General features: G+C 42.4%; 1 protein-coding gene across 2 annotated transcripts; it reads left to right on the top strand.

Annotated features, from left to right (window-relative positions):
• The first annotated feature begins 8,419 nt into the window (after positions 1 to 8,419).
• On the top strand, positions 8,420 to 39,540 carry LOC131903761 (cyclin-dependent kinase inhibitor 2A-like). Of its 2 annotated transcripts, XM_059254519.1 has the most exons (3): positions 8,420 to 8,709; positions 37,368 to 37,674; positions 39,390 to 39,540. In XM_059254519.1, exons 1-3 carry the CDS (start codon positions 8,437 to 8,439, stop codon positions 39,416 to 39,418), a joined length of 609 nt encoding a protein of 202 aa, XP_059110502.1. In that variant the 5' UTR covers positions 8,420 to 8,436; the 3' UTR covers positions 39,419 to 39,540. The 2 variants fall into 2 exon arrangements, with proteins under 2 accessions (XP_059110502.1, XP_059110501.1); XM_059254518.1 differs by lacking the exon at positions 39,390 to 39,540 and having other exon boundaries at positions 37,368 to 38,265.
• Positions 39,541 to 55,442: the final 15,902 nt, after the last annotated feature.

Genomic DNA, 55,442 nt, shown 5'->3' with positions numbered 1-55,442 from the left:
TCTTCTAAACACAGTTTAGGGTTAATGCACCTATGAACTCAGAGACTGTGGCAGCCTGCACAAGTTCAAGCACTAAAAGGGTGAAGTGGACACTGGCTCCCACCCCTAACCAAGAAGCTATCTGCAATAAAGACCCACTGGCAAAGGAGAATCAGTCTTCTTCAACGGAGTCTCACAGGTTCTATTAACCACACAATACAAATTCAATGGTACTTTTGTAGATTTTCTGTTGCCTTTTGCCTCATCATTTTTTTTGTTTGTTTCATTGGCCTTTTGATTGTTTGTTTTGATTTTTGTTTTGTGGGTTGAAGAGGTGTTTTTGCTTTTGTTACTTGGTTTTTGTTTGTTTTTCAGAAAAAAAAAGACAAAGTTGGGTGGGTAGGAAGTGGGCATTCTCTAGAAGAAATTAAGGAAGGGAAAAAACATAATCAAAACATTGTAAGAAAAAAAACGAGCAAAAATAATGGAGCGCTCATTTTCATACTGGGCTGTAAGAATGGAAAATATAATTCTAATCATCACTTTAATAATCAATAAAGGCCAAAAATAGAATTTTAAGGATATATTATTTTATAACGGCTTCAAAGAAAAATCACAGAAGTAGTAACATAAACCTCTCATTTGATTTATAAAATCCCTTAGCTTCTTCTTTATTTCTTTTGGTCCAAAGTATTGAATTTGCTAGTTTGAGGCGAATGACTCATAAAGTTGATTATCTCTTAAAATTGAATATTTGACAGCTGTTATTTCATTCCCAATTTAAAGAAATGGTGGGATAATTCTCAGTGACAACTTGATATCGCGAAAAGTAATTTTTAAGAATTTATGAACTCCACAGTAGTGTGGTACATTGTTTTATTAGTTTTTGCGTAAAGCAAAGTCAAAACGTTATTAGAAATCAATTACCACCTGGTTGTACTGAAATGTTGGCTTTTGCAAAAAATAATTAGATTCAAGACCATTTGACAAAGAAGTTTGGATGATGTGTTTTGTTAGCAGTACACAGAACTAAGTTTAACAGGATGTAGTCCTGCTAAATTCAGTTAAGGATTTGGCTTTGCAAATCCATGCAAACAAGTGCAGCTAACTACAGTCACAAGCCTTTTTCCTCATTCCATTGTAAAAATTACAGAAGAGTGAATAAACCTACTAACTTCTGTATCAGCAAAATACTACAGACCCTCTCCACCTAGCTGACCTTCGTTTCAAGATGATATGGCAGGCAGACTTTCCATTTCAATAACTTACTTTGGCATCATGGGTTTTTTCCCCCTTTTTCTAAGCATATATTGGAGAAACGGGTAACTTATTGTAAAAATTTGCTATGATCTAATGGTTCTGATTACTTATTTGTGAACTAATAATTAAATATATTTAAAAAAGAGGCCAAGATTCATAAAAATCCCAAAAAACTTTGGAATAGCATTACTAAGAAATGTTTTTAGATACATCTCTATATTATAGCAAACAATGCATTGTCCAGTTTACCTTAAGCTAGACCATAGACCTTCAACACATACACAACACTAATACGTTTCCAACTGCCCTTCACAGGAAATATTAAAAAAAAAACAAGGTATGTATATGTTTATATAATAAATAGAGACTTTAACTGCCTTTATAATTACTCTTTGACTATTTTTTTTAATGAAAGAGAAACTGATTTCCTTTTATTTTTACCAGAAGCTGGTGATTTTCATGGCAGGTTAAAAGCTTCACTATGACCAATATTTTGCCACTCTAAAAAAAGCAAAGCAAGAGAATTAAAGATCACAAAAGTTACAGGATACATCTGAAGCAGTCTTGTGTCTGGCAGAAGCCAGTGTCACCAAATGCAAGGAGGTCTGCTACCTTGTGTGTGCGTAGGAGCATTTAGCCACAACCACATTCTGACTTGCTGAGTACATTCCCAGGACTAGCATAACTATTGATTAATTCATAGAGACTCAAGTTGGTGTAACTTGGTGTCATTTCAGCATTCAGTTATTACTACTGATGATGGGATGGACAGATATTATCATATATTTTAAAAAATAATTTCAAATTTAGAAATTACTTGAAGAAACAATAAGAGTTGAACCTCAATCGTCTGAAAATATTCTCCTATTTGTAATTCCTGTGTAGAGAGAGGAAATGGAGAGAAAAAAAGCTAGGTGCTGCTTCATGTTAATTAATTAATTAACTAAGCCACATCGCTTTAATTACACTCAATTTCCTTTATACATAAATATGGCAACTGGATTAGGTTCTTTCTACATTCCTATCATCACTAAAGTTCTATGCTTTTTGAATCTCTGCATAGCTGACACAATGATGTATGTATGTTATACATGTATAACTGTCTGTATATGTAGAGGAAGAGATCTGTGTTTATTTGTGAATATTTATTTGCATATCTTATTAATAATTATTTTTGCCATGAGCTGAGCAAAGATATATAGGGGACAGAGACAAGAGGAAAATACTGAAATTCTGTGGCCCTGGGAGAGGAGAATCCTTTATAATATTACATCTCAGCCCTGGACCACCCATGTGCTGCACTGGTTCACTGAAAAATTAACAGAGCAGTCTGTCTGATGAAAGCCAGTACAACACAAATACTTGGCTTAATTTTTTTAAGTCTTTCTCAATTCATCTTAGTTCTGATTTTTCTGTTGCTTTTTCTATTTATTTTTTCATGTTACTGAGACCCCTGGACTAATTAGTTTCTTACAATAAACTCGGCAGGCAAGTACAATACAGAAAATATTGTGAGGGTTAGCTATTCTAAGTTAATATAAATACACTGAAAATGTGATTTTTGTGTGATTACATGACAAGGCTTTCCAATCTATGTTGGTGTAAGAATTCAGACAAATAGAAAATAGAAGTTGGAACAGATACCAAGTTCCTATCTGTTCACACATCTGTCTCCTTGTTCTGCCTGAAAACTGTATCTTCCTGAGAAACTTCTCTTCTGTGCCGGTTAAGTAATACTGAGCTGTAGACAACAGAGCAGGCCAGGGGCAGCACCTTATCTGGACTTGCAATGGCTCTCAGGGGACTCCCCAATCACAGATTAATGTGAAAGGTTTCTGTGTTCTCCTGAGAGATGTAACACTGTTAAATCTGGTCTCTATCTAATTAAGCTGAAAATAATTTCACAGTATGCTCTTACATATTTTATAACATGTTCATAAGAGATAATTTTAAAACCATTCAACAGTAATAATTTAGTACATTCACAAAAAGGGATAAGAGAGTAGGTTATTTACTGGTAACAAGAGTTTTTCTTCCAAGGGAGATTACTGGGAAGATGTGTATGCGGTAGCTCCTTGCCTCCTCTAGGGGTTAGGATACCCTTAAGCCCTTCCCCTTTCCTCCCGGGCACAGAAGCAACTCCTCACTATTGCCCTGCCCGCCTGCCACCTAGGGTCTGAGGCTATACCTGTGCCTGGGGCACAGAAGCAACTCCTCACTATTCCCCTGCCCGCCTGCCACCTGGGGTCTGAGGCTATACCTGTGCCTGAAAACTATCGGACTGTCCTCTGCTGCTCCCTAGTCTCTAGACAGCCACTGATACTGAGTGTACCACAAGCGTACTCCAGGATTTGCGGTGGCTTCTGGTCTGTTTAAATCTTACAGTAAACAGAAAAATGGAACGGTGTCTTCTCAGGAAAAAAATTAAATGGCACTCCGTTCTACCTTCAAGTATTTATATCTATACCATACCATGAGGGTGTTGGCCCCATTAGTTACTGAAAGGCAACAAGTCTAAAAACCTCTTTCTTTTGAAAACATTGGGCCCCAATCTTGGCTCAGAAAACACTGGAAAAATTCCTATTTATTAATCAGCTCCAGGTTTACTCAATAATAATTGATCTGTGGTGGTGATTATAATTCATGTTGATGGCAAACTTTGAAACAGTTCAGAAAAGCAGCAAGTAATAATAAAAACCTGAGACTTTTAAATTATTTTTTTTGTTGTTGTTTGATTTCGAGACAGGGTTTCTCCGTGTAACAGCCCTGGCTGTCCTGGAACTAGTTCTGTAGACCAGGCTGGCCTCAAACTCAAAGAAATCCTCCTGCCTCAGCCTCCCAAAATGCTGAGATTAAATGCATGCATTACCACACCTGGCTTTTAAACTATTCTTACTATCCAAAGGTAACTGGATAGTAATCTAAGGGTAATCCAAGGATACTCAAAAATTTTAAGTATCTTTCCAGAAACTATACATGTGTTTGTGTGCATGTGTGTAAATTTAAGCATGCCTACCCAACACACATTTAAAATAGAAGTAGGATTATGGTAGTCTAGTACTTCCTTTCTCCTACTATTGTGGGGTCTTTGACAACCACTGCTCACATATATAGATGCATCCATTTTCACACCTATATAGCTCTGTATTTGTGGGTGAGTCTTGGTTGTGTTGGTGAGTCATGGTTTTTAGAAAACATATATCACCAATATATCATGTTTTGTGTCTATTCTTTTTTCTTTTGCTACTGTATACTATTATAAAGACCCTTTTCTCCACACTTCCATGATCCACAGAGTGAAATAATTTGAAGTGAAATTTCTGCAGCTAAAGGAATATTTGTGTCTATACATATATGTGTGTATGTGTTTGTTCACAATTTTTATATGTGCATATATATGCAGTTCTCCATGCTTACAGATGTGTGTATATACATATATAACACACATGAGCTTTAAGACTAGAATTGTTGATTTAAAGCTTATGTGTACACATATAAATATACACAAACATCCAACATGTATTGTTTCCTATACCACTGTAAGAACAATATGCATGTGTATATATTTTTCTCACATTTTTTTTTGTATTTTGGATTGTTACATGAATTACAAGAATGAAACACCTGAATCTAAGAGTACATGTTTGCAGACAACTTTAATGCATTGTAAAGCTTTCCCAAAAAACTGCAGCAAGTTCTAAAGGCATGCAGTCACACAGCTTGCTGACAACAGTCATCCCTTTTTCTTTGACACAGCTACATGCTTTACGTGGTTCTGCTTACATTATTTTACTCCTGACATTATCTTTTCATCTATTCTTTGACCATTGGCATATAACATAATTATATTCTCTGCCTATTTTTGCATCCCAAAATGTCCATCTTTGGAGGGCTTGAAAGGCATAGTAAAAGTTTTTAAGCTTTAGATGGTTCTTTTTTTTTTTTAAGTTTTGTGTGTGAGTGTGTGCGTATTTCAGTCCATGTGTGTGAGGGCACACGTGTGGAGGTCAGAGGACAGCCTCTAACGTTGGTCTCTTCCACCTGGTCTGCTGCTGTGTATGCTAAACTGACAGGCCCTTGGGGGATGCTCCTGGCTCCACCTACCATGCAGCTGTAGGATCGGCATTACAGAGGCAGGCTACTACGCCCAGTTTTACATGAGTATTCAAACATGGATCCTTGTGTTTGTACAGGAAGCACTTTTATTCACCGAGCTATGTCCCCAGGCCCTATTTTTGTATGTTTTGTAACAATGTCTCCCAAGCTGGCCTCAAACTCTTATTCTTCCTGCCTCAGCCTCTGAAGTACTGAGATTATAAACACATGACACAGTTGCTCTTTGACCATGTTTTTTTGTTGTTGTTGTTGTTGTTTACTGTGTATGTTCGAGGGGCACATGTGTGTAGGTGTATGTGTGAGGGTGTGTGTGCTTGTGTGGAGGTCAAAGGGTGAAGTCAAGTGTCAATTCCTCCACTTTATATATTGAGGTAGGGTTTCTCACTTAAGCCAGAACTCACTGATTCGGCTTGTCCAGCGAGCTGCCTTGTTCAGGGGATCTCCTCTCTTCACCTCTAACAGTGGGATGACAGGATCTGAATTCAGTCCTTATGCTAGCGTGTGACGCGTCCCTTAAGCCGTCTCCCCAGCCCCATGGTGTCTTATGCCTTGGTGGATTTGAGTTTGAGCACGTGCAATGCTAATAAAATTTGTAATAGAAACTGGTCAATTATAGAGCTGAGAGATGCAGCTCAGTGGTGGAATGTTTGCCTGGAACTCTGGGTTCTATTCCCAGGACCCCTCAAAAAAGGAAAAGGCCCTCCTTGAGAGAAAAAAATGTGTTCCCTAACATTATGTGGGAAGAAGGGGAATATTTTCTATCCCTCTCTCTAGAAGTTTGCTAATCCAAAACAATACTGTTGTCCTTTATAAAAGACATAAAAATGGACCATCAGGCCACTGAAAAACAGCATAGAAAAGTTCCAAGTTTCCGTGATTCTCTTTGCAAAGTGACTCACAAATAACTCACTGCCAGTTGTCTCTGGTCTTTGGGACCACAGAGAGAGAGAGCACCACCTGGTGCAGTGACGGTCCTGCTGAGTCTCGCCTGCGCACTGGAAGCCGTGGAGTGTCCAAGGCTTGAGCCTCTCAGCCGGTCCTGTCACCTGTAAAATAAGGACACCAATCTTGAATTCAAGGGGCAACTCTGAGGACAAAAATGGGTGGTTCGCGGTTAAGTAAAAACACATATTACCAGTTCATTACTAACTTTTTGAAGGGCACATAGCCAAAAGTCACTTGCGACTCAATACCGTCATGATTATATTTACACGAATATAGAAATTCACAATTCCTCCACATACAACACAGAGAACAGACATCAGGCAACAGGGGATGGAACTTAAAAGTTTCAATTTTAAAACCTACGTTCTTCAAAAAAAAAAAAAGGCTCTAGGAGCCCTCTTATTCAAATGGCATTCCCGGGAAGTGGGAAACTGCTTTACGCCGAGATACTTGTGGAGGAGGTGGCAGCTTTGTGAGGAGGGAGAAAGTTCCAGGTAGGGTGGCTGGGAGCCCCAGGGCCAAGCACTGTATTTGGGAAGCTCAAACTCCCAGTAAAGCTTACCCAGAGTGTGAGTTGTTTGGGGTTTTGTTTTAACCTTACACTGATACTCAGAGGGTCCCTTACAGGGGCCCCCTCGAATATCATTCCATTTAGCCGACCCATCATCATTCTTCAGTCCTGGGTTTGAGAGGTTCTACTGCAAAGTCCCACACCAGGGGGAAGAATGGAAAACCAGCGGTGGCCGGGCATGACCTCCCAGTTACAGCAAGGCCTTGGCTGGGTTGGTTTATCTAATCCTAGGTCTTGCTTTCCTCCTGTGTCTAGCGCTGCGATTTGGAGTCGGCTCTGTAAAGACCCTGCCAGCTGTCACCCTGATGTGGGTGGAATCGACTTTACTGCAGCCAGAGCACTAGGCCCGAGCCTGTAAACGGCAAGCCACGGAGAGTCTCAGGCCCGCAATTCCAGGTTCCGAAAGCTAGCCCGGGTCCCACATTATCTTGCACAGCTGGGCCGCCCAGGCCAGCTAGGATCTCGGCAGTGAACAGGTCCAGACTGACGGCCCTCTGTCCAGTGAGTGCGGGACCCCGGAGCACCGCTCTGCACGCCAGCTAGAGGCGTCCTGGGCTCGACTTCCCGCTTTCGCAAGCGCCGAGCTCGGGACCCGCGACCGACCCAGCGCTTTCCCCGCGTCCCCGGCCGCGGCCAGGTCGACTCGGCCTTCCGTTTTACCGCTCCTTTCCTCTCCTTCCCCCGCTTTTCCTGTTCCGCGGGGACAGCGGCGGGGGAGGAGGGGACGGGGGTGGGGGGAGGCAGCGGAGAAGGGGGCAGCCCGGAGGGAGGAGGGGATCGGGGAGGGTGGGGCGGGGAAAGAGGAAGAGCCGCGGATGCTCCTCCGGCGCTCTCTCTTAAAACCGAAAATAAACACGATCCCCGGGCGGCGGCCTCGTGTCTGCCCGACCACTCGGGGGGGCCAACCAGGCCGCACCTACCGGTCTGCAGCGGGGCGCAGGCCCTAGGTCCCCGTGCCTGCAGCGGCTCTTCTTTCTGCGCGATCCCCACCGGAGGAGCGCAGCTCCCCGGCGCTCGCGTTCAAAACGCCCGCGCGCGCCCTGATTGGCGGGCCGGCATAGGGCAGCCTTCGCGGGTCTTCCTTTTTCTCCTTTAAATAGTCGGATTCGGAACCGGGGGAGTCTCGCCGAGGGGCGTCAGGCATAGAGGGAGAGGACCCGAAGCCGAACCTGCTCGGAGCGACAGCGGATCCGCGCGGCGCGGCGCGGCGGGCCAGCCCGCTATAGGTGACGGCTGCAGCTAGGGGGCGGGCGGCGCGCACGCGTCCCGCCGCGCCGCGCCGGCTGTCACCGCGAGGGGTGGCGAGCGCGGCGAGCGGCCGAGGCGGGAGGGCGTGCGCCGCTGGGCGGGAGGCAGCGGGACCCCGGATGCGGCCCGCCAGCCCCGCGCGCGCGCCTCCCTCTGGGCGCCTTCTGGGAAGCTTTCCCGCGCGACTGGGGACGGCGCACCAGGGGACGCGGGGACGCGCGCCGGTGGGCGGAGATGGGCGCGGGGGGGTGGGGTGGGGTGGAGGGCGGAGATGGGTCGGGGGGCGGCGCGTGGGTCGCGGGGTGCTTCCGAGCAGAATGGGCCGGGGGCGGCGCTTCTCACCTCGCTTGTCACTGGGAGGCGACCGCTGGGGCGAGTGCGGCGGCTGGAGCGTGAGCATGAGGTGCAGGTTCAGGGTGACGGTGCGGATTCGGGGGCGCGCAGGTCGCCCACCCCGAGTGAAGGCTTTCGTGGTGCAGTTCCCGCGATCCTCGCGACACCGGGCGGCGAGCCGCGAGCGGGCTGTCGTGGCCGTGCTGTTGATGCTGGTGAGGAGCCAGCCCACAGGGCCGCAGCTGCATCCCGACCAGGTAGGAAGTGGCCTCCGAAGCCGCGCGCACGGGGGGCTGCGGTGCCGCGCGTTTTCATGCATCTGCCCCACGAGGTAGAGAGAGGACGTGTCCCGGGGCCGACAGGAGCCGGGGGGGAGGGGAGGGGTCGCTTTTCCACTTTCGGATGAATTCCTTGGAGATGGCGCGCTCTCTCTCTCTCTCTCTCACGTGGTGAGTTCGAAGGGGCCCGCCTCACAGTCCTCCTCGATCCTGCAGAAAAGCTTAGGAGGGTTCTTGAGTTCCTGAACCTGCCACCTTAGAAATCAGTGGCTCCTACAGTTCCTCGTTATGCTTTAGTAAACTGTGAGCGTGAACACACACACACACACACACACACACACACACACACACAGAGAGAGAGAGAGAGAGAGAGAGAGAGAGAGAGAGAGAGAGAGAGAGAGAGAGAGACTACTGTAGGTAAGATCGTTTTCTAGAGCTTTTAATTTCGCCCTGGGAGGGCGGGGAAATACCTGCTAACGGTCTTGTTTTCTAAGGGTTTGCTTATTCCACCCCCATCCACCAGGCCGGCTCTCCCTCGCATAGCGGAGGGCGTGCGAGAGTGGCAGCACGAGTATAGCTTGACTCCCTAAAATAGGAAGACAAGGCATCACAGTTTTAAATATAATCAGTAGCTGCTACAGAAGCAAGCTCTCGATTCTCAAAAGTTTCCCCCGCCAGTATGGAAAAATGGCTATCCATAGAGTTGGAAACTTCTTACTGAACGGCCTAAGCCACTGAAACTGTTTTGGGTAGTGCTTTCATACTCCTCGGGCATAGAGCTTAAACGTGCCGTCCAGGAGTAGTCAGAAGTAATGATAGTTTAAGAATCTCAGGCCACAGTTAAGCTGGATTTTTCATGAGGCCTACTGCTGGAAAAATAGCATCTGTGCAACGTTTTGTCCTCACATCGGGTGATCTGGAAAACAGAAAGAAAAAAAAAAGCTATGTAGATACAATATGCAAAAATCTTAGGAGAGCACTGGGTTCCAAAAGCGAAGCTCCCACCCCCCTGGGAAAAGCTTTTTTAATTGCAAAAGCTAATTGTCTTTTAGGCATGGAAATGTAAAACTATTAACACTACCCAGGAGGGCTAGGGAAGTTGGAGCAGTGGCCTGGACCAAAAAGAAAAGAACAGAAAAGGGAAACTATCAAGTTCTGTCTGGTTGGCTTTTGTTTTGTTGTTTGTTTTTCAAGAACGGGTTTCTCCGTGTAGCCCTGGCTGTCCTGAAACTCGCTCGGTACACCAGGCTGGCCTCCAACTCACTATGACTTCTTCCTGCGTGCTGATATTAAAGGGGTGCGAAATTTCATTTTTCCAAAAGTTAGTAGAGAGCACTTATAAAGGATTTTGTAACCCACTGCTGGCTTTGATTTTAGTTCATTTCCAAAAATTCAGAGGATCCAAGTCGCCTTCCTTAATGCGGGTTTTCGTTTTGTTTTCTTATTTTTTTTATTTTTTTCTGTACAGCAGATGTCTAGCCCTTGTGATGTATGGGTTTGAATATAGTTGTTAATGTTATGCTCTATTAAAAAGCTGTTTTATGACTCTAGTTAATATTTCTCCCTACACACTTATTTTATATTAATGTTTTGGTGCCTTTGGGAATCTGTGGTTAGGAAGTAGAGATTTTTAAGTATTTGTAAATGTTAAAATTGTGTATTTTCAGCAAAATAAAACTCAATATTTTGTAGCCACTTAGAGTTAAAGAAGGGTCTGGAGTTGTAGTGTTTTCCTAATATTGCACAAAATCCTGGGTTCCGTCTGTCCCCAAGATGCAGAAGTTGGTGGCTGTGGTGGTGCTTTCCTGTAATTCCAGCACTGGAGGATGGAATGATCATGATCGATGGGACCTACCAGTAATAGAGGCAGGGGAACCCGGGGTTTAAGGTTATCCTTTATTACATATGTAATTCAAGGCCATCTTGGGATATTTGAAACAAAATAAAACACAAAGTTAAAGTATCTACTTATAGTATTAGAAGTTGTAGTGCAGAATATGTAAAATATAAAAATAGGTTTGTTAAAATAAACCATTTATTGTCAGAAGTAAAAATCAACTTTTAGGAATTATGTGTAAAATTATCCAGAAGTGTTTCCATTATGTAAAAGACCCAATTATCAACAAGCATATGATAATAGAACACATGGCATGCATAGAATGTATGCTAAAATATGTCCAATTTCCCACTTCCTATTTGAAACTAAGCATGTAATAGAAATATTTGAAGTGTTAATTACCAGTGTTCTTATAATTATGTACCTCATGAGTATATACTCCAGTTGTATTGACTTAGGAGTGTATGTGGTGTTAATCATGTTGAATCACTCAGGTCCTTGAGGTGCAAGTATTTAGACATTCCTTATACACATTATTGAATGCTGATGTAAATATGTAAGATGACAGTATTCTAACATTTTGAAAGTTTCTGTGGATATGTTCATTAGAGCTTTTTATTCCTATGACTGAAAATGTGTAGGATAAAATTCTGTGTGGGAGCAGGGATACAATTCAGTAGTAGTCTGCAAAAGGCACTGGGTTCGGTTTCCAGTACACACAATACACATTACTATTTACATTGCTAAGTTCTCCTACCAAGTAACCCTTTATTCCTGGCTATTTAGGAACTCTCCACAGCTCCTCCTGCTGCTGCAGCTTGCAGCCATCTCAAGGTAAGCGCCTTGCAGTTGACATAAACCAGTATTTCAATATGAACACGATCCCAGTTGATGCTGTGTTCTACGTGTAAAAACAACCCTTTCATTTTTATGTGTTGAGTTTTAAGACATCATTGTCATCCTAGAAACAGGAGAACCTGTGTCTCTAACACTTTACAGGTCTGCCATCCATATTGATCCATTAGTGGAATCACTGTGGTGAAAATAAACTCCACCGTTAGACATTAGGATCACTCTTGATTATAGAGTGATATGAATCATCTGAAAAACATTTCCTAATAGCAAATAGCAAAGCTGAACATTCAGACCAGTGTTTTCACTCCGTCTCTCTTGTTCCTTTACACTGCAGTACGCTGGGCCATCCCAAACTGAAACCCCATGCAGAATGCCCTGGAACCTCTGTGTGATTTAGCCTAGCCTGGAAGTTTCTGTGATGCTGTGTTTCTGTACTCTGAATTATGTAAATAATGAGTATTATTTCAAAGTATAAAAATTATAATATTAAATATGAATCTTCTCTAATTTCAGATTTTCACATAGCTTGTTTCTAATATGGCCTTTTACAAGCACATTACAGGCAAGAAAAACAGTTTTTTTAATTTTTTATTTAGTCCAGGAAGGTTTTGAAATAAATATCTGAACACCTCCTGGGTGCTTGGATTACTACCAGTGGGCCACCCCACCTTGTTTAAACAGTTCTGGGGACCAAACCTAGGGCTCCCTGAGTGCTAGCCAAATACTCTATGAACTGAGCTGCATCCTCGGCCAATTTCATAGCACAGGATAAGAATTTTACAAATGCTTACACTTGTATTTAGCTGTCCTAAGGAAAGAAAATACCTGATGAAGATCAGCACAGGAAGAATGAAAGTTGCCTAAAATATAACATTATGGTGTTAAATTATGGTACAATTATAATCTGGAATGAGATGGTTATTAGGTGTGGGGGCAGGGGTTTTTCCCCTTTCCCCTGTGTAGCCCTGGCTAACCTGGAACTCACTATGTAGACCAGATTGAGCTCCAGCCACAGACATCTGCTTGCCTCTGCCTCCTAAGTGCTACAATTAAAGGTATCCACCAACAAGTTTGTTTGTTTGGTTTTGACAGTCTCTCCTTGTAGCCCAGATTGAGCTAAATTCCCTCTTCTCCTGCCCCAGCCAGTGGAAGATTGCAGAGATTGCAGGTGTGTGTGTGTGTGTGTGTGTGTGTGTGTGTGTGTGTGTGTGTGTGTGTGCCCACTCTAGTTGACATATTTTTTGTAGAACACTTAATATGCTGTGGGATAATGCTTTTGTACACTGGTTTAATGAAAAACTGATTGGCCAGTAGCCAGGCAGGAAGTATAGGTGGGATAAGCAGACAAGGAGAATTCTGGGAAGAGGAAGGCTGGGTCAGGAGATGCCAGGGAGCAGCATGTAATGACACACAGGTAAAGCCACGGAACACATGGCGACATATAGATTAACAGAAATGGGCTGAGTTTAAGTGTAGGAGCTAGTCAGTGGTAGGCCTGAGCTAATGGCCGATCAGTTTTAATTAATATAAGATTGTGTGTGTTTACTTGAGTCTGAGAGGCTTCGGACTGGCCGGGACACAGGGAAACCTTCAGCAACACTAATATATTTAATATAATGTAAAATTGCTACCTAAACGTAGGCTTTGTTTGCTTTGTTTTGTTTTGTTTTGAGAAGAGGTCTCATTATGTAACCTCAGCTGGCCTGATTGTAAACTGAACTGGCCTTGAATTCATAGAGACATGCCTGCCTCTGCCAAGTGCTAGAATTAAAGGCCTGTGCCACCATGCTCCTCACCCCACCCCCACCCCCCAAACAGGCAATCTTTAAAGTGAGACTTGGTGTAGTAAACAATTTTGTAATGGTTTCCTCAGACTGGGAGATATTTATCATTTCCATCATATTTTCAGTTTTACGAAGTGGTCTTGCTTGATATCACTAGTAACATTTCATTGTCAAAGCCTCCAGCACCATAAATTGCGCATCACGTCAGGGATGAAGTGAGAGTGTTAGATGTGCCAGGAACTGCGCTGTGAGTCTCTGCCTCTATGAAGGTGGCTTTGAGGTTTGGGAAAACTGGCGAGGGCCGTGACTTCAGACTTTAACCCTGATGTGCTAGCCCCAGATTTAAGGAAAGGATGCTGCTGCGGCTCTCACCCATCTCTGAGGCTCTTGGATGTTGGGTCCCATTTCAGCATCAGCACCCTCCCTGTTATCCTTTCTCTTTGCTCCCTCTCCCCCACCTCACCTACTACACTCACGACCTCAGGCTGGCAGATCCCTGGTTGGTTGGCAGAGCTCACCTCTTAGAGGTTCATCCCGCATCCTGGGAACTCCGCCCCCTTCCCTGCTCCCTCCCTTCCCCCACAGGAGCTCCACACAGCTCACATATCTGTCTCTGCCTCCTCCCTCTCAACCCACCCAGTCCTGAGAGAAAGGATGCTGGTGTAGCTGGCTGCCAAAGCAAGACCTGCTAGCAAGAACTTAGCCCCTGGATCCATTTATCACCCAGGCACTCCTTTTTTCGTCTCCTCTGGACTAGTTCCTTCCCCAGAGCGACATCCTCAGATAAGATTTAATCAGATAGTGGTAACTGACGGTGTAAGGTGTTGGAGGCCTTGCCTGAAGGAAAGCTTCACTGGACAGGGAGGGAGGAGTGGTGTCCGGCAGACTCGGGCTTCTCTAGATTCAGACGTGCCAGGAGGACACCAACTCAGCTGCTATTGGAGGGGTGATGGTGGGCAAGAGTAAATCAGTCATTTGGGGGAACACACAGGGCAAAGGCGCTTCCAAGATTCCCCCTCAGGCCCAGTGGAGTCCTGGCCTCTCTGCTTGTGAAGTGCACTCATGCCTTCAAGAGGCCAGCACTAGTTCCCCAGTAATGACCTCTCTTTCTTTTTGTAGTGCAAATCTCCCTCAGTTACAGCGTGCCTTTGAAATTACTAATCAGAAAAGAACATCACCCACTTCTAGGATGGAAGCAAAATACAGTCCTAGAAAACCGGTGAATAAACTTGCTAAACAATACCCTCCAACTTCAGTCCTCAGCAGATCTGCCATGTGGTAATTCGTGCTATGTGAGTATAATCAGCAAGCCCAGATAGACTTAAAATTGTTGGCGCCACCAAATATCCATGTCATCTTCTTATTTTTTTAAGAAGAGATCACAGACACCCTTCTTCTCAGTTCCTCAAAATACAGTTGCTTGTTTCATGAGCCCCAGAACAGGCATTGAATTTCAGCAAAACCATGATCAGAAGAAAAAGTGATAAAGTGAGACGGTTAAGGAACAAATCTTGCTGTAAGATTTAAATTCCCAAAGCATCAGAATCCTCTCTAGAGTTTAATTTTTAGGTTAGGAATTGTATATTGGCTTTGCTTATGAAAATGAAAACACTTCACCATAAGGGACTTTTTCACTCTTCTTCAACACATTCTCAATTTTGTTCCTCACCACCAAATCACCATCTCCTAAATTACTCAGACAGAGACCAGGCTTCGGGATGGAACTCTGGAAGCACCAGATCCAGGCTCCATCCCTGAAAAAACGCTTCCAACCCCCTAGAGGAACTGTGTTCAAGGAAGAGCTACTTGGTAGGATTTAGAATTGTCTGAATGAAGTTAGCTAATGCAAATTGACGCTAACAACACTGCACAGAGCTCTCTCGGTGTGTTTGCTTTCTTAATGGAAGCATGCAAGAAACCAGAAATCGGAGGTGTACAGTGAAGCAGCGGCAGCAGCCTCAGCCCGAAAGCTGTCCCTGTGGGTTTCTCACTCGCTGCAAATTCTAATCTAGCAGCTTTTTGACAGATCACAGAGTCTGCACTTTAACACCTGAGATGGATTCTGTTCTCTGGTGGCCCCTGGCATGATCTGCAAATGTCAACATTGATTATTTAAAACCTTATTTTTCCTTGTCTTTAAACTTAGTGAAGGCATTATTTCAAGTTTAGAGTTAAGCATACTGTGGACTCCAGGTAGGAGAGTAACTGAGTAATCAAAGAAGGAATTGTTTCACAAAGTGAAAAAGAGATCTTTTAATATTAGAATTTGCAGGTGGGGGTGGAGTGGAGAGGTGTCTCAGAGATACCAGATTTGTATAATCAGGGGTTCTGTTAGAGGGGAGGACATAACATCTTAAAAAATAGTTTTTAAACCTCACAGCCTCAGACTGAATATTGCATATAGGAAATCCGCAATAAAATTATCCACTAAAATTCTATGGGTACTTCACTTTTTTTTAATACCAGATGAGTAAATCTCTCTCCATATACATATGAATAAGAGTTTTATTTTATTTTACTATCTAAACCAGACTTGGAGTAAATAGAACCTAAAATGTTGTTTTAAAAGGAAGACAAAGGGGTTTCACTGGTTTAAATTGTTTATTTAGAATCAAAAACTTAAAGTAAAATGTCACCATAACAGAATGAAGCTGCCAAACAAAATGTGGACCTTTGTGTGTCTGTAAAAGCACAGTAACGGGGTGAGAGGAAATGCAGCTGTAAGAAGACTCAAGCTAGGATGCCTCCCACATGGAATCGTATTTTTTTTCTTGGCCTTACCGGTGTCTCCGGTTACATGAGTGCCTGCTGATTTATTCAGGAGAGTTTGTGTTTTACTTTCTCTTCTGAGGGCCACTGTTTTCTTGCTTTATTTCTGTTCAGTTGCCAGATCATCTGACTAAGCATTTGTGTGATTCTTGCATCCAATTTAAAGGAACAGTAGCCATCTGACTCCCTTCAGTTGAAAATCCTCCCCCATATGAAAAGTAGTATCCTTTCACTTTGAAATAATTAAGAGTCCAGGTAATATGAGATACTTTGAATTTTACATGCCAGGTAGTTGCAGCAAACTATATGCTATGTAATACCATATTTCTTAAAAAGAAGTTTATTCAGTCATTCTTCCAAAGCACATACTAGAGTTCTATTTTCTCTCAGAAGTGATTATGAGGAGCTTAATAGGGAAATTTGATCCGCATTATCTCATTTAATTATCTTAGAGCTCTTACATTTTTTTATGTTTTACTTTTTCTTGTGTTTAGATGAAGGCTCAAATAAGTATCACAACCTGTCAAATGCCATTGGTTAATAATTTCTACATTACTGACTTTGGTGGCCTCTGGAACTATGAGTGCACATACACACAATTTCATTTTCATCTCTTCAGCTAAGTACTATTCTCTAAGTTGTTTTGGGAGGTTGTCTGGCTGTTTGGTGGGGCAGGCCCTCTCTCTGTAACCCAGGCCAGCCTGGGATTCCCAGCCATCCTCTTGCCTCAGCCTTCTGAGTGCTGGGACTATAGGTGTGCACTTTCATGCTCAGGGATTCTATGCATTTTTTAACCCCCTTAAGTCACCATTATGCTTAGTATGAGTCTATATGTCCCAGTAAATATTTACTGATTCCATGGAAAAATTCAAAACACAAGACAATATAATAATAACTGAAGTTCTTATGAGTTCCCCAAGTCACTGCATCTCCTAAGTTTAAACTGAAATCTCTCATAAATATAAATTACTTGTTCCTGCTTTGATTTAAAAGCAGCAAATGAGAACCTTTGGATTAACACAGGAACAGTATGAAGCAGAAGAAAGCTCATTCTTGGTATTCACATGGCCTGTGATCAGATTCTGTTTCCTTTGCTTGCTAGCTGGTGGGGTTTTAGAACAGAGCTGCAGGAATTTCTCTGCTTCCATGTTCTCATCTGGAAGCCTGAGGCAGCAGCTTATGGTATTTATGCAATGAGAGGTAGGTAGAGCATGTCAAGACTCACTGCAAACATCCAAATAAGACATGTATATCAGTCAAGTCAAACATGTCATATGAAATCCATGTCAATTTGCCTGCTTTTAAGTCTACACCTGCACAGAAGCCCTGTATGAAAGCCTATAGGGTATAATGCTACTTACTATCTGGATAATATCTATAATTTCCTATAGTAGAAAATCAGTGTAATTATTAAAACCAAAAGTATTGTTATTAGCCTGTTTTCAATCTCAAAAAATGTCAGTGACCTGGAATAGTGGCTTCTACAGAAGACACTGGAGATTATTGGATTGCTAACCCCTGCAGTTTACTCAAAACAGTTTTTAAGATTTATTTATTTATTATGTATGCAGTGTTCTGCCTGCATGTATACTTGTATGCCAGAAGAGAGCACCAGATCTCATTATAGATGGTTGTGAGCCACCATGTGGTTGCTGGAAATTGAACTCAGGACCTCTGGAAGAACAACCAGTGTTCTTAACCTCTGAGCCATCTCTCCAGCCCTCAAAACAGTTTTTAATACCTTAGTTTTAAAAGTGTGTGTGTGTGTGTGTGTGTGTGTGTGTGTGTGTGATATGTGGGCAGAAATATTAAAGTCATCTTCAAGCCCTTCAAGATGTCTGGAGTGTGGAATTCAATATTTTGAGTCATTTATAATAACAATTTGAGGGAGTTATTCAGAATTGGAATTCCAGACACACAAAACGCACAACATACCATTCTTCCCATTCAGTTAGCAGTCAGGGGGCAAGGCTTTTTTTTTTTTTTTTTTTTTTTAGGAAACAACGCCATAAGGGGATGTTTCTAAAGAGGTAGAACATAAAGTTTCTCAAAGGTAAATGTTGCATTCCCCAGTTTTGCCCAGTTTTCCCTGGGCCAACTTGGAATACAAGGTAAGACTGTCTCATAGATTTCTGCTTGAAATACACTCAAAGAAAAAGTGGTAGGTGATGGTGCAGAGGAAACACTTAACACAGTGATCCACCCCAGAGTCACTTCCCAGGATTCAATGACTAATTTTTTCTCTGGAGAATCTTGTGTTGGAACACAGGTGCTTTTGTTAACCACGGTGCTGTTTTTAGAGGATTGAATCCCCCAAAGTAGAATTAATCACAACTATTAGAAGGGAGTTTATCTGTCGAGTTTTATAACATCTGCAGGAATGTGCAGTTTTGAAAAAGGGAAAAGTGGAAATTGACTTCGATGGCCTCTGGGAATAACATGAGAGAACATGTATGTGTTCTAAACTAATTTTTATTTATTGAGAACCCACTGTATACCTGGATTTCCACAGATCTAATATTCTTTATTTCCCACAAATGACCTTTCCTAGGTAAATTTTATTTTCTTTACAGACCCCAGGAAGTTTACATAATTTACCTAAACCTGAGGAGAAAGAACAAAGGGTCAGGAAATTTACATAATTTATTTAAACTAAACCCAGTTTGCTTGGAGCAAGCCTAGAATCCCAGCAGTTAGAGAAGCAGTATCAGGGCCTGCCTGGAATACAAAGAGAGAGAGAGAGAGAGAACATTGAATTCACAGAGCTGGTGAATGAGGGGTCAGTTCTGTACCTCTCTTCATTCTTTCTTGATGGGTTTGTCCTGTGATCCAGTACTTTGTTTGTGTCCCTTCCACAATTATTTGAAGGATGTGATTGTCATTCTCACCACACACATTTGTCCAAGTCAAAGTAGCTGTGGCTATCGTAGTATATGGGAGAGAAAATTAGTCAAGATCTACAGCAAATAATGCCAGGACTCAACACTCAGGAGGCAGAAGCAAGCAGATCCAGAGCTGAGTTCCAGATCAGCCAGTGATAGGTAATGAGACTTTTTATGGTTTTGGATTTAAAAAAAAAAAAAAAAACCCACAGAAAATATTTATTAACTGGGTAGCTATGACTGTGTACCACCTCTCTGGTTAGTTATAGATCAAAGGAATGATTCCTTAAAAGACAAATTTGTTATACTTGTCAAGAGTCTTACTTATTTCCAGGGCCAGGGTAGTAGTACAGTGCTTATCCAGCATGTGGGAAGCTCATGACTTGACCTACAGTACCAGAAAAAAGGTGGGCAATAGAGAGTTACATCACTGAAACATAGCAGCAATTAGAGGCACTTCAAACACATCTGACCAATAGTAAGAAAATCATAACATTGACTGCAAAGAGAACTGTTAAAACTAGTCTTCATGGTATACCTTTGGAGAATATGGAAACTTCTCATAAGTGAGAGTAAAATATTTTTAAATTGTGCAGGATCTTCAAGGTAAAGACTTAAAAGGAAGGAAGGGGATATTTTGACATTGTCATTTCTTTTTTTCATTAAGAAAATTTTTTCATTCATTTTACACACCAAAGATCCCCCTCTTCCCTCCTCCTGCCCCCCCATCCTCCCCCTCTCAACCCACTCCCCACTCCCACCCACAAGAAGGCAAGGCCTCCCATGGGGAGGCACATCCAATAGAGGCAAGTCCAAGCCCTTCCCTCTGCCTCAAGGCAGCACGAGGTGTCCAATCATAGGTAGTGGGCTCCAAAAAGCCAGCTCATGCACCAGAGACAGATTCTGATCCCACAACCAGCGCCCTCCCCCCCTCCCCAGCAGATCAAGCTACACAACTGTCTTGCCATGAAGAGGGGCTAGCCCAGTCCCATGCAGTCTCCACAGCCATTGATCCAACTTTCATGAGTTCCCACTAGTTTGGATTGGTCATCTCTGCAGGTTTCCCCATCATGATCCTGATGCACTTGCTCATAGAATCCCTCCTCTCTCTCTCCGACTGGACTCTTGGAGCTCGGCCTAGTGTTTGGCTGTGGATCTCTGCATCTGCTTCCTTCAGTTACTGGAGAAATGCTCTGTGATGACAGGGTATTCACCAGTCTGAACACTGGGGTAACCCTGTTCAGTTTGGGCACCCTCTCCATTATTTTGAGTAGCCCAAGCTGGGGTCATCCTTGGGGATTCCTGGCAATTTCCCTAGCCCTGGGAAAATAGAAAACCCAGAATAGCTAAAAGATAAAGATATTCCCTGTTCCAGCTCAACCATCCCATTCCCTTATGTTCTCATCACCTATCCCCTACCCTCCATTGCCCACTCCCATCCCCAGTTTATTCATCAAGATATCATCTATTTCCTCTTCTCAGGATGATCCATGCATCCCTCTTTGGGTCTTCCTTGTTAGTTAGCTTCCCTGGAGTTGGGGGTTGTTGTCTGATTATCCTTTGCTTTACATCTAGTATCCATTTATAAGTGAGTACATACCATGTTTGCCCTTCTGAGTCTGGGTTACCCCACTCAGGATGATATTTTCTAGTTCCATCCATTTGCCTGCAAATTTCATGATGTCATTGTTTTTCTCTGCTGAGTAGTACTCCATTGGTATATGTGCCACTTTTTTTTTTATCCATTCTTCAGTTGAGGGACATCTAGGTTGTTTCCAGGTTCTGGCTATTACAAATAATGCTGCTATAAACATAGTTGAGCATGTGTCTTTGTGGTATGATTGAGCATTCTTTGGGTATATGCCCAAGAGTGGTATAGCTGGGTCTTGAGGTAGATTGATTCCCAATTTTCTGAGAAACCACCATACTGATTTCCAAAGTGGCTGTACAAGTTTGCACTCCTACCAACAGTGGAGGAGTGTTCTCCTTGCTCAGCATCCTCTCCAATATAAGCTGTCTTCAGTGTTTTTTATCTTAGCCATTCTGATAGGTGTAAGGTGGTATCTCAGAGTTGTTTTGATTTGCATCTCCCTGATGATTAAGGATCTGACCAATTCCTTAAATGTCTTTCAGCCATTTGAAATTCTTCCTTTGAGAATTCTCTGTTTAGCTCTACAGCCCATTTTTTAATTGGATTGTTCATTACATTGATGTCTAGTTTCTTGATTTCTTTATATATTTTGGAGATCAGCCTTCTGTGAGATGTGGGGTTAAGATTCCATTGGTTCACATGTCAGTTTTTATGCCAATACTAAGCTGTTTTTTATTACTATAACTCTATAGTAGAGCTTGAGGTCACGGATGGTGATACCTCCAGAGGTGGGCTTTGTTGTTCAGGATTCTTTTAGCTATTCTGGGTTTTCTATTTTTCCAAATAAGTTGAGTATTGCCCTTTCCAGGTCTGTGAAGAATTGTGTTGGGATTTTGATGGGGATTGCATTGAATTTGTAGATTGCTTTTGGTAAGATTGCCATTTTTACAATGTTAATCCTACCTATCCATGAGCATGGGAGATCTTTCCATTTTCTGATATCTTCTTTAATTTTTTTCTTCAGAGACTTAAAGTTTTTCTCATACAAGTCCTTCACTTGCTTAGTTAGAGTTACCCAAGGTATTTTATATTATTTGTGGCTATTGTAAAGGGTGATGTTTCTCTGGTTTCTTTCTCAGCCCTTTAATCATTTGTATATAGGAGGGCTACTGATTTTTTTGAGTTAATCTTGTATCCTGCCACCTTACTGAAGGAGTTTATCAGCTGTAGGAGTTCCCTGGTAGAATTTTTGGGGTTACTACTATCATATCATCTGCAAATAGTGAAAGTTTGACTTCTTCCTTTCCAATTTGTATCCCCTTGATCTCCTTTTGTTGTCTTATTACTCTAGCTAGAACTTCAAGTACTGTATTGAATAAATTTGGGGAGAGTGGACAGCCTTGTCTTGTTGCTGATTTTAGTGGAATCGCTTTGAGTTTCTCTCCATTTAATTTGATGTTGGCTGTTGGCTTGCTGTAAATTGCCTTTATTATGTTTAGGTATGTTCCTGATCTCTCCAAGACCTTTATCATGAAGGGGTGTCGGATTTTGTCAAAGGACTTTTCAGCATCTAATGAAATGATCATGTGGTTTTTTTCTTTCAGTTTGTTTATATGGTGTATTATGTTGACAGAATTTTGTATGTTGAACCATCCTTGCATCTCTAGAATGAAGACTACTTGATCATGGTGGATAATTTTTTGACGTGTTCTTGAAATCTGTTTACCAATATTTTATTGAGTATTTTTGTGTCAATGTTCATGAGGGAGATTGGTCTGTAATTCTGTTTCTTTGTTGCATCTTTGTGTGGCTTGGGAATCAGAGTAACTGTAGCCTTTTAAAAGGAGTTTGATAATGTTCCTTCTGTTTCTATTGTATGGAACAATTTGAAGAGTATTGGTATTAACTCTTCTTTGAAAATCTGGTAGAATTCTTCGATGAAACCATCTGGTCCTGGGCCTTTTTTGGTTGGGAGACTTTTAATGACTATTGGTCTATTTAAATTGTTTTTCTGGCCTTGATTTAACTTAGGCATGTGGTACCTATCCAGAAAATTGTCCATTTCTTTTAGATTTTCCAATTTTGTGGAGTATAGGTTTTTGAAGTATGACCTGATGATTCTCTGTATTTCCTTGTTGTCAGTTGTTATGTCTCCCTTTTCATTTCTGATTTTGTTAATTTGAATGCTCTCTCTCTCTGCCTTTTGGTTAGTCTGGATAAGGGCTTATCTATCTTGTTGATTTTCTCAAAGAGCCAACTCTTTGTTTTTGTTTTTAAAGATTTATTTATTTATTATGTATACAGCATGTATGACTGCAGGCCAGAAGAGGGCACCAGATCTCATTAAGATGGTTGTAAGCCACCATGTGGTTGCTGGGAATTGAACTCAGGACCTCTGGAATAGCAGTCAGTGCTCTTAACCTCTGAGCCATCTCTCCAGCCCTAACCAACTCTTTGTTTCATTGATTCTTTGTATTGTTTTCTTTGTTTCTATTTTACTGATTTCAGCCTCAATTTGATTATTTCCTCATGGGTGACTTTGCTTCTTCTTGTTCTAGAGCTTTCAGGTGTGCTGTTAAGTCACTAGTGTGAGATTTCTCCAACTTCTTTATGTGGGCATTTAGTGCTAAGAATTTTCCTCTTAGCACTGCTTTCATAGTGTCCCATAAGTTTGGGTATGTAGTACATTCCTTTTCATTGAACTCTAGGAAGTCTTTAATTTCTTTCTTTATTTCTTCCTTGACCCTTTGGTGATTCAGTTGAGCATTATTCAGTTTCCATGAGATTGTAGGCTTTCTGTTGTTGTTGAAATCTAACTTTAAGCCATGGTGGTCCAATAGAATACAGGAGGTTATTCCAATTTTTTTTTGTATCTGTTGAGATTTGCTTTGTGACTGAGTATGTGGTTGATTTTAGAGAAGGTTCCCTGGGGTGCTGAGAAGAAAGTATATTCTTTTTTGTTAAGGTAGAATGTTCTGTAGATATCAGTTAAGTCCGTTTGAGCCATAACATCAGTTAGGTCCCTTATTTCTCTGTTAAGTTTCGATCTGGCAGATCTATCCAGTGGTGAGAGTGGGGTGTTGAAGTCTCCTCCTATTAATGTGTGGGGTTTGATGTGTGATTTAAGCTTTCTTAATGTTTCTTTTACATATGTGGATGCCCTTGTATTTGGGGCATAAATGTTCAGAATTGAAACTTCATCTAGGTGGATTTTTCCTGTGATGAGTATGTAATGTCCTTCTCGATCTCTTTTGATTGATTTTAGTTTGAAATCTATTTTGTTGGATATTAGGATAGCTACACCAGCTTGCTTCTTAAGTCCATTTGATCGGAAAGCCTTTTCCCAGTCTTTTACTCTTAGGTAATGTCTGTCTTTGAAGTTGAGTTATGTTTCTTGTATGCAGCAGAAAGATGGGTCTGCTTTCGTATCCATTCTGTTATACTGTGTCTTTTTGTAGATGAATTAAGTCCATTGATATTAAGGATATTAATGACCAGTGATAGTTAATTCCTGTTATCTTTTGGTGGTAGTGTATGTGTATTTCTCTTCTTTGGGATTTACTGCTGTGGGGTTATCTATTGCCTGTGTTTTTGTGGGTGTATCTGACTTCCTTAAGTTGGAATTTTCCTTCCAGTGCTTTCTGTAGGGCTGGGTTTGTGGACAGGTATTGTTTAAATCTAGTTTTGTCTTGGAATGTCTGATCCGCTCCATCTATGATGATTGAAAGTTTTGCTGGGTATATCAGTCTAGGCTGGCATCCATGGTCTCTTAGTGTCTGCATTACATCTATCCAGGACCTTCTAGCTTTCAAAGTCTCCATTGAGAAGTCAGGTGTTGTTCTGATGGGTCTGCCTTTATAAGTCACTTGGCCTTTTTCCTTTGCTGCTCTTAATATTCTTTCTTTATTCTGTATGTTTAGTGGTTTAATTATTATGTAGCGAGGGGACTTTTTTGGGGGGAGGTCTAGTCTGTTTGGTGTTCTATAGGCTTCTTGTATCTTCATAGGTGTTTCCTTCTTTAAGTTGGGAAAGTTTCTATGATTTTGTTGAATATATTTTCTGTGCCTTTGAGTTAATGTTCTTCTCCTTCTTCTATCCCTATTATTCTTACATTTGGGCTTTTCATGGTGTCCCAGATTTCCTGGAAATTTTGTTATGACTTTTTTGGCTTTGGTATGTTCTTTGACTGACGAATCTATTTCCTCTGTTGTATCCTGTATACCAGAGATTCTCTCTTCCATCTCTTGTGTTCTGTTGGTTATGCTTGCATCTGTGTTTCCTCCTCATTTACTCAGATTTTCTATTTCCAGCATTCCCTCTGTTTGTGTGTTCCTCATTGTTTCTATTTCACTTTTCAGGTCTTGAACTGTTTCCTTCACATGTTTAATTGCTTTTTCATGGTTTTCTTGTCTTTCTTTAAGGGATTTATTGATTTCTTCCAATTTTTGTTTGTCTTTTCCTCAATTTCTTTAAGGGAATTTTTCATTTGCTCTTTAAAGGCCTTTAGCATCTTCATGAAGTTATTTTTAAGGTTGCTTTCTTCTGCTTCTACATTGTGATGTTCAGGTCTTGCTGTTGTAGAAGGGCTAGGTTCTGGTGGTGCCATATTGCTCTTTATGTTGTTGTATCTATTTTTACACTGGCTTCTACCCATCTCTTCCTCCAATAGGTGCAAGAGGTGTCTGTGTCTTAGCGAGCTGCTATTGGTCCAATCTATGCTTGCTGTGTCTGTGTCTCAGGGGGCCCCTATGTGTCCAATCTTAGCTCTTGGTCTAATTGGAGCTAGCAGATTCTGTATCTCAGGGATATTGGTCCATTCCAAGCTAGCTGATTCTGTGGATCAGGGAGCCGCTCTTGGTCTTATCAGGGCTCTTGGTCCAGTCAGAGCTGACAGATTCTGTGTCTCAAGAAGCCTCTCTTGGTCCAATGAGAGCTGGTGGATTGCGTGTCTCAGGAAGTTACTGGGGTCACAGGGTCTGATGGGGGGATTTGGTCGGGGGTGGGGGGGGGGCTTCCTGCAGTAGTTTTCCCTGCTGGCTGGCAACTGGGGGCAAAGTTGGGTAGGGGTTCACAGGGACTGGCTGCGTCCCATGGCCTGGGTCCTAGAGGCAGGACTCTCTGGATGGGAGAAGAGTCACTCAGCTCTTGGTCCAATGAGAGCTGGCGGTTTGGTTTCCCTGTCTCAAGAAGTTACTGGGGTCACAGGCAGAGGGGTATTGGGTAGGGCGTGGGACTTGTAGATTGCAGGGTCCGATGGGGGGTTTTGGTGTGGGGGCCTTCCCCCAGGAGTTTTCCCTGCTGGCTGGCAATTGGGTCAGAGTTGGGTGGGGGTTCCCGGGGGCTGGCTGGGTCCCAGGGCCTGGGTCCTAGAAGCCAACATTGTCATTTCTGTGGCACAATTTCTTGTTTTCTTCACGCATCTCATTTCTTGATCTTTCTCCCTCCCTCCCTTTCCCCTCCCTCGCTTCTTTTTTTTTTTTTAAGGTAATATTAAAGGCATCTACCACCACCATCCAGCCCTGATTTTTCTACATATGTGAGCTACAATCAGGAAACAAATCATTCAGAATGGACATGACTATTAAGTGATTTTTGGATGGATTTAGAGACCCAGTTTCTGCCACTGTATTTGTACTGACAAATATCACAGAAGCTGGTACTTAACAATACTTGTCTGAGCACTTAGTTCTCAGAGAAAAGGAAGTATTGCTGAGTTGCACACCACAAATACTGTCAACAGGAAGGCATATCTGTCTAGGAGGCAGAAGGGGCCTCTCACTCAAAGCTGGAAGCCTTGGGTTTGAGCTCCATCATACTGTGCATTGCTATAGAGACACTCTTGGCTTACTCCATTCGGTTTTGTGAAGGAAGGATAATGCTTTCTATCCCACAAGAGAGCTGTCAAGTTAGAGATGATGTATATAAAACTGATCAATTACACATTGTAATTGAGAGTCACTAAATGATAACTATTGATTTTCTTGGCCACTTTGAGTGGATTTCTTTTTTTAAAAAAATTATTATTAAGAGATTTTCTATTCATTTTACATATCAACCACAGATCCCCATCTCCTCCCTCCTCCCACCCCACCCCCCAGCCTTCCTCACCCAAACCCCCTTCTCACCTCCTCCAAGTCAAAGTCTCCCATGGGGAGTCAGCAGAGCCTGGTACATTCAGTTGAGGCAGGTCCAAGCCCCTCTCCCCTGCACCAAGGCTGCTCAAGGTGTCCCACCATAAGCACTGGGCTACAAAAAGCCCGCTCATGCATCAGGGATGGATCCTGATCCCAGTGCCTGGGGACCCTCCCAAACAGTTCAAGCTAAACAACTGTCTCGCCTATCCAGAGGGCCTAGTCCAGTCCCTTGGGAGCTCCATAGATACTGGTCCACAGTTCATTAGTTTCCAGTAGTTTGGCCATCTCTGTATGTTTTCCCATCATGATCTCGATGTCCCTTGTACATAGAATCCCTCCTCTCTCTCATCAATTGGACTCCTGGAGCTCGGCCTGGCGCCTGGCAGTGGATCTCTGCATCTGCTTCCTTCAGTCACTGGAGGAAGACTCTATGATGACAGTTAGGGTATTCACTAACCTGATTACCGGAGTAGGCCAGTTCAGGCACTCTCTCAACTATTGCTAGTAGTCTAAGGTGGAGTCATCCTTGTGGATTCCTGGGAACTTTCCTAGCACCCTGTTTCTCCCTATTCCCATGATGTCGTCATTTATTGTGGTATCTCTTCCCTTGCTCTCCCACTCTGTTCCTGTTCCAGCTCCAACCTCCCATTCCCTTATGTTCTCATCCCCCATTCCTTGCCCTCCATTACCCTCCCTCCCCCAATTTGCCCATGTAGATCTCATCTATTTCTCCTTCACTAGGCTATCTATGTGTCCTTCTTAGGGTTCTCCTTGTTAGCTAGCTTCTCTGGAGTTGTGGGTTGTTGTATGGTTATCCTTTGCTTTACATTTAGTATCCATTTATAAGTGAGTACATACCATGTTTGTCCTTCTGAGTCTGAGTTATCTCACTCAGGATGATATTTTCTAGTTCTATCCATTTGCCTGCAAATTTCATAATATCATTGTTTTTTACTGCTGAGTAGTACTCCAGTGTGTATATGTGCCACATTTTTTTTAATCCATTCTTCAGTTGAGGGACATCTAGGTTGTTTCCAGGTTCTGGCTATTACAAATAATGCTGCTATAAACATAGTTGAGCATGTGTCTTTGTGGTATGATTGAGCATTCCTTGGGTATATGCCCAAGAGTGGTATAGCTGGGTCTTGAGGTAGATTGATTCCCAATTTTCTGAGAAACTGCCATACTGATTTCCAAAGTGGCTGTACAAGTTTGCACTCCCATCAACAGTGGAGGAGTGTTCTCCTTGCTCAGCATCCTCTCCAACATAAGCTGTCTTCAGTGTTTTTGATCTTAGCCATTCTGACAGGTGTAAAATGGTATCTCAGAGTTGTTTTGATTTGCATCTCCCTGATGATTAAGGATGCTGAGCAATTCCTTAAATGTCTTTCAGCCATTTGAGATTCTTCTGTTGAGAATTCTCTGTTAAGTTAGAGATGATGTATGTAAAACTGATCAATGTGTGTTATGTAATTAAGATTCAATAAATGATAACCATTGATTTTCTTGGCCACTTTGAGTGGATTTCTTATTGTCTCTATTTCTGTGTCTCTTCTGATTATATATATTATATATATAGTTATATATCTGGCTACTTATCTTTTTATCAGATGAGATCATTATTTGTGCATGTAATCAGGTTATACATGTACACACATATATATGCATATACACATACATACAATTGCTTTTTTTTTTAAAGATTTATTTATTTATTACGTACACAGAAGAGGGCACCAGATCTCATTACAGATGGTTGTGAGCCACCATGTGGTTGCTGGGAATTGAACTCAGGACCTCTGGAAGAGCAGTCGGTGCTCTTAACCTCTGAGCCATCTCTCCAGCCCCACAATTGCTTTTTTCATCTTTCTGTTTTCTCTACAATAAGAAGTTTCTCAACAATCAGGTTGCATTTACATTAAAATAACTTTTTTAATGTAAAATAACATTCACATCAAACAAACTTTGATCTGGTGAAGGGCTAGACTATGTTGGTGAGAAAGGACTTGGGAAGGGGGCTTCATCTACACAGCCACAGAAGAGTCATTATCCATGCTGGTTCCAGACCTTCTTTACATTCATGCATGCGTTATACCCATGTTCCTGCTCACAACCCTTCACCCATTCATTGTTCAGCATGTAAATCTAATGAACTCATTGATTCCCCACAGTGACCTTGGTGGAATCTCATCATGGTTTGTTATTGGACTGTAGGATGAGAGGATTGTTTATGTCTCCTAAGAGGAGAAGTTCTGGCCACCTCTCACAGCTGCCCCTTCTCTTTCACTGCAGTGTCTCCAGTTCAGATGCTTTAGTCTCTTCTGGGTCCATATACCTATTTCACCTACTTCACTACGCTTAGCCTTGACCAATCACAGCAAAGCCGGGAAAGTGTGTGCGGTCAACATTCAGTGTCCCAGTACCTTCCATCCGCTCACTCCTGGGTTTCCATCTGACTTTTTTTTGCAGGTTTCTTTGTAGACTCTTCCTCCAGAAGTTTGCTTCTGTTTTTGTTTTTCCAGCTGCCCAGTACATCTCGGTGAAATACCCTGTTTTCCTACATGTCTGCACCTTTACACATGTTCTCACCTCTGCCCTGAGTATCTTTCTCCTTCTCCCTCTGAATACACAGAAAAGTCCTGGTTTGAACCCACAAGAGTTTATTCCTTTAATCTACTCTCCCCGCTTCTCTACCTTTAGCCAGGACCCTGTTTCTTATATTTTAGTCCATCTTGAGTGTTGGCACCAGGTCCAAGCTGAGATGGATAAATAAATTTGGAGTGTGGTAGTTTTGTTTTAAATAAAATAGACTTTGTACCACTGTTATTTATCCATTATTTATAATAACAGGACCAACTTCCAGAGGGGCCATACACAGAGATTCCATCATCTTTGATGACCTCTACTACAAATGCCTGAACTGGTTTGTACTTACCCAAAACTTACTCTTTTTTAAATTTATTTATTTTTGTTTTATGTGTATTGGTGTTTTGCCTGCATGTGTGTCTGTGTGAGGGTGTCAGGTCCCCTGGAACTGGAGTTAGAGACACTTGTGAGCTGCTTGTGGATGCTAGGAATTGGGCCTGGGTCCTCTGGAAGATCAGTCAGTGCTCTTAACCACTGAGCCATTTCTCCAGCCCCCCCCCCAACCTATTCTTGATATTTTCTTTTTGTTTTATTTTTATTATTTAAAACAATTTTTAAATTTAAACATATTTTGATCACATTCTATCCCTTCCCCAGGTCCTTCCAGATCCTCTTCCCCTCCCACTACCCACCTAACTTCAAGTTCTTTATCTAAAAAAATTACAAGAAAACATAATAAAACACCACTCACAAAGAAAAAAATGTAACCAAATAAAAGCGCGTGCACGCGCACACGCACACCCAAAAAACAAGCAAAAACTATGGAGTCTATTATATCTTGGTCAACTACAACTGAACATGAGATCTACGCTGGAGTGGTTGATATACCTAGACTGTCATTGCATTATAGGAAACCGAGTGGCTATGTTTTCATTCATTCATTCATTTTTAAAGTATAATAAAATCGAATATAATAAGATAAAGCAGCTATCACATCGAAGTTAGACAAGATAAACCAACAGAAAGGAAAGAGCCCAAGAGGAGGCACAAGATACCGGAAACCCACTCATTCACGAACTCAGGAATCCCATAAAAACACTCAGCTGGAAACTGTAGTATAAGCATAGAATAGGTGCAGACCTATGCAGGGCTTGTGCATGCTACCTATGTCTCTGTGAGTTCTTACGAGCTTTGATCATTTTGATTTAGAGGTCACTCTTTTCTTGGTGTCCTCCATCCCCTCTGGCTCTTAGGCTCTATCTGCCTCATCTTCTGCAGGATTCCCTGGGTTCTGAGGGGAAGAATTTGATTGAGACACTTCATTTAGAGCTGAGCGTTCCAAGGTCTCTTACTCTGCACAGTGTTTGGCTGTGCGTCTCTGTATTTGTCCCCATTTGCTGCAGGAGGAAGCTTCTCTCATGATGACAGAACACGTTTTTTGATGTTTTCCAAGTAGCCCTCTAGGCTTCCTCTTTAGTTGCCATTTAACTTCGTTGTATTGTATTCGTGTTTTCAGTGATGGCTGTCTTTTTAAATCCTCCATTTTATCTAATATTGGTAACTCTGCCCATTCATTAAAATGATTATAGTGTAAGAGTCGTGCAATAGGATTGCGGTAGTTCTTAACGTTTATAAGCATATCAACTTACTTAAACTCACAACAGCCCGGTAAAATAGGGTGAGCAAGCAGAGTGTCCTCCTGAGACTTCACTCTCTCACTTTTGTATTTGTGTGCAGAATCCTTCCCCCGTCTGTGTTAAATAGAACTCATTAAGAGCTAGCACCCAACACCCTAACATCAGAAATGTTTCTGAAAATCCCTCGCCAGGACGCGGGTTTCACAGGGCGGGTGGTCACGACGCGGATTTCACAGGGCGCGCCGGTCAGAGACCGCGGGCAGGCAGGAGTCTCTCCAAAATGAATTGTCTGAGCTAGGGTTGTCGGCATTATTTCAGTGCAGCGAGGACGTAGCTCTTTCTTCTGAATAAAAGAGGACGCAATCTCTGCCTATGAGGTTAAATACCTTAAGTTTCAATTTGGCGGTGAAAAATGCCCGCCTTCATTTTTTTCAAAAACTGGGGTGTTGCACTGGGGAGGAAGGAAACGGGAGAGATTTCGCGCTGCTGGAGAACAACGGACTAGCTCACCAGCTCAGGACACCCACGTGCTCCTCTTTTGCGCGCCCGGAAGGAGCCCAGCGTCAAGGGGTGTCTGAGCATGATGGGGAGGGGGGTGGTCAGCGTGAGCAGCAGGTGGGGATCCTCCGATCCTCTAGCGCTGCCGCAGCCCCCAGCTCTCCGCGGGTATCGGACGTCTCTGATGCGGGAGTGCCGACTAACCGTCCCCTCATCCCTAGGTGGGGGAGGACAGCAATGGTTTCAGGGGAGTTCTAGACGTGCTGTGTTCAGGGCGAATAGCGCCACCTATAGCGGACTGTGGAGCCACGTCAGGCACAAGGCGAGGTTCGCCCCCCAACCTTAGAGGAAGGAAGGAGGGCTCGGCTGGTCACGCGAGGACGGGGCGGGCACTGGATCTCAGAGAGAGAGGCGATCGGGAGGGGAGCGATTTGGAGCAGCATGGAGCCCTCTGCAGACAGGCTGGCGAGGGCGGCGGCCCAGGGCTGTGAGCACGAGGTTCGGGCTCTGCTAGAAGCAGGGGCTTCGCCCAACGCCCCGAACTGTTTCGGTCGCACCCCGATTCAGGTAGGCACAGGGTCTCATTGGCAGTGGGATGGTAGCTTTTGTTCAAGAAGAGCCAATACCTCTGAGGAGTTTCCAGTGTGACCCTGACTGCAGTGGCCATTCAGTTACCATTTGGAGTGCATCCCCTGAAATTTTTGCTGCCCTCCTTCTCCTCTTTTAACTTGGTGTAGTGCACCATTTTGGCACCAGTTTTCAATTTCTTGTGATTGAGAATTATTACTTGTTCCCATCTGTTGTCAGTAGATTATTTCTGGTTTTGCTTTTTAATCAACTTACTAAGCTTCAACCTAAAAGGGAATTCTTTGTCACCGCCCTAGTAATGTCCACCTTTAACCATTATTTCTAATTCTAACAAAATTCCCATGAAACAAATACGCATTCTAAAAGCCTGTGCATAGCAGGGTAAAGGAAAGTAGGTCCAGTTGTAACGATGCAATATGGGATACATTTTACACAGTTTAAAACGCATACTGAAAACAAAAAGTGTTTGGGACCTTGAGATCATTTACAAGTCAAGCGTGGAGACATTTTGAGGCTAGACAGGTTGGGTGGTTGTACAAAGTAGGTGTGAGCCTTTAAAAATAATGTGTCTATGTTTTACAGTTTAACATCTGAAACGTTATCAGTGTCTGGGGAGTTTGCCTTTGGAGTCCTAAAATATGTAAGAGAAGCCCTTATTTATGAGTGCAGAAAAGTAAAAAACAAAAACAAAAGTCAGTTCGATAATTTTGACAGCTTTTTAGTAAGGGGGAAAGAGGAAATCGTTTTGGTTCAGAACCTTAACCAAGTTGGTGTTTGAGGCAGAAATGCTTAGCAAAAAAAAAAAAAAAAAAAAAAAAAAAAAAAAAAAATCAGCCGGGTGATACATTTAATCCCAGCACTCTCAGGAGGCAGAGGCTGGTGAATCTCTGAGTTTGAGGTCAGCCTCATCTACAGTTCGAGTTCCAGGACAGCCAGAACTACACAGAGAAACCGTGTCTCAAAACAAACCAAACAAAAAAACAACAACAAAAGAAAGAAAGAAAAAGAAAAAAAAATCAAGAACTCAATTCAAGGTGCTTTCTTAAAAAGATTTAGGCACTCTCCAAGTATTCATTTTATTTTTGCTCTTTTCAGCTTTTCCATACCATAAAAGATGTGAGCAATCTTTAAACCTAAATTTATGAGCAATTATGGAGAACTTTAACATACCCATAGAGCACACAGTATTTTTTTTTTCTTTCTTCTTTCTGTAGCTCACTTACAGTTTTCCTGAAAACTAAATTAGTTCCACTTTCTTCAGGGAAAGATTCAGCAATACTAATGCAATACTAATGCTATCTTGATGAGAAAAAAAACCTGAGTAATTCATGTTTAAAAATCTCACAGAATTCTGAGTTTCTGAGTGGCTGTGTCCACTGCCTGTCTTCTCTTCTGATCCCACCAGCAGCCAGGCTGCCACTCCGGTTGTTCTGAAATAAGAGATGTCTGAAGCTGCAAAACAGTCTGTGACCATCAAAGTCCAGCCCCCTACCAAAACACACACACACACACACACAAACACACACACACACACCAGTCCATGGTGAATCCAAAAGGATGACCCGCTTTCACAAACTGATTAGATCTTCCTGAAGGGAACCAAAAACCCCTGAAGATTTTCCAAGGTGCACTCTTCAAACTTATTCTGGTGGTGAGCTTCTTGCATATCCAGTTGTGTGTGTGTGGGGGGGGGGGTTGTTTAGTTTTTTGTGATGTTACATGCAAGACTGTTGCTAATAGGATTCTCAGGAAGACTCCTGAGATTAGTAAAACTTTCCACAGAAGAGGAGGAGGAGGTGGTGGCTGAAGCGGCTGCTTCACTTGCCGAGGAGGCAGCACAGGTGGGTAAACAGAAGCAGGGTAAGAAGAGAAGGGGCAGACAAGGGACCTGTGCCTGCCTTCGCAGCACTAGGAGCAGACTTGTGGCAGAGGCTGGTTGCCAGTGATTGTTATTAGACACACAGTAGGCAAACACAACAGCGCATCCCTTATATTAGCATAACATTGTCCTTAACTTCCTGTAGTCTGAGTGCAGATTCCAAACCTGTGCCCAAGTTTACTCTAGTGCGAGCAAGTTTCTTTGTTCTTTACCCTAGATAAAGTTGAACTGCGGGTTCTCTGCATAAAGTGGTGTTTGGGGGCTTCACCGTTTTTTCTCTAAAGGAATTCCTGCCTAGTTTATTTTCCAGTTAACTTTACAGAGCTTTAAATTCTTTTATTGCTCTGATTTATGTATGTAGTTGAGAGAAGGGGGTGTGTGTGGAGGACAAAGGACAGCTTGTGGGAAGTGGTTCTCCTTTTCCACCATGAGTCTGGAAAATGGAAGGTCAGGCTTGACAGCAAAGGATTTTTACCTGTTGTGCCATCTTCTCACCCTAAAGAGCTTTTAAAATTTACCATTATAAGCAAAACAGCTTGGGGAAAGTCTTATGTGATAGTTAATACAAGATGACTTTTATTCTTGCATTGAAATTGCAAACAGGTGACTTGAAGTTAACATTCCTATTGGGATTGTTAGCATGACTTCCAGCCTCAAGCCAAGCTTCTAGTTTAGCAGCAGAACTACTACTGCTTAGCTTATATCTAGCTGGGCTCTTCATTAATTTATTGTGTATAGGTGTTTTGCCTGAATGTATATCTGCACCGCATATATGCTTGGTGTGCACAAAGCCTTGGGTTGAGTTCAGTGTATCCTCTATGGAAATGGCTTAATTTATTTATTACTATTATTGTTTTTTTGAGACAGGGTTCTCTATGTAGCCTTGACTGCCCTGGAACTTGCTCTGTGGACCAGGTTGACCTTGAACTCACAGAAATCTACCTGCCTCTGCCTCCTGAGTGCTGGGATAAAAGGTGTTTGCCACTTGGTTTAGGAATGGTTTTATTTTCAAGACAGTTTAGGAATCAAGAGCAGGCCTGTCCCAGTGAAGGAGAAGTGGATGAGATCTACATGAGTGGACTGGGAGGTGGGGGGCAAGGAGTGGGGCATGAGAACATAGGGAAATGGAAGGGTCGAGCTGAAACAGGGACAGAATGGGAGGGAAGGGAGGGAGATACCATGATGGATGAGGACATCATGGGAATAAGAAGAGGCAGGGTACCTAGGAGGCTCTCAGGAATCCACAAGGATGACCCCACCTTGGAGTCCTGGCAGCAGTCTAGAGGGTGCCTGGACTGGTCTACTCTGGTGAACAGTTTAGTGAATACCCTAACCGTCATGATAGAGCCTTTGTCCAGTGACTGATGGAGGCAGACCCAGAGATCCAAGGCCAGGCACCAGGCTGAGCTCCGGGAATCCAATCGATGAGAGAGAGGAGGGATTCTGCAGGCGGGGGATGTCGAGATCATGATGGGAGGACGTGCAGAGATGACCGGCCACACTAGTGGAAGCCCATGAACTGTGGACTGGAGGCTGTGGAGGCCCCATGGGACTGGATATGGAAGACAGTTGTTTGGCTCGAACTGTTTGGGAGGCACCCAGGCAGGGGGATCGGGATTCATCCCTGGTACATGGGCGAGCTTTTGGGAGCCCAGTGACTGTGGTGTGATGCCTTGCACAGCCTCGGTGCAATGGGGAGGGGCTTGGACCTTCCTAGGCTCTGCTGACTCCCCATGGGAGACCTTGATTTGGGAGATGTGGGGATGTGGGGTGGCTTGGGAGGGAGGGTTGGAGGGTGGGAGGAGGGAGGAGGGGGGGATCTGTGAGTGGTATGTAGAGTGAGTAGAAATTTTCTTAATAAAGAAAAATGAAAAAAAAAAAAAAAAGAGCAGGCCTGTAATCATAGTTTTTTGGGAAGGGGATTGTGCCAGGAGGATTGACAGTCCAAAGCTAGCCTTTCAAATTTTAAACTTGAGAAGTGTCTTGTTTTATTACTATTCTAACAAATTTTTTCTTTTATTGAAAAATATATTTTTTCTCACATACCATATCCTAATTACAGTTTCCCTCCCAGTTCTTCCCCACATTCCCTCCTTTAGTTTGAAAAAAAAAAAAAAATTTAGACAGCTCAGAGTCTAGCTTCCAACTTGGTATGTATGTGTAGGTAAAGTTCTCATCCCCTTCCTCTACCCCCTGGTTGCTGAGAATACAGATATGCAGGGTTTGTGCAGTGTTGGAGTTTGAGCCCAGAGTTTCCTGCACATATAAGGTCTTATAGTTTCTTTTATGGCCCACATGACAAACTAGAGTAATTTGGAGAGAGGGTATCTTAATTAAGAAAATGCTTCCATCAGATTGGCCTGTAGGCAAGTCTTTGGGGGTATTTCCTTGATTTCTGATGTGAGAGGATCCAGCCCAGTGTGGGCAATGCCACCCCTGGGCAGGTCTGAACTGCATAAAAAAGGAAGCTGAGCACGCCAGTGAGAGCATTCCTCCATCTCTGGGCTTCAGTTCCTCCCTGTAGGTTCCTGTGCAGGTTCCTGGCTTGGCTTCCCTCAATGATACCCTTTCTTCCCCCAAATACTGTGGGTCAAGGTCTTCCTCACAGCAATAGAAAGCAAACTAAAACACTAGGCAAGCATTCCCCCCGCCCCAGTTAGCACGCATTTAATGACTAAAACAAACACAAAATTATCATTAGGTAGTTATGGGAGCTCTCGGAAGTCTAACGTGCGTCCATGGGGCTTCATTCCTTTAGAAGGCTATAAGCCAGAATCTGTTTCCTTTTTCCTAGTTTCAGTGGCTGTCAGCCCAGGGCTCCTGCATCTTTTTTCTGACCTCTGCGTCCCTGCTTACATCTTCTCTTTGGCAGGATATTTGTAATAACAATTAGTCTACTCTGATAGTCCAGGATAATGTATCTCAAGATCCTTAATATAGTGATGTCTACAAACTCTCTTCTTTCTAAAATATATTTGAAGTTTAGGGGATTAATAACTTAAGATCGGGAGGGAACATTAATATTTTAGGGACACGTTAGACTTCAAGGAATCTAAGGATAACATTCTAGGAAGACAAAATTTCGTGACAATTGTGGTTGTCTTCCCTTTTTTTTAAGATTTATGTATTTATTTTATGTATATGAGTGCTCTATTGACTTTATGCCACAAGGAGGCATCAGATCCCACTATAGATGGTTGTGAGCCACCATGTGGTTGCCGGGAATTGAGCTCAGGACCTCTGGAAGAGCAGCCAGTGCTCTCAACCGCCGAGAGCCTCTCTGGTTGTCTCTTTTGCCAACCACTTTAGTAATCACACAATCGTAGATGTCTCAAATGAGGCAAGTGCAGTGTCTTTGCCCCTGGCGATGTTCTACAGGAGTTTGAGCACCATGAAAGCGTAGGAAATCTGTGTGTAAGAATAGAAGAGACAGGACGGGAGCAGCGAGCTGGTACTGGAAGCCCTTAAAGGAACCTCGTGACTGGGGGTTGTCTGCATGGGGTAGTTAGGGATAAGGCTTTGTAAATAGAGATTCCTTCTTGGGCCCTGACCGCACTCTGGCCTTGACCCGTCTACTCTTTCTTCTGACTTTTTCAGGTGATGATGATGGGCAACGCCCAAGTAGCCAACCTGCTGCTGCTCTACGGTGCGGAACCGAACCGCGAGGACCCAGCCACCCTCTCCAGACCGGTGCACGATGCAGCGCGGGAGGGCTTCTTGGACACTCTGGTGGTACTGCACCAGGCGGGGGCGCGGCTGGATGTGCGTGACGCCTGGGGTCGCCTGCCGGTGGACCTGGCCCGGGAGCGGGGCCATCGCGATGTCGTGCGGTATCTGCGTGCGGCTGGGAGCGCTCCCCAAGGCAGCGGGCCAGCAGGCATAGCTTCGGCTCAAGCACCCCCAGGTGAGCACCGCTTGAAATCTGAGCGCTTCTGAAACTCATTTACAGGTGGAAAAGTTGAGCAGGGTCTCCTGGCTGCCTTTACACAGTCAAGTTGTGGGACAACCTAAGAAGATGCAACTCAAACGATCCTGAGAACATGGACGCTGTCCCATAAATTCCAGCTTTACCCACCCACTTACCCCCCAGTCAAGGCCTAGGCTGGAAGGCAGGAGGGCCAGAGGTCTAGGGTTCAGTTCGCACTGTGGAGCAGCAGCAGGGACTCGCTGCCACTTACAGAGCCTCGGTTTTGTAGCTTCGCCTGGCAGACTGATTTCACAGTTTCCAAACCTCTAGACCCTGCCCTTCAGCTCTGTGTTGACAAAAGCAACTTTGTCAACCTTGGCCCTCTGCCTTCTCGGTGGAAAATTTTCTACCCCGCCCCCCTGGGGGGAGTTTTGAGGGTATCTGAGATGGAGATGTTGCAGTCCCCCCTTTTAAGGAAAAGAGACTTCTTTCTTTCCCGTCTTTTCAAGCTTTCCATTACATGACTAGAGGTTCAGCTGTTAAGAGTACACTTTCTGAGGCAGAATTCGATACCCAGCACCCACTTCAGGCAGTTTACAACAGCCTGGAATTCCAGCTCCAGAGGACTCGATTCCTCCGGCCGCCGCGAGCACCGGGCGCGCGTGCGCATGCCCACATAATTAAAAATAAAATTTAAGCTTTCCACTTTTTGGAGACATGGCTAAACCACAACTGAGTATAAGCTTCCTTTGCCTTTCAAAGCCTTCAGCCACCACGAAGCCTTTCTTTTCTTGGATCCCATCCCTCTACACCCCCCCCCACCACCACATGAAGTTTAAAGTCTTTTATTTACGAAAGAGAAAATATTTTTTATTTAAATGAGATATATAAAGCAATACACGAAAATACCTCAAATGTTTAGTGCAAAACATGACTGAGAAGATGCTAGAATGGCCCTCTGGAAGTGGGAGTGTTGACTGCGGGTTACAGAACACAAGCAGCCAGCAAGAAGAGGGAGGCTCCGGGTGGGTCCGATCTCTCCAAGCGCAGATGTCTTCCGGAGAGCGTGTGGGAGGAAACCTGTTTTCAGTGGGTAGGTTTGCAAAGGAGGAGTGTGGTCAGGACAAAGAAGTAGTTAGAGAAGCTGCTACGAGTACGGGAGTGAGTATAGCAGGTGCCGAGGCTGCAGCGGAAACAGTCGCAGCGAGGAGGGGAACTAGCGAGCGAAGGCGGGTCCGGTAGGAACCGGGAAGACCTTAGAAGAAGGAGCGTCCATTTTGTTCGACCAGTGACAAAATGCCATTAATAGGTTTGGGGGTGGGCGGGGAAGACCAGATGGAAAGGGACACTGCGGGGGTCCTCTGCCTTCCAGAGCCCGGAGCCCTCTGCTCCCGGGATCGAAGGCACCTTGCGGGGAGGCCGGGAGGCGACTCTTCACGGCTGCCCCAGGCCGGGCAGGATTCGCCGCCGGCTTTCCTGGTTTTCTCCCGCAGCAGAAGGGACAGCCAGGCCCAGGGCGGCTCAAGCTGCTGACACGGCCTAGAGCCGAAGGGAAACGTCGGGACTGGCCGGGGTCTGGGACTGGGGGGAGCCACCGGGAGAGCTTGGCCGTGGTGGTGGTGGTGGCGGTGGAGCCGGGCACCGCGGAGTCAGGGCGGGACTGGCGCCTCCGGCTGCTTTTCTAAGGCGGGTTTTCTCTCTTTTCTCCGCAGACGCTCCGGATTTCGCGGACCACCCCTAGAGCAGGGCTAAATCCCTCACCTGCCCGCCCGGTTCGCTTTCTTGGACCCACATCTGGAAAAAGAACAGCGCTTGGCTGGTCCCGATTCGCGTCTGTGATTCTAGCATGTGGGAGGCTGAGGCGCGCAGAGGCCACCCTGCTTTACAATGAAATAAAAGGAAATAATGCTTTTTAAAATGTCAACTGTTTTTTTTTTTAAACATAGACTTGCCTTCCCTGGCTCCCAAATCCCGTTTCAGCTTTCATTTCTATATTATTTTGCAAAAAGTGTTTTGAAATAAACTCCCTTTCTTGTGAGCCGTGCTGTGGTGCTCCACCCCACCCTCTACCCGGTACTGTTGACGTAGTAACAGCCATTTAGCGGAAATAAGAGAGTTCAAAAGGGTTATTGACGCTTCTAAAATTTCCAACAAATGTGTAGATCCAAGACTCTTAACTAAAAAAAAAAAATAGTTTTTATCCGCTCATTCTGTCAACATTTATTATTCGGACACTGTGCCAGAGACTAACCAATCCTCACACAAAAACAGGAGAATAGAAATTTTATTCTCAATTTCACTGAGTCACAAACAACATCATTTCTGATACTTTTGTTTCGTATGCCTCCTACAATAGACAAACACGTCCGGATCTTAGAAAGAAGATCCATCAAACAAAAGCCAGATCTTCAGAAGAGGTGTGCTTAAGATGGTGGATCGGAATTGCAGGGAGTCTGGGTTTTCATAATTGGCCTTTTGTCATTACCGGACCACAATTATCAAAGTGGTTCGAGGTGCTTTGCTTAAGTAACAAAGCAGACCCCGCCTCTCACGCCTCCTTTGCCGGCTGGCCGCGGAGGACTGCAGGAATCCTAGCTGAGCCGGGTTCCCTGACAGTGTCCTGTGGTGGGATTCCCAGCTACGCTACTCCACACCCCAGAATGCAATGCACCTCCAGAGCAGAAATACTGCTGCTCTGCTTCCCACGCTCATCAGATCATGGCTGCTACACTTTTATTAAAAATTTTATCTACATCACGTAAGCCTTTTTTTTTTTTTTAATGTACAATAAGTGGGTCAGGGTGTCACACACCTATACTCAGTCCACTTGAATCCCGAGGCAGGAGAAGTGTGAGTTACAGGTCAACCTGGGCTACACAATGAAACCCCAAGATCTCATGGGGGGAGATCACAAATGACACTTGTTGTACAAAGGACGACCTCATCTAGTCCCAACACATTGCTATGATCACTTGATGATCCCCTTCCCCAACTGTAGGGTGCTCTCTCCCCACTTCTGCCTCGGAGGTGGAGGTTCGCAGTCTTTTCCTTGCCAGCAACCTCCCGTAAGGTCTTAGCCGCTCCACCTCGTAGACTTGGAGCTCTGAGCACAGCTGCCTACCGACCCGGCAGTGGAAATCTACTTTGAGCTTCCCGCCGCCTGAGAGCTCAACGCACACACACACACACACACACACACACACACACACACACACACACACACACACACATCTGCGGGGAGCTGCGGGGAAAGGCTAGTGTTAACCAGGACGGCTGGGGAGGAAGAGGCAGCACGCAGACAGCGAAACTTCAGAACCAGTAGGATTCAGAAGCTGTGCCTTGGGTAAAGCCACTCCAGAAAGCAGAATTCTGGAGTTTTTCCGGCTGTGAGTTGGCGGCCCAGGAGGGATACCTCTACCTCCATGTGGTCTCGATGGTGCCTGGCTTCATGTATTCGCTAGTCGACGCCCACCGCTTCGCTCCCTTCCAGATCCGGCAAAACCATCGGAGCAGCCATGCTCAAGCACAAGACAAATTGGCGTGTTTTTAGGTGAATGGGTTATTATTTCCCCTTCGGAACTTTTCTCTAAGTGATTTGTCTTGCAGTACTTTAGTAGATTTCGGAATCTTGTACCACAGATAGCCAACAGTTACTGCTTCTGTTGTTTTCTAAAAGCAAAACCCCTGCTGTTCAGAAACTTTTCATCGTTCTGTTTCAGCTTCTGCCTCTTTCCCTTGCCCTGAGAACCCCGTTAGGGAATCTTTCTCCCACTCCCAGTAAGTCAGAACTCCAGGATTTGGTTCAATGCCTCCTGAGGAGAACAAGTTAGTATGCCCATGCTATACAGAAGAATCAAGAGAGAAATACTTATTCTTATTGAACTTGCAGGAAGGGTGCTGTCCACTCTGCCTTCCACTGTAGATTGGAGCACTGCTACCCCACTGTTTATTATTCTCCTTCACTGTAAGGGAGTTAATAAAATTATTTTTGTTGTTAATAACTGAGATGAGAAAACGTCTTGCACACAGCTACTTATGAAGTACCTTTTAAGATTCTTCTGTCTGTAATCTTGTAAGTCATCAAGACATACTTACCTGTAATATCTGCCCACTAACCCAGGATTCAATATTAGCTGCAAGTCTCTTCTTTTTGGACTCTACTAGATGAGTATTTCCGGTCAGGGACTATGAGCACTTGGATACAATGGTAATCAAGAAAAAACTGTGGTCCTTCAGAAGTATTACACAGATTATGCACAAATGTATTTGCAATAAAAAAAAATGCAGAATAGAATTATTTTTCTTCATTGCTATTCCCCAGAGACATTGTTAAAATGAATGAATTCTTCATTTTATTTCCTTTGAAATAGCATTACATAGTATGTACTCTTTGGTAACTAACTCTCTGTCTTAGGGTTATCATTGCCTTGATGAAACACCACGACCAAAAACAAGTTGGGGAGGAAAGGGTTTATTTGGTTTACACATCTACATTGCAGTCCATCACTGAAGTAAGTCAAGACAGGAACTCAAAACAGGGCAGGAACCTGGAGGCAGGAGTTGATGCAGAGTCCATGGAGAGGTGCTGCTTACTGGCTTGCTCTCTATGGCTTGTTCAGCCTGCTTTGTTATAGAATCCAGGACCACCAGCCCAGGGTTGTCACTACCCACAATGGGATGAGCAGGCTTGCCTGCAGCCCAACCTTATGAAGGCATTTTCTCAGTTGAGGTTCCCTCCTCTCTGATGACTATAAGTTGTGTCAACTTGACATAAAACTAGCCAGCACACTGGCTAAAACACCCAATATATTTTGGAGACTTTTTTCCAAGTCAGAAAAATTCTTCATTTTTAGACTTCACCAGGAAAGTTGTTGTCATCATCTCTCTGTTGTGGATTCGTCTGTTTTCCTCTTATAAATACTGTACCCCAATTGAAAGGACATTTCTAACCATATTTGGAGCTTATAATCTAAGATAACATCTTTATCTCAAGATCCATGGCTTAATTACATCCTTGGAAACCTCTTTTTCCATGAAGTCACTGGTTCTAGGGATTTAGATCCAGATACCTTTGAAGTCTGCAATATTAGAAGATTATCCCAGTTGTCCACGTGGGCACAGTGCCATCACAGTAATCCTTAGAAGCAGGAGAGGAAGACAATCAGAGAGAATAATATGAGACAGACTCAGCCCAACAGAGCTAGATTTAAAATATAGGAAGGGGGGGGGTGTAAACTGAAGAACCCATGTAGCCTCTAAAACATGGAAAATAACTATTCCCAGGCCCTCCAGAAAGAATGAGTGCTGTCTATACACTGATTTGCAGCCCAGTAAGATCTATTTTGCACTTGTGAACTCCAGAACTATAAGACAATACATCTGCTTTGTCTTAAGTGTTTATGTATTTTAGATTATTCATTGTAGTTGCAGCAGGAAACTAACACAGAAGGGAAGAAGGGTTCTGTGTTGGTCATCATCTAAGAGTGATCTCCAGTAACTTCCTCTCATGTCACCTCCTATTTGAATGTATGGGAACATCATCTATCATTGGGCAATTGTCAAGCTAAGTACAACAGCTAGTTATACTACCTCACATGCATTAGAATAGTCAAAATCTAAACCCCAGCCAACAACATCTGATGAAGTGGTGAGCAGTATTCCCCACTGATGGGAACGCAGAACCCATAGTACTTTGGAAGGCAGCTTGAGAGTCTAGCAATTACACTTTCTGTAAATAATTGCCAAATATTAACAGCAACCAAGATGTCCTTGGTTAACAGACAAACTGATGCATCCATTCACTGGAATACAATTTAGCAGTACAAAAAAAAAAAAAAAAAAAAAAAACCTGAGCTGCTAACCCACAAAAAGATATGGAGGAGCCTTCAGTGGATTATGCTAAATGAAAGATGCCACTCTCATTTCTGGCAGAGGCTACCAGAAGAAAGAATTGCTGGTGTTGGAATTTTGGACTCCAGTACATCAAAAAAGGCAGCCTTGAGAGCCACACAGGGTGATTGCCACAAGTGAGTAAACAATACTTGTTTTGTTTGTTTTAGGGTTTGTTGTTTCATTGAGCCAGGGATTCCTTATATAGCCAAGGTTGACTTTGAACTCATAATCCCTCCTTAACCTTCCATATGCTAGGATTTCAGTTCTGAGCTAGCTTGCCCAGCTAGAAATACCAGATTTGGGAAGAACAGCATGTATGACTAATGGTTCACATGTAAAACACCGTGTGGCACTGAGAAAGGGAGTCAAAGAAAATGTCTGCCTTGACATGGCAGAACAAAAGGCATATAGGCATGTATATACAGGAAGTAGCTCTCTTGACGGAGGATCACCAAGTGGTATGAATGTTACTGGCTTCTTTCTGCTTTTCTGATCTCTCAGCATTTTACCCCAATATCTGACTCCAGGTTTTTATTAATAAGATCTTTTAAGATTCCTGTTAAATTTGGCACCCAACATTTGTGGCAAGAATTCACTAAAAAAGCCAATTGTGGCCTTACAGGCCCCTGGCTCAGGCCAGAGCTGCAAGGCTCAGGCCCGAACTGCACACAGCCAGTTCTCTACCCCACATGGGCCAGAGTCTCTTTGTTTTTTTCTCTACTGGTAGGTAGTGGGCTGTCTCTGAATTCCCATCTCAGATTGCTACCACACTAGGTAGCTGCTTTGAAATTTCCTCAGATGTCTACTGTTCTATGCAGTTGACAGATTTGGTGAGTCAATTAAGATATCTTAAAGGGAGGAATTAGTTAACAGAGAATTTTTTCTCACATTAAAAAGTGGAAAACATTTTTACAGTGGAAGTAATTTGGTCTCTGTTTGATAACACACTAGGCAGTCTGAAAATGGAACAATTAAATGAGAGGATAATTAATGTTGATGGGATAGACGTAACATCAATTATGAATATTATTTGTTTGATCATTTTTATTTTAGCATTAAAAATGTTGGCCAATTTGAGTGCCAAGATAAAAGCTTTAGAAAAACCTGTTAAAACAAATTATAGAGAAATTCAGACCTAGACAGAAGAATGTAAAGGTGAATCTATCTCAGCATTGAATTATATGGTTATAGAAAAACAGTTTAAGGTTACCAGACAGCAAATATTCATCTACCTGGTAACCTTATAGGAACTGCCAAATGCTCAAGGGTGTGTACAAGCTTACTGGAGTCCAGTGGAAATGTTGGATTTGAGAAGATTTGAAGAAGCTGTAGTATCATATGGTATGTATTCTCCATTTGTAAAGCAGATGTAAAACTCATAGTCAACTTGTAATAGAATTATCCCTCAAGACTGGAAAGAATTGGTTACAGCTGCTCTAGAAGCCAGTCCACAGTTACAATGTAGAACCTAGTAGAAAGAGGAGGCTAAAACTATAGAACAAAGATGTAGGGCCAGAGGTGTGGAAATTTCTCAGGAACAATTTCTTGGAGAAGGCGATTATGCTGATATACAAAGACAATGTTTATATGATAACCAAACCCTAATTCTATGCTGCATGTCAGCCATGAATGTGTGGGACAGAATTGAAGAAGCAGGGAAGAAAATCGAGTCATTTACGAAAGTTATACACAGAGCCCCAAAGAAATCTTCATGGATTTCTTACAAAGGCTGTCTTCAGCAGTAAATAGAATGATACAAAATTCAGAAGCTAGACAGATAATAATTGAATTTTTGGCTTTTGAGAACACCAATGCAGCATGCAAAAAGATTCATCAGGCCATTAAAGGCCAGATGAGCACCCTTGGAGCACTGGATCAGGGACACAATTAATATTGAATCTCATGACCATGATGATACATGGATAGGAGAGGTGATTTCAAGATATTTGAACAAAAATAATAATGTCTGATGCTTTAATTGTAGTAAACAAGGTCACCTAAAAAAGGGACTGTAGCAACCTCCCCACCTCCCCGCCCCAGAAATAGATTATATAATACTCGATTAACTTTGAATTTTCTCAGTGCTAATGAGAAAGGAACAACAGCTGTGGAGAGACATTGGATAAAAAAAAAACTACAGAATTAAATCAGACTATATACTTTAAAGATGTGCTGACCTCAGAATGGAAACCAGGATATGTGTTATGTTGGGGACGAGGTTTTGTTTCTGTTTCAACAGGAGAAGACAAGATGTGGATACCATCAAAATTGATAAAGGCTCAATTTGAACAAAAGAGACCTCTTAATTAGAAGAGGTGATAGTTCATCGATCAGTATGACCATCCAATTTAAATTAACTTATACCACTAACAAATGCTTTTCATTTGGTCAGATATAACTTGCCAAAAGGGAACCTCCCAAAAGTTAGGCTTGGGGAAGAGTTTTTGTTTTTGTCTTTCAGGAGAATGAAGGGTAAGGAATCTGAAGAACACTGGACAAACGAGACATCTGAACAAAAAGGACAAATCATCCAGAAAAAATGTGCCAGAAAAAATGTCCCAAGTAAAAGAGTAAATTGGGCTACTGGTATATTACATATAAAATTTCATAAGTCTTCCTAAATGTTTGTTTCTGATCTTCTCTATCAGACATTTAATGGTCTTTATGTAGTCCCAGTTCAATTAAAAGTTAAAGCTGACAGCCAGGTAACAGTGGTGCATGCCTCTAATCCCAGCACTTGGGAGGCAGAGCCAGGCAGATCTCTGTGAGTTTGAGGCCAGCCTGATCTACAGAGTGAGATCCAGGATAGGCACCAAAACTATAGAGAAACCTTGTCTCTAAAAACAAAACAAAGCAAAACAAAAAATTAAAGCTAGCTTTGGAGTTGGAGAATGGTTCTCTCCTTCTCTAAACCCAAGCATGTTTGCTAAAGTAAAATGCAAAATCTCTGTATCATGTCAGAAGAGCCGTCTGATATAGAACTGAAGAAAATAAAAATTAAGGGACTGTTCTTTTGCCACTAATCTCATAATTCTTTGATTCTATTTTGATTCTTTAAAACTTTTCTTAAGGTATGAATTTTATATCAAAATTTATAAGATTAATATATATATATATATATTAACTTTTGTCATATTAATGGTCATATAGAATACTAACTAATTCTAGAAAAAAAAGGCTTCATCTAGCTGCCTGTACATGTTTTTGTGTTCTAATCTCTATCAGTTTTCTGCAGGGAATCATGACCAGGCCTAACAGCAAATTTGAAGTCTCCAAAAAGATGATGGGGCCCCACAACGACAATTCCACATGGGCAATAATAATACCACTAAGCCAACAAACACCACCCCAAGACTGGCTTTGGACTACAAACTGCTCAGGACAATTTTGAGATGGCTAGCTGAGATGATCCAGCCTGACAGACTACTCGAGCAAGGACTTGAGATACGTCTGGCATTTTTGCATTATGCAGAGACTGGACAACAAATGATACAGCTACCTCTTCCAAGACTTGACAATTAACTCAAAATTTTTCTTTTCAGGATCCTCTAAAGATGCCTTTGCCCCTAAACAGCAGGAAGTAATTTTAAGAACACAATGCCCACATTCACAAGAGGTGGAGTGGGTGGTTTTTGGTCTTTCAATGGATTTTGGATAATTGTCATTGTTTAGGATGGTTGGTTACAAGTTGTTATTGTTAATGGCCAAGAAAAAGGTTAAACAAAGGAGATTAGATTTAAGGTTCTTGTTTGGAAAAGAAGAGTCTATAAATAAGATGTAGATTATTGAATCTACTCTGAAAAAAAGATATAGAAATGATAGAATAACAGGTAGATTATTGAATCTACTCAGAAAAGAGAAAAGGAGAGGATATATATATATATATATATATATATATATATATATATATATTAGACAAAAAGGTAGATTATTGAATCTTCTTTTAAAAGGCAACTACTAGTTTTAATTATTTTACATTGGATTGAATTTTTGTATATTATATACAAATTATGTATATTGCTACCAATTGATTTATATAGATATGATAAGATAAAAAGGTAGATTATTGAATCTACTTTTAGAAAGCAACTACTAGTTTTAAGTATTTTACATTGGATTAAATTGAATTTTTGTATATTGTATACAAATCATGTATCTTGATACCAATTTGAAATTGATTTTGTTAGAAAATACTATACATATATTTCTACTCTTGTTTAAGGTATTGTACCTGTACAGCTCATTTAACAATGTAATGCAAATTGCTAATCCTTGAAAGTTATTATTACCAACTATTAGGATATAAAGAAATGAAAGTTAGTCATTACAATCAAACTTGTAGTCATATTAGGTATGTTTTTAAGGTCAAGCAGAGATATATTTTAGATAGACAGGTCATCTTCAAATCCTTTAGAGGTTCTACAGAATATGGTATTTAAGATAGTTTAATAACGTAGATATTTTCTTTTTCTTTTCTTTTTTTCTTTTTTCTTTTTTTCTTCTTCTTTTTTTTTTTTTTACTGAGACATGTCTGCTCCTGGCATCACCAATCTGCTTCAGAGAAGATGACGGGCAATGAAGAATCTCCATATGGGGTTTACTTTCACTGTGGCAAAAATTAGCCACTGGACAAGAAAGTGCCCTTGCCTAGACTGCTGACAGTATGCTGTCAAAAATAGACAAGCAGGACACAAAACAAAGGACTGCTGATCCTTGCCAAGAAAAGGTAGGAAGACTTTTTGGAAAATCCTGCTTCACAGATGAGTCTTTCAGATATGCTAAGTCTGTGGGCCAAAGATGATGCCCCAATGTGCAGAGAAACCTTGGGTGACTGTCCAGGCAACTGGCTGTTTCTGTCATAACACACACTTTTTGGAAGTCATTTGTTTGTACTTCCTATTTTACTAGGTAATATCATTTCCTTCTCAGGTCTCTGAGGGAGTTGAAGATTAGATAGTTATAGTTTTCTTTGTTAAAAAATTCAGAAAAGAAACTCACTAAGAAGTGTAAAGTGTATAAGTTTGAAAGACATCAAAAGAAGGCTTTTGATTGGTAATATAAGTTAGGATAGAGAGTAAATTAGGCACATTTTGGACTTACCAAAATAGGATAGATAATGAAGTATTTTTTTCCTGAATTTGTCAAATGCAAATGGACTAGACATTGTTGATGTATTTATTGCTTGTACATATTGTATATAGTTATTATACTTATTGTATATAGTTTTTCTTATATTAGTTAGAATTTTTTATTAGACAAAAAGGGGAAATGTGGTAATATTTTATCTGTGTCCCCCAATAAAGTTTATCTGAGGATCAGAGGAAAAAGGCAGCCACTATATTAAACTTAGAAGTCAGGCAATGGTAGCATATGCCTTTAATCCTATCACTAGTGAGGCAGGGATCCATCTGGATCTCCGTGAGTTCAAGGCCACACTGGGAACAAAGCCAGGTGTGGTGGCACACGCCTTAAATTCCAACACTATTTGACCATAAAGGTCTGGAGGTCTGTACAGACAGAGCAACAGAGCTAGGCAGGAAGAGGAAGTGATGTAGCTGGGTAGAGAGAAGAAATGACATGGCAGAACAGAAAGGCATACAGGTGTGGGTAAACAGAAAGGATCTCCAAGTTGTAAGAACATGACTAGCTTCTTTATGCTTTTCTGATCTCTCAGCTTTTTATCCCAATATCTGGCTCTGGGTTTTTATTAATAAGACCTTTTAAGATTCCTGTTACACTGCCTTCATTCTGATGACTTCTTTATCCTTGGTTTTCTATCTTTGTGTAAACCCCCACTTTGGGGGTTTGGCCTGATCTCTAAGATATTTCCCACTAGGAAAAAATAAATTCCCCTTTCTGAGAAATTTCCCCAAGAAACCAGAAATCTAACTGAATTATCCACACCATTTGTGAATTGGAGATATGGGCTATAGACATGCAGCCATTGCAGTAAAATCCTTCTACCATTTGAACAGCTGTACAATAAGCCCCATGAAACCAAATATACATAGTAAGATAGAGAAGAAGGAAATGAGTCCCTTGTCCTAAGGCATATGTAGTCTGATATAGGAGACTAGTTGCAAACTCCTGAAAAATCTACACAGGCAGCATGTCATGGTCTGAGACAACGTGAACCAATCCATGTGCTAAAGGATGCTAAGGATCTGGCATGGGGATGAGGAAGCTGCAGACTGGGAGAAAGAACATGGTAGCCATGTTGGAGTCATGGAAGCAGCACCGAATGTGGATAAAAGAAGACATAGGGAGAGTTGGAGTCAATTAGAACTCTACCACTATTATCATCATCATTATTCATGTTTTGGTTCTGTGTAGTGACCCTAGGATTTTGCACATGCTAGACCAGAGAGCTACCACTCTGCCCAGTCACCAAGGACTTCTACACATGACACATTCCTGTTTCTATTTTGGTCACTGTTGTGTTGTCTTGTCTTTTCTTTTTCTATTTTTAAGATTTATTTATTTATTACGTATACAGTGGTCTGTCTGCATACATGCCTGCAGGCCAGAAGAAAACAACAGATCTCATTACATTACTCACATGGTTGTGAGCCACCATGTCGGTGCTGGGAATTGAACTCAGGACCTCTGGAAGAGCAAGCAGTGCTCTTAACCATTAAGCCATCTCTCCACCCCCCATGTATCATTGTGCTTTTACTCTTGGTTGACAGTCCATCTTGTAACTATGCCAACATTTAAGTATCCTCTCTTGTTGATGTACACTCTCACTTGAGCTCATTTTCAGTTGGACACTTACATAGATATGTGCTAAAAGACATTATGCTAACTATATCATGGAAAGCATGCCCAGGTTTTTTTGTTGTTGTTATTGTTGCTAATTTGTTTTTTAATATTTTTTATTTTCTTTTTTTTTAAAAATATTTATTTTTGTTTTATGTGCATTGGTATTTTGCCTGCATGTTTGTCTGTGTGAGGGTGTCAGATCTTGGAGTTAGAGACAGTTGTGGGTCACCATGTAGGTGCCGGGAATTGAACCGGGGGTCCTCTGGAAGAGCAGTCAGTGCTCTTAACCACTGAGCCACCTCTCCAGTCCTGTCTGTTTGTTTTGTGAGACATGGTCTTAGTATATAGGTCAGACTGACTGTGAACTTAAGATGCCTCTTACTCTCACCCCTTCTTGAAGGCTGGGGTCCCAAGGGTGCACCACCACGTCTGTCGCTTCACAAGCTGTTCATATCTAAAATCTTGGTGAGTCATTTCTGTGAATTCCCATGCATGTTGGTATTAGGTGGTATATTTTTTAAACTTGTTATAAACTTTGTAAAGTGTTATAGTTTTGTTTGTTTGTTTGTTTGTTTGTTTTTTGGGTTTTTTTTGGTTTTTTTGAGACAGGGTTTCTCTGTGTAGCTTTGTGCCTTTCCTGGAACTCACTTGGTAGCCCAGGCTGGCCTCGAACTCACGGAGATCCACCTGGCTCTGCCTCCCGAGTGCTGGGATTAAAGGCGTGCGCCACTACCGCCCGGCGTGTTATAGTTTTTGAAAAGTTATTTGTAAAAATAATTGGAGGACTACTATGAAGCTGCTTGTCTCCAGAAGAATTCATGTTTGTTTTGCCTGGCAACAGTGTACTTCCTACTCAGGACTAACTCAAGTGAATTTTGCTTCAGGTATTCCATGACTCACTGGACAAAGTGGATCTGGGCTGCAGATATCTGGACAGGCCAATTTGTTTCTAATTCCCTCTTGCCCGGAGGGGACAATTCAGCTGTCCTAAACTGGGAGAACAACAAGAAAGTTCTTATCAGACATCTGGCCTGGATCAGGTCTTGGCTTTAACTCCACGTCTTTCCTTCACAAGGCCATTGACATAAAAGTGAATAGGCAGGCTGAGGCACTAAGACCGCTGCAAGTTCAAGGCCAGCCTAGGCTACTATGCCCACAGCAAGGCCCCATAGTGAGGCCACAAAGACAGGCTGTCCTATGAAAGAATAAACGTAGGAAGGAAGGCGGGGAAGAAGGAAGGAAGGAAGGAAGGAAGGAAGGAAGGAAGGAAGGAAGGAAGGGAGGGAGGGAGGGAGGAAGGAAGGAAGGCTCCATCAAAGAAAGGAAAAGAGAAGGAAAGGGAAGGGAAGGGAAAAGAAAAGAAAAGAAAAGAAAAGAAAAGAAAAGAAAAGAAAAGAAAAGAAAAGAAAAAAAAGAAAAGGAAAGAAAAGAAAAGAAAAGAAAAAAAAGCAAGCAGTCTTGAGTCTAAAGCAGGTTTTGTAGTTCTTACCTGTCTGAATTCCTAGTTTTCTTTGGTATTTGCCTTGGTCATGGCTTATTGGTGTTTCAGTACATTTTAAAAGAATTTAAAAAATTATTCAGAGTTACTGGACTCACATTTTTTGTAAGCAAAACCCAAGCTAAGTAGTTATTGCATAATTCTTGAGCTGTGGTAAGAAGATAGAATAAATCTAAAAAAGTTTGGTCTTCTGCCTTGTAGGCATGAAGTACACACTTTCTTCAGTCAATAGCCTAGCTCTTTGTTAGGATCTGAGTTTATTCTGTCCACATTGGTCTGTATACCCATTGGAATCTTTCTACCTGGAAAGTAATGGCCCTGGTCTTTAACAGCGTGTTCTATACTTCTTCTTCCAATTCAAAGTTTCCACACAATCTTAGCTCTCTTCTTGTAAATGCCTAACTTATAACCCATGCCAAAACCCAAAGGTTCCTATACAAGTATTCTTAGCATCACCCTTCTGTTGATTTTCTTTTTCTTTTTTTTTTTCTTTTTAAAATGTGTAGTCCAGGCTGGCCTCGAACTCATGATCCTCCTGCCTCTGCCTCCTTCAGCAAATCCTACCGGTGTGCGCCACCACAACCGGCGATTTTCTTTTTTAATAGTTGAAGAAAGTATTTATCATTTGCTTTCCATTGCTGTGGTAAATGCCATGACCAAAAACAACTTAGGGATGGAAAAAACTTACTTGACTTACACTTTCAGATCACAGTTCATCACTGAGGGAAGTGAGAGCAGGAACCCAAGCAGGAACCAAAGGAGAAATGACAGAGGCTGCTCACTTCCTGACTCACGCTCAGCCAGCTTTCTTAGGTAGCCCAGACCCTCCTGCTTAGGGATGGTACTGCCCACAGTGGTCTGGGCCCTCCCACATCAATCATCCATCAAGACAATCTGTTATAGACATGGCCACAGGCCAATCTAACCTGGGCAATTTCTTAGATGAAGTTTGCCCTTCCCAGATGACTCTAGGTTGTGTCAAGTTGACAATAAACATTAACGAGTACAGTTCTTTGTGGTCCTGAAGGGAGTCAATGATCAAACTTCATCTTAATAATAGAATATTTGGACTTCATTCTGACACATTACTTCTTATGCTTTGTGATCAAACACAATTCTTCATTCTTAGGTCTGTGTACAGAGAACTTTGCTTTCTCTTAATTTTCTTAAAACTTAGTAATTTTTGAAAAACCCTAGAGGTCAGTATGGTCTGTTACCAATTACCTGACAGTTTTTATTGTGTAGCAGATACAGGTAGGGCTGTTTTCCAGCTTCCCTTCTCCCCTTAACTTCAAGTATCCTCTGTTTCCTTCTACCTGAAGGAGTGATCTATATGTCTAAACACACAATATGGCAACAGTTTCAAAAATTTGGGAAGATCAGCCATACATTCTGGTTCATATTCCTGTCCTCATTTTGAAGAGTTCCAGGCAACAGAGCCTGTAGGAGTTTGAAAGTGTCATTGAAATTTCCAAATGTGCTAATTAGTCTTTTTAACTAAAGCATTGGCAAATGCAGAACACAGAAAATGTTATAATGATCAGATTTATGATCAGTTTTATGAGTACTGAAACCAACAATTTTGGGGTGCTTGTTGTTGGTTATTTCTTCTACTCTTTTGGTCTTTGGTATTTTAGGGGTCTGCCACCCAAGTCCCAAATAAATCACACATAAAGACTTTTTCTTAATTATAAATACCCAGCCTTAGCTTAGCTTGTTTCTTTCCAGCTTTTCTTAACTTTAAATTATCCCATCTACCTTTTACCTCTAGACTTTTTTCCTTTCTTACTTCTGTATATCTTACTTTCACTCTTACTCTGTGGCTGGCTGTGTGGCTGGCCCCTACCACCCTCCTCTCCTTGTTCTCTTGCTCTTTCTTCTTTTTCCCCAGATTTCTCTTTCTATTTATTTCCTCTGCCTGCCCCCTCGCCTATCCTTTCTCCTGCCTCACTATTGACCATTCATCTCTTTATTAGACCAATCAGGTGTTTTAGACAGGCACAGTAACACAGCTTCACAGAGTTAAACAAATACAACATAAAAGAATGCAGCGCGTCTTTGCATCATTAAACAAATGTTCTACAGCATAAACAAATGTAACACATGTTAAAAATAATATTCCACAACAGGTTCTCTAAGACAAATAATCAAAACTGAAAACCATATGTGATTTTTTTTTAGTTCCATGCATCTTGAGTGAGATGACCAGACCCAGAAAGATAAATATGGTATATATACTCACTTATATGTGCATATTAGCTGTTAGGTCAATGATAACTATCTTAGTTGGGGTTTCTATTGCTGTAATTAAATGACATGACCAAAAAGCAAGTTGGAGAGGAAAGGGTTTATTTGGCTTACATATCACAGTCTATTGAGGGAAGCCAAGGCAGCAGCTCAAATAGGGCAGGACCTGGAGGCAGAGGTTGATGCAGAGGCATGGAGGAGAGCTGCTTACTGGCTTGCTCTCCATGGCTCGCTCAGCCTGCTTTCTTATAGAACCCGGGACCACCAACCCAGAAATGGCACCACCCACAATGAGCTGGATCCTCCCCTACATCAATCACTAATTAAGAAAATGCCTTACAGGCTTGACCACAGCCCTATCTTATGGAGGCATTTTCTTAATTGAGGTTTCCTCCTCTCAGATGACCCTAGCTTATGTCAAGTTGACATAAATACACAATAACCAAACTACAATCCGTAGAACCACAGAGTTTAGGTATAGAGTAAGGGACTGGGGTTAGTGGTGTCCTATCTCCCAGGAAAGGAAAATAGAATAGATATTTATGGATGGATGGGGATGGTGACTAGAACGGGAGGACCAAGTGGCAAGCAGGAGGGAAGAGGGGGAATGAAGGAGGGAGTACAGAGAGAGAGAGAGAGAGAGAGAGAGAGAGAGAGAGAGAGAGAGAGAGAGCGCTAAAAGGAAGGATCATTTGAGAGGTAGTATGGAGACCTAATACAGTAGAAGCTTCCTAAAGTATACACATTTGAAGGTGGTCTAATTGAAATGGCCAAATAATGGGGGAGACAGAGCCCCAACTGGCCAACTTTTGTCATCAAATGAAGCTTCCAGTACCAGGATTGGATTACATCCAATTGAGAGGTCCCATGAGAACCCCCAAACAACCCAGGCTGTTGCGAAGAGTATAGGTTGGTGTCCACAAACTGAGGCAAGACCCCATTGCTGAAGACAACACCTATACAACTCGTTGAACATAGAGAAGTCAAGCTGGTGCCCATAGAACCTTCACCCACACTTGCTAGCATCTTTGGTACCAGAGGGTATTCTGCACACTACCAAAGGAGAAACACAAACACCAATCCAGCCACAAATTCCTCTTTGACTTACAATGGTGTCCAGCTTGCAAGATAGGTTAGTGCAATGGTAGCATAAAGTTTATAGGAGTAGCTGGTCAGTGGTGATGCACTCCTTTAATCCCAGCACTCAGGAAGCAGAGGCAGGAGGATCTCTGTGAGTTCCAGGCCAGCCTGGTCTACAGAGTGAGTTCCAGGATAGCCAGGGCTGTTATGCAGAGAAATCTTGTCTCAAAATACAAACAAAAGGTTTGTGGAAGTAACCAGCCAAGTATCTGATTTGACTGAAGGC

This window comes from Peromyscus eremicus, chromosome 2, assembly GCF_949786415.1.
Source record: "Peromyscus eremicus chromosome 2, PerEre_H2_v1, whole genome shotgun sequence".
NCBI lineage: Eukaryota > Metazoa > Chordata > Mammalia > Rodentia > Cricetidae > Peromyscus > Peromyscus eremicus.
Note: the sequence above shows the minus strand (reverse complement) of the source record. Positions and strands in the feature narration are given on the sequence as shown.

Coding starts and splice junctions, on each gene's coding strand:
- LOC131903761 (XM_059254518.1), top strand. CDS start 8,437: ATGGGCCGGGGGCGGCGCTTCTCACCTCGCTTGTCACTGGGAGGCGAC. Junction 8,710..37,367: donor CGCAGCTGCATCCCGACCAG/GTAGGAAGTGGC, acceptor TGACTTTTTCAG/GTGATGATGATGGGCAACGC.